Source organism: Rhodamnia argentea, chromosome 10, assembly GCF_020921035.1.
Source record: "Rhodamnia argentea isolate NSW1041297 chromosome 10, ASM2092103v1, whole genome shotgun sequence".
Lineage (NCBI taxonomy): Eukaryota > Viridiplantae > Streptophyta > Magnoliopsida > Myrtales > Myrtaceae > Rhodamnia > Rhodamnia argentea.
Genome location: NC_063159.1, coordinates 6,134,719 through 6,206,807, shown reverse-complemented (window position 1 = coordinate 6,206,807; position 72,089 = coordinate 6,134,719). Strand labels below are relative to the sequence as shown.

Genomic DNA, 72,089 nt, shown 5'->3' with positions numbered 1-72,089 from the left:
GAGGGAGGTTGCGGACGGAGTTGTAGACAATAGGTTGAACACGAAGATTGCGGGCGAAGGAGGAAGGAGAAAAAAAAAAAAGATAAAAGAAGAAAAAGAAAAGATAAAATAAAATAAAAATTAAAAACATTTTTTTGTCGAGAAATTAAAAACATTTTATAAAATTAAAAAAATAAAAATATATATAAAAAAACTTTCACAAAAATTGTATTGTATGATTTAGTTAAATATCATTTTTTTTATCTGTATGATTTAGTTTAATATAGAATTGTTTAAGAAATACGAGTTGGGTATGGGTCATTAAATTTGCAATGGATAAATATAGGTCAAAATAAGTTACATGGGTTAATTTGGGTCGGACCATATTCGACCAAACCCAAACCCAAACCCGACTCGATCCACCCATTTGACACCTCTAGGCATGGGCACCGGGTTCGGGGCCTAGCCTCGATGGACCCGAGTACGGCTGTTGAGGTCTTGGGCAAGGCTTAGATGGACTAGCATCCCCAATTGCCACGGGCCCAAGAACGAGTATAGGGGTTTATGTGTCCAAGCATAGAGATTTCCGTGCAAACGTCATTACCTTGTTGATCATGGATATGCAAATCCTCGCAGATTATTTATTTTGATTTGATTATAATTAAAGATTTGACTTGATTTACAAGTATCAATATGTGATTATATTCTTTTAATATAACTCACCTTGTACTATAAACAGGGTCCTCATACAATGTAACTTTACATAAAAAGTCCCTTTCATGCAAAACAAAGTCAGCAAGTTAGTAGGAATTCATGGAGAAAAATCAAAACACAAGTACAAGCGAAGAGAGAAATCTAGAGCATGAAGAAGTGATTAGCCCACTTGGACTTTTGGATCCAGTTACTACAAGCCAAGGTGATTTGTCTTCGATCCAACATGATGGATTAGACCAGCCTTCGGTCCAAGTCACTAGTTCAGCCAATTGGCCGACATTCCAGTGGATTCCTTGGCCTAGTCAATGGGCTGGTGGATCCAACCAACCGTGGGCTTCGATCCATGCTTTCGGAGTAGAAGCAAATCCAAATCATTATGATAGATTTGGACCAACACCCTTCGGGCCCCAAATTGCTCCACCGGGTCAGGGAGTAAATCTCTACCCGATTTATGGACCCGAGTTTGCACCGTAGGCCATCCCCGAGAATCAGATCTATCTTGAACCCGGGGATGCCCTTTACACGTCCCCAACCGACCAACGACCTTGAGCTTCGAATTATTGCCTTGCCACTCGTTGGAATAGAAAATTATACGGCCTAGGCATACGACTTCCAATGAGAGCTCATTATCAAGGACAAGGACGGGTTCCTAGATGGAACTGTCCTCGTCTCGGCCGATGAGAGGCTACAACATCACCACCACAAGTGTGGTCAGCTCGTCCTTACCTGGATTCAGAATGTTTTAGTCTTGAAGTGGCAGCGGGTCTCCCTCCGAATGACGACCCGACATTGTTCCGGGACGCGATCAAGGAAATGTATGGGAAGCTTGACCGCATCAAAATTTTCTCCCTAACACAAGCGTTGTCTAAATTCAAGTAGGGGGACCTCTCGGTTGTTGCCTGCTTCAACCGGTTGTTCGCCTTATGGCACGAACTTGACGTGGCCACAATAAAGCTCAAAGGGCCGGATTATACGCTTCAAAAGTATAAACAAATGAAGGAAGAAAAGAAGGTAACTCGTTTCTTACTTTCCTTGAATGACAACTTTCTAGGGTTCCAATTATAGATCCTCGCCATGGATCCCGTTCCACCCCTTGGCCGAATCTACTAGCTCGCTGTTTAAGAAGAGAGCTAACCTATGTTGTACCGACACGACACGGGACATGGCACGACATGATACGCCGACACGTGATTTCTCAAAAAATAGAAAATTTCGGCACGCCGAGACATGTTATATATAAGATTTATATTCATATATATGATAAATTATCATTTTTATAATTTCACAAGTAAATAAATAATAAAAAAAGGCCCTAAAATGAATTTACACTAAAAGATGTCCTAGATTTTTCGGCGTAGTTCTTGCAAAAGATGCCCCAAAAGTCCCACACCGGCTAATAAGTAGAGAAAAAGAGGGACAACATCCTATAATGTGGCGGCTCAATCATTGTTGCAAACTACTAGGCTAGACGGGCTTGATGTGAGCCATCAGAAAGGCTTATGGGGCTAGTGCAAATTTGGGTTTTAAAGTATGAAATTTTCCTGAATTAATCTTGGATGCGGATCCCCTAACATTGCTATTGACATTGATCAAATTGGGCCGTCCAAATCAAAATGACCAGCCTGATTTGATCCATGTTACCTCTTCAAAATTTTTAAAAATTCTCGCCCAAAATTTTTCTTCATTTTCAAGAGGTGACATGGATCAAATCAGGCCATCCATTTTGATTTGGACGGTCCGATTTGATCAATGTCACATATAACATTGAATTGGCATTGTTAGGGGATCCATTTCCATTAATCTTTGCACTCGTGAGTTTAAGCATGTCCTATTCATTGACAACGTGTCAGAAATTGGGACAAGCGTTGATCACGTATCGAAGCATGTCCGATCGTGTCGGGCACATGTCGAACACCGACAAGTGTCGGATACATGAAAAATGGCTTAAGGGGCGTGCCCGTGTAACATAGGAGCCAACAATTAGCAAGGTTAGGACATGCCAAGACAGCCGAGAGCATGGCACTTGCCACTCCAATGGGACCATCACAAAGAGCACTTGCCACTCTTGGGCCGCCATCTCTGGAAATGTCGCTCAACTCTTCCTTCGGATCTAGTGGAATTTATGGGTCAAACACGGGTTTCAATATTTCTTCGGATGAGCCGAGTCACTCAACTTTGGCCCTTATTTACAAGGTCGGAGGGAGGGTCTAATCCAATGAACAAGTCCAACATGGGCAGCTTGAATGCAGAAGTGCCGAAGGCAGATGGGCCTAATTCAAGTAAGATTTATTCCTTCGATCCATCCAAGGGTAACCATATGGGAAAATCAAAATTATATTATGAGTACTGTAAACGCCCTCACCATACCGTGGACACATGTTGAAAGTTGCACAGGAAACCTAGAGACAAAGGCAAAAGGGAGACTACTCGCCTTCAAGTGACTTGGGATCATCATCTGACACAAGATCAATACCCACAAATTCCGAAAGCATTGAAGCAATTAGACTTGTTTGACAAAAAGGCTGGATTCTCAGGTACTTCATATTGCTTCAGTATTATTTCTCATGACGCGTGGATTATTGATTCAGATGCCAGTGATCACATTATCTACGATGAGAGTTTCTTTTCCAATGTCTATATTAATCCTAATTCCCCAATATTCATGCGGCTTCCCAAGTAGGAATAGTTGCACTCAACCCTATCATCACACTCCATAACGTCCTTTATGTCGCTCAGTTTTAATTCAATCTCATATCGGTTTCCAAAGCTTGCGAACAAAATTCTTGTCGTATTCTTTTCAATACCGATACTTGCTTATTTCAGGCCCTTTCGATTGGCAAACCGATGGGTTTAGTAAACTCTTTGAAGGGCTCTATTTTTGGACCAAATTTCCGGAAGATCGTGATTTATCTTGTTTTTCGTTCAATAATGCATCATTATGCAATGCTTGTGCCAATGATAATGTTATTTTATCTCATCGACGATTGGGTCATTCTGCCATTTTTCCCTATCTCTCTTGTGATATTTGTCCTCTTGCCAAACAAGCACGAACTCCTTTTCCTCGTAGTTCATCGTGAGCTTCGGATATTCTTTCTCTCATTCATGTAGATATATGGGGTCCTTATCATACCCCTCATTGTGATGGCTCTAGATTTTTCCTCACCATTGTGGACAATCATTCTCGTGCTACGTGGATATTCCTTATGCAAACCAAAGGTCAAGCTCTCTTTCATTTAAAAGCTTTTATTACATTATCTCAAAATCAGTTTGGCAAATCTATTCATCACATTTGAATAGACAATGGACAAGAATTCTTTAGTAAAGAATGCCAATCTTTTCTTACTTCTCATGGCATATTACATGAAAGTACATGTACTTATACACCTCAACAAAATGGGGTTGTTGAACGAAAATACCATCACCTTCTTGAAGTCGCACGAGCTCCTAAATTCCAAGCCGCCAACCCTAAAATTTTTTGGGGAGATTGTGTGATCACTACTGCATACTTGATCAATCACATACCCATGAGAATTCTCAGCGGACGAACCCCTTTGAGCTCTTATTCAATAAGAAACCTCAAACTGATTATTTAAGATTGTTTGGATGCTTATGTTATGCTACGATATTGGGACCTCATGATAAAATGGGTCTTCAAGCCTGCCATTATATATTTATGGGGCAGCCCACCCTTCATAAGGGATATTGAGTTTTCGAATCCCCGACCGGGGAATTCTTTATCAGCAGGGATGTCATTTTCCATGAAGATATTTTTCCTTTCAAGGATGCCTCTTCGACCCCGAATTCTCTTCCCGAAAATGACTCTCGATTGTTCTTGCAAGAGGATGACTTACCTTCTCCATCATGTGTTGATTCAAACATCTTCTCATCCAATTCCTCTCGATACTCCAAGGAACATACATCCGGAATCCCATGCGACAGAAGAGACGATTCCTATTGTTGCCGATTTATCATCATCTCCGAAACAATAGCCATCTTCTTGTGTGACTCCTCTAGTAGCTCCTCAACGTTCTAGGCATATCTCTCGACCACCTGCTTGGACTCAAGATTTTATATGTGGTTCTCTTCAATCATCGGGTACATCGTATCTCGTCTCTTCTTACATTTCTTTTGGTCGACTATATCCCAAATACGTACTACATGAGTCGTTTTTCCGAAGAAATGGAACTAGCATGCTACGATGAAGCTATTCAGCATCCTATATGGCAAAAGGCCATGGAAGCAAAAATCCAGGCTTTGATTGATAATCATACCTAGGACATTGTTCCCTTGCCAAGACATCGGCAACCCATTGGATGCAAATGGGTCTACAAAATTAAAAACATGGCTAATGGACTAGTTGAGCATTATAAGGCTCAGTTAGTGGCCAAAGGATTCACACAACGTGAAGGCTTCAACTACCACGAGACCTTCTCTTCGGTTGCTAAGGAGGTAACTGTTTGAGCATTCTTATCCGTGGTTGATTTCCGCAATTGGGATCTTCATCAAATGGATGTCAACAACACTTTTCTTCATGGTGATCTTGATGAAGAAACATATATGGAACTACCACCTAGATTACGGAGACAGGGGAGACTGGAGTATGTCGTCTCCATAAATCCTTATATGGGCTTAAACAAGCATCTCGTCGGTGGTATGCCAAGTTCACTTATGCTCTCACCGCAACAAGTTTTCAATAGTCCAAGCATGACTATGCTTTATTCATCCGGACAAAAGGTATGGCATCAATTCATTTAATGATATACGTTGATGATATATTAATCATGGGAAACGATGATGTAGCAATCAAGCATCCGAAGGAGTATTCGCATGCCAAATTTTGGATTAAGGATTTACGCCCTCCTCTTGGAATTGAAATCGCTCGTTCAGAATTGGGAATCTCGCTTAGCCAGCAAAAATTTATTCCGGAGATTATATCAGAAACAAGCCTTTCGGGGTGCAAACCAGCGGTGATTCTAGTTGAGCAAAACATTACATTGACTACAACAGAATTTGATATTGGGGCACATTCCGAAATCAATGATCCATTGCTCGGTGATCCGTCCGCTTATCGAAGGTTAGTTGAGAAACTCATATACCTCACCATGACAAGGCCGGATATTTCCTATGTTGTGCAGACGCTTAGCCAATTCATGCAAAACCCAAAGGAGTCTCACATGAATGCGGTCCTGAAGGTTGTAAAGTATTTGAAGAATTGTCCAGGACTTGGGATACTTCTTTCCAGAGACCGCAACATGGAGATGACGGCTTATCGCGACACGGATTATGCCACATGTCCTATGAACCGAAGATCGCTAATAGGTTTTTGCATTAAACTCGGAAGTTCTCTAATATCGTGGAAGATGAAGAAGCAATCGACTATGTCTTTATCTTTAGCCAAGGCAGAATATCGAGCCATGGCCAAGATAGTCTCTGGAATAGTATGGGTATGAGGATTATTGTTGGATCTAGGAGTGAAAGTCAAAGGACCAATAACCATTTTTTGTGATAACGATGCTGCAATAAAACTTGTAGGAAATCCCATGTTCCATGAGAGGATAAGGCACATAGAGTTGGATTGTCACTTTAATAGGGAGAAGATCCAGGAGGGCGTAATTAAGACAAGTGGAATTAGAACCATGGAGCAACCGGCGGACATCTTCACTAAACCACTATGTCTGAGACAACATGCATATCTATTGAGCAAGCTAAGCGTCCTCGATATATATCGACCACCAGCTTGAGGGAGAGTGTTGGATACGGATATGTAAATCCTAGCGGATTATTTATTTTGATTTGATTATAATTAGGGATTTGACTTGATTTACTTGTATCAATTTGCGATTATATTCTTTAGATAGAACCCACCTTGTATTATAAATAGGGTCCTCACACAATGTAACTTTACATAGAAAGTAAATGCAGAAGAGCCTATTCTCCAAATTTTTCTCTTTGCCTACGTTTTCTTTCATACCTAGTCATATTTTAAAAAATAATTTTCGATTTTTTAAAGAGAAAATCATTATCCTGAATATAAGTTTTGGTAGAAAAACATTGTCCAAGTCAAGCATGAAAATTTGCGACATGTGGTTTTTATTTTTTCTGTGAATTTCTCAAAATCTAGGGGCACTTTGGACTTTTCCAGTAACTGCAATGGTGTAATTACCTCCAAGTCAAGCATGAAAATTTGCAAGAACACCACTATATCAGGCATGGTGGGTACGGATCCTGGGTGTAATTGGGCTTTCCTGGTCAATCACCTAACCTAACGAAGAACCTTCCTTACCTCGTACACTTCCTCAGATTTTCTTTTTGGAAGTTGGCATTGTACCCGCCAATCCACCATTATCACTTCCATCAAGAAGCCCAACTTCCATCAGTTGGTTACCGTTACCATTAGATAAATCCCAAGTCAAAATAATGGGACATTGCAAAGATTCATCTTTCTAAACAAACCAAACCAAACCAATCACATTTGAAAAAGGTATCTAGTGCTGCTATAGTTGTACAGGGACTCTCTACCAAACGCCATACGTGAAGATCAAAACTACCATCTCGGGTACGGCAATTTCGCACCGACGGCATCCCATGTCCTGCCATCACCGTTGCAATCATCCTCCTCTATTTCGCCGACGTGACCGTTACCCGATTTCGGATTTTAAAATATGAAAAGTCACTATCGGCTCTGTGACGACATGCAGTATGACATGCGGTATGACATGCGATATCACCGAAAAAGTCTAAATTTAAAAAACGGGTCCGGGATTCCTACATAAACAAGGCAAAGTTGATCAAGGGGGACCAAGAGAGCAAAACGACATAAACCTGAAGGAGAATTTCACAAGTAAAAGCTGTAGCCCTTTCAGACACGTAATCATATGCATCAAGCAGCTGACATCGGCTCTCCATCTGCTTTGCCGAATTGATCGCATAAGTATGTGTATATACGTTTTTTTTTTTTTAATGCGTTCAAAGTTTTAAAACTTATCACGAAAGTACAATTGAATCCTAAATCTTTTGAAAAGTGCAATTAAGTTCTAAAATTTATCAATGAAGTGCAATCGAGTTCTAAAACTTTTAAAAAGTGCAATCACTACCAATGGAGAATTTGATTTCATCAATTTGATCCATTGGTATTGATTGCACTTTTTGAAAATTTTAGGACTCGACTGCATTTCCGTGACAAGTTTTATGACTTGATTGTACTTTTTAAAAGTTTTCGTAACAAGTTTTAGGACTTTTAGTGCATTTGTCCGACGTTTTTTCAGCATAATTTAAACAATTTAGAAAATGCAAGTTGAGGACGCACCCGTTCATATGAACGGAACAGAAACTGGTTTGCTCCATCATGTGTGGCTAAGGACACATGTTGATTTGGTCACGTAAGAACAGTATCCGAATTTCTGAGCTTCGTTGTGGGCATTGCAGCGTGGCGACGCGAACGTTGTCGGCGTCGAATAATTTCTCTAGGCGTTTCATATGCGACTTGTTATGGCCCTCGTGTTCATTGAAGTCACTGTGAAAAAGAACGACAAAACTGGTCCAACCAAACGTAGGGAAAACTATGCCACGGTGTAAATCCGCCGATCGGGTGAGAGTGGGGTCGGGACTCTCGCTACCTAAAATTAAGAAATTCCAGATTAACGGATTATTAGGTTAATTATATTAGCTAACCTAATTCGGACTCTCCCAAATCCTACCGAATCGCAACTTAGGTTTAATTACATGCAAAATTTATTAATTTTGGAACCGCCACTAATCATTTACGGTAGGTTGATTAGAAACATAAATAAAATAGCGGAATGACTATTTTATTTTTACGAACCAGAAATTATGAGTTCGGAGACTTAGTTACCTTAATTTTCAATTAATGCCCTTTCGGTACTAATTTTCATGAAGAATCCTTGCTTTGGCGATTTGAATCAATTCTTTTTGTAATTTTCTCTTGTTAAATGCAATGCAAATGCAATCTAACTATATAACTTGTCAAATGTGATGACGTGGCAAAAATGCATGATATGGCATAATGACGTGGCAAACATGCATGACATGGAAAATATGATAATGCAAATTAAACTATATGCTATGCAACGTGAATGATATTTTTGGTATTTTTTGGGTATTTTTGGATTTATGAAAAATAAAGGTAAAAACTACCTAAAGTGAAATAACATTCATTATAGTTTAAGAAATTGATTTCTCAAAGTCCAAACTTATATTAAATGTTATTCGTGACATGAAAAGCATTAAAAAAATGTGATTTACCTCAAGAAAAAGGTGTCACCTTTTTGGTATTTTTTTTTGGGAATTTAATTAAAAGAGAAAAACACAAAATTTGAAGAAAAAAAAAATATTGCCCATAATACACCTTTAATTCAAAAAATCCGATTTTAATTTGCAACATTCCCCGAGATTGGGGCTAGCAAGTGAATATATTATGGAATTACCGCCGTTCTATATGTATAGGACAAATCTTAAAATTCTATTGAGGAATAATTAGTAATCTACTCCTCAAGGTCGAAGATTTGATGTCTAATTCACATGTACGAGCACAATCGTACTTCGAGATTGAAGTCAGATGTTGCCTCTAATGTACGTTTTCCGAGGGACAAGGCACATTTTGGGAGAATGTGTTATGGGCAAGATTATTTATTAATGTGCAAACTTTATAGTAAAAATAAAACAATTAAATAAAACAAACACGACAAAAGCCAACTAGACAAAAAAAAAATCAACCATCAATCTAAGTGAATTTCAAAATTACAAGGGATGACCGAAAGATTCCTTCAGTTCAAAGCAATATTTATCCGCAAGACATTAAGATATGCATGAAAATCACATAGATATGCAATCAAACAAAATCAAGTAACATATTCGAAAAAATATGCTGAGGATGAGAATTTGGCTAATCGGATTGCCAAATTTGAATCTTGGACTAGCTTGTGGATCAAGCTTGCGGATGAGGATCGATCGTCAAGAGACTCATGACTTGTAACTCTTGGGACTGTAGTTCACGTGGTGAACATGCGGTGCTTGACTTCCGTAATGGCTATTCTCGACTGGTCGTAGGAGGACTCGTCAACGAATTGGCAGGATAACAGTAGCTAGGTGGGATCGAACCAGCGAATGCCCACGTTTAACGCACGCAGGTCTTGAAACGTCATGGACAATCGGCGGATCTCGGAGACTTTGACTGGGGTCTTCCGCACAACACTTGAATTTTTACATTGACCAAACCATTACAAAAATCCAGTCACCACCACTAGCCATTTCTCTGATTGGCATTGAGCGGTGGATGAGACCTTGATAGCCTGTGATGGTGTCTCTCGAAGGTTGGGAGCAGCTGGGTCGGGGACTGATGAGTGATGCAAGACGACGAAGCTACGGAAAGAGTTTGCCGACGTTGTTTCTCGCAGGTGTAGGAGCAGTCAACTGAAGAGAGGGGGCTGCTCGTGGACACGGACTAGCAACTATCGTGGATTCGCCGGGCTGGCCAATTCCGGCGACGAACGAGGGTGTACATAGACGACTTCGGGGCAGAGGGAGAGATCGGCTTGAGTCTTCCCTTCTTTTCTCCTCCACCTTGGATTTTTCTCTATGGTCTCTACAAGTGAAAACCACCAACGAAACCTGAAAAAAGAAATAGTACAAAGAAAGAATAGGAAAAGCAGATACGTGATGATAATGAAGGATCAACTTCCCCTCTTTTGTCCTTTTCTTCTCTGGTCAAAGTTGCACATCTCAAGCTCCTCCTTTCTGTCTAATGGCCGATGCCCCCTCTGCAGCTCGCCCCCTTGCTCTTCAAGGCTACCTCTTCCTCTTGTGGCCATATTTTCTAATTATGTGGCCTCATCCAAACCCTAGGCATAAGTTAGTATTTATAGAGAAAAATATTGCAAGCTTGAGGCCTAAAGTTTCTTTAATTTCACAAAATAAATCAGGGATCGGGATATAACTTGAATTAAGTCCCGAAGGGTTAAATTGGGCAAATTAATCATTAAATTAACTAGAGAATTCGGCCAGGCCCAATGCACCTAAGTTGGCCGAATTTCTCAAGTCAATTATGGGGTACTGCACATTTTTGGGCTTAATCAAGCTTTTCGTAAATAATAAACATTTAATTAAAGCTGTTTCTTAATTATTAAGCATGAATGTGCTGAATTAAAGCTCAGAAATAGACATTAATGGCCTCTCAAATTTCGGCTCACTCCTCTCCTCTTCTGCCAAAAATATTATAATAAGTCTAGTCCAATCGCTTGTCAATTCAAGCCCCAATTTCCAGCGCCGGTACAAAATGATGCAAATACGATGCATGAAGAATTAAATTAAATATGCTATGCATGAAAACTAATTACTTATTTTTTGTGAGAACTAAAACTAATTCTCATTTTTATGTAAAATGCATGATTAAGGAAAAATCAAAATTTAGGTGTCGATAGGGACGAAAATGGTCCGATCCACCTTACCAAAAAAAAAAAAAAAAAGGTCCGATCCAAATGAACCTAGAGAAGTCCTCAAGTGATACCGTAGAGGACAGATCTGGCCTGCATTGGGAGCTTATCAGCGATAACTTAACACTTGTGAGGCTCCTATCAGACCAAGCCCATCCACCTTCCACCCCTTGGCCTATCTCTAATTTAATTGAGGATTGCATAATATTGATGGGCCAGCTTAAGGATGTCAGTATTACTTACTCTCCACGTGAAGAAAATTCCTGTGCGGATTGGTTAGCTGAAGCACATAGATTAGGCTTTCTCCCACCTAATTGGTTGTCTAATTCTCCTCCCATTCTTCGGGATTTGCCATGTTTTGATGTTACTTCCTATTGTTTTTCGAACGTTACTAGTGAATGAGAATACCTGGCTTTTTGATAAAAAAAAAAGGAAAAAAGAAAAAGAACCTTGTCCAACTTGTTTTGACTTATTTACATGCGATGCAAATTTAGTGACACATACTCAACCCGACCCATTCCTAACACATATCCGACCCGACCCATATATTTAATGCACTTTTATATTTAATTCAATCTAGGAAAACTCAAACCTAAACCGAGGTGAGAGTGTGGAGTGAGTGAGTATGAGATCGGATGAGGACGAGAGACAATAAAGAGAGAGTTGTAGCCGTGAGTTGAGTTTAAGTAAGTTATAAATCAATTTATGATCCATTTGCGACCCATCAAACACCCATACTATATTAAAAAAAAAAAACACACACACACACACATTTTTTGTTTAAATTCATTTGCAACTCATTTATTAAATATAACTAACTTAGATTAGTAACTCATCCACCATATATGGATTAAGCAATGCTTTTATGATCCATTTTGACAGGTCTAATACAGAGAGAACTTGGTTTCATTAAGCCTTGTTATTAGTGGCATTATTTAGCAACTTGTTGGATATATTTCTCCTGCTGAATTTGTCCACATTGAATCTGATTGTGCATAAATCGGCTTAAGTACTGTACAAGTGCCAAAACATGTGTACGACGCTCACTTTAGTACCAAAATTTTCAAAACGATCACTTAAGTGCCAAATTTTTTTAAAACTTTCAAAACGATCACTTAAGTGCCAAGTTTTTTAAAAACACTTACTTGAGTGCCAAAACTTTCAAAACGATCACTTAAGTGCCAAGTCTTTTGAAAAACACTTACTTTAGTGTCAATTTCGCGAGCGAGGTCGGCTCAAATATTAATTAAAAAATAGGCAACGTCGGATTTCCAGAGAGTCACGTCCGCACAAATAGGAATTGGCATTGAAGTGATTATTTTAAAAAAAAATTGGTACTTAAGTGATCGTTTTTAAAAAATTTAGCACTTAAGTAATCGTTTTGAAAGTTTTGGTACTAAAATGAGTGCCATACACAAATTTTGACACTTATAGTGTACTTTATCCACATAAATCCGATTCTTGTTTCACCTTCCGATGCAAGTCTCGCCACATTTCCAGCAAACTTTTCTCCTTCTTGCTCCTTTATAAGGCAAGAAGAAGGCGGATTGATGTTCACTATAAACCCTTTGCGCAGGAGTGGATTCGATGGGTGTTCCCACAGAAATGGAAAGACACTTCGGACACATTACATTCACCAGTCAGGTGATTCAAGCGCAGGCACGAGTCGAAGCACGATCGATCGCGCTCGTCGCGCATTTACCCCACTTCCGCCATTGTGAAGTAGCTTTCATGGCAATGAAAGCACCCTCAAAAACACGAAAAGAACACTCGATTTTCAGGGCATTCGGAAGCCGGAATCAAGATGAGATGGTCCCCTCGAGAGGGTGTCATTGAGTCCTGACAATGTTGTTGTGTGTGTACCCACGTAAACGAAAGGCCCAACGAGCACGAACGTATTGAACCCCTGAGGAAGCTGCAGAGGATTTGGGGACCGAATGAATTTTCTGCCTTGCTCGGAGAAAGCTTTTGTACTCTATCCTATGATAATGCATCGATTCCGGATCGATCCCTTCTAGTTCTTGGCATTTTTGGGACGTTGTCCTTCAAAACTCTATCATGGAACTTGTGTCTGGTGTACACTAGATTGAGCACGCCAATGAGATAGAGCCTACTTGAATATATTAATCGCTCAACACCATATTAATTAGCTAATGCAAGACTTCTCTAACACAGCTCACACGTGCATTGGGCACACGAACAGATTCGACGTTTTTCAATTTTCAAAACCTAATCGGAGTTTGGACTCGTGTCTATCCGATCCCGTGTGGTTACGGAAAGGATATCTCTCGGGCACATAACTCATCTACTCCACGTCATAAGAGACATTTGTACACGCGCTAGATGTGTTCGGGGCGACCGGCTAAACAGCGTGAACTCAGCGGAACTGAGCCAAGAAAATGTCACGAGATTAGCGGATCTTTTCGCCCCGTCTCGAAATGCACACGCGCTCAAAACTAGGGTTTAACGTCAAAGATGAAGATGATGAGATTGCCCAAGTCGAGGAGCAAGAGGTCCAGATGAAACTGGGAACAGCTAAAAGGGAGCTGGCCTTAACCATACGAGAAGTTGACATGTCGTGATAAATGGGTGACGAGGACACGACATTCCTCATGTCTGTACCGAGGCTACTAAGATGGTCTTCGATCGATGACGTTTCAGTCCGGCCAACGAAATGAAGTTTGCTATGTCTAGATGAGCTCCAAAAAGACAAACAACAAAAAAATTAGGTTCGATTCGTATTCACTTCCGAAAATGAGCTCTCCTTTCTTCTTTTTGTACAAATTTATCTTTAAATGGCGCGTACATTTTGGCCCTCCTCAAGTGTGTCTCGTCGCTTTTCAAGTTGCCATCTGCAATTAATTGAAGATATGTTGATAAGGTACGTGGTCACGTGCAGCACTATCCGCAAAAGTATGTGACATCACAATCTAATATGAAATAAACATTTCTAATAATTGCGGCGACAGTTCAGCGAGGGAAAGAGAGGCCGGGAGGTGGAGCCGCCTCCACTTTAGCCACTAGCGGACCCCTTCAACCCTCGCCGGTGGTAGAGAACGAGATGTACACCATCCTTTAACACCAACGAGGGTTTGAATACCCTCGTATAGAGGAAGATTCGATGTCATGACTTCACTAACAATGCTCGCCTTGGACTTATTTGTTAAGTTACGCATGTAAATTATGCTAGAAAAATCTCACACCAAATGATTGGCATGATATAGATCGGTTAATATATCATAATTGGTACATAACTCATTGGCTTAAGTTTTTTAGTGGAGGTGGGTACAACAAGATATATTAACTAACTCGACTTAAGCTTCCTCTTGACGATCTCTTCATATGAAAGATATCGGGTTTTCAATATACGCTCATAACAACTGGTATGAGAGTCAATGCTCAATTGGTGGCCCCTCAATTTGTTATGTTGTTTGAAGAATATCTCATGAATGAATTGTTGGGTTTGGTTCATACTCCCCATCGACTAGATGGCACCGGGGCCTCGCTCTTGTAATTGAGAGTTGAAATAGAGAGATAAGATATATTAATTATAGTGAAATCCTCTACTGGATATAACTCTAATTTAAATGTGAGCTAGGATAAATATTGTGTTTCGATATCCCTTTCTCGCCTTTACTAAGGACATATGCCAAGATAAATGTAATTGTATTTATTCATCTAATCTAACATTATTTGGATTGAATGAAAAGTATATGGACCATATAAACTTTGAACTCCACTAAGGACATATGTCGTGACGTTTTGTCCATGTCGGCCCGATCGACATCAAAAACCAGTCCAATGATGAAAAGTGATCTTTTTTTTTTTTTGGTTAGAAATTCCTTTTAAGTAGAATGAAATTACATGGATGATTTTACTTTTCAAATCACAAGCATAGTATGCCATTTTTACGTGGAATAGAAAAAGCAAATGAAATTGTGAGATCACGATTCTAAACGAGGACGACACGACATTCCTAACGTCCGTACTAAGATGGTCCACGATGGATGATGTCTTCTCAGTTCGGCCAAGAGAAGAAATTTCTGTTCTTTTTTCTTGGTCACAAGAAATTTCTCTTCTATACCTCTGTTTTTTTCCTTCTTTTTCCAAACCATACATAGTCTAGAAGAAAAATACGCTTTTGTCCTCGCGAGGGGTCTCATCACTCTACTACAAAAGCGTATTTTTCTTCGATATAACAACCCGTCCAAGGAAGAAATTTGATCTTTTTTTTCTTACGAAATACACGGAAATCGTTTTCGGACAAATTACAAGGATGATTTCTAATTTCAATTGAAGGCATAGAATGCCAATTTTAGGGAGGTCCCTTCTCTTAAATGACTAGAACTCTTCGTCTCTTACCCTAACAATGCTAGTCTTTGATGGAAACGGGGAAAGATTTAGGCCTTTTCAAAGGCTTCTGAAAGGCCCAATAACAATCAAAAGTCAAAGCCCATCTGTTCTATTGAAAAGTTTTGATCACTTAGACCGTGTCTTGCCCATTATCTGACATTTCACTCGAGTCCAATTAGGTCATTTTGATGGTTTGTGTCCCTCCTAAGAAGTTGAGAATCCGAAAGGAGAACGAAAGAAGTAAATTAAGGCTCCGTCTGATTCGTGAAAAATAAATGAATTGGATTGCTCGTATCGCTTGCTAAAATAAATAAATGAAAAATTTTTTCATCGTCAACGTGTAACTAATTATTTCAAGTGATGTAAGCATCATTTCTAGGCAAATATTTTTTATATTATTCAATTTTTGTGAAATAAACGGAATGTTAGTATTGAAAGTGCAAATAAGAGATTGTCCGATAATAGATGAAAAAAAATAACAAAATCTATTAATTTCCCGCAAAATGTAGAATAGTCAGCATTATTGGAAGATTTCAACTGTATAATTGGTAAGATTTTGATTTCAATCGAACATTTTGTCGCTTTATCGTTGAATTAGACCTTCATCACTTACCCTAGTAAGTTTGACTTAGGACAATCAATCAAGTTGTGTGCAATTTGAGGCTATCGGGATTACTTAATGTTGTATCAAGCACACTCTAAGACTAACAGGGCCATCTAGCCGTGCGCGAGGCTGGGAAGGCCCGTGCCCAAGATCATCTGACCCGACTTTGGATTTCTCTATAATGATTTACTTATCCAAAATAGTAATGTCTCTATTGTTGATCAAAATCCCAACTTGGGTCCTAAACCCAGCAATCCATACACCCCAATTTGGACAAGTTGTGGTTGGATCACTCGTATGGAATCTCAGCTATCGATCTCTCTCAGTCGAATCAACGGCTGAGATTCCACGGAAGGGCATGATGTGCACACGGCATAATAGCCTAAAATCACCTCCGCTACCGTAGTCGTTTAGCTATGGTCACATTATATCCGACTTCCGTGACACATTCAAACTGCGCCGTAAATAGTTCCTTCCAATCCAATTTTGGTATCGTCCTCTTGCATCCTTTCTCTGTTTAGAAAAGAAATTATGACATGCGAAGTTGACATGTAAAAATGGTATCGGGACTTTCAACTTTACTATCAAAACGTAGGGTGCGTGTGATGACCACATTAAGCAATCTCGATTATCTCGAATTGCAAACAACTTGATTGATCGTCTTAAGTCAAACTTGCTAGGGTAAGTGAAGAAGCTCCAATTCGGCATTTAAGTGATAAAAGGTTCGATTGAAATCATGATCTTATTCCGACCCCAAAAAAAAAAATGATAACCTTACCAATTATCATGTTGAAATCTTCCATTAGCGCTCACTATTCTTCATTTCGTGGGAAACTAATAGATTTCATTAGCTCCTTTGTTTTTGCCTAATTATTTCAAGTGATGCAAACAATCACTTTTAGAAAAAAATTTTATTAAATTATTCATTTTTCGCGAATCAAACGGAGCCTTAATTTGCTTCTTTCGTTGTCCTTCCAATTCTCAACTTCTTAGGGGGAACACAAAACATCAAATGACCTAATTGGACTCGAGTGAAATGTCATATAATGGGCTATCAGTGCTTCATATAGCAAGACGTAGTCTTGGTGATCAAACTTTTGAACAGAACCAATGGGCCTTGACTTTTAATTGTTCTTGGGCTATTCGGAAGCCTTTGAAAGGCCCAAAATTGTCCCATTTCCATCGAAGACTAGCATTGTTAGGACTTAGGAGTTCATTTTTATGAATCTATTTCTTTAGCTCTCTTTTGGGTAAGAGACGAAGAGTTCTGGTCATTTAAGAGTAGGGACCTCCCTAAAAATGGCATTTTATGCCTTCAATTGAAATTCGAAATCATTCGTGTAATTTGTTCGAAAACGATTTCCGTATTTCGTAAGAAAAAAAATAGTCATTTTTCTTCTATGGATGGATTGTTATATGGATGTTAATCTATGTAAAATGAGTTTATTGCAGATGGCGACTTGAAGAGTGATGAGACCCCTTGAGAGGACAAAAGCGTATTTTTCTATTCCACTTGAAAATGGCCTACTATGCTTTTGATTTGAAAGGTAAAATCATGCAATGGAAGTTCATTTCGTTCAAAAGGAATTTCTAACAAAAAAATGATCACTTTTCATTATTGGACTGGTTTTCGATGTCGATTGGGCCGACATGGACAAAACGTCACAACATATGTCGTTAGTGGAATTCAAAGTTTATATGGTCCATATGCTTTTCATTTGATCCAAATAATATTAAGATTAGATGCATAAACACGATGAAATATAGAGTAAATGCAAGAAAGAGAATTCAAGACACGAGATTTATCCTTATTCACCATTAAACTAGGGTTACATCTAGTAGATTATTTCATTATAATTAACATCTCCTACATCTTTATTACAACTCCCAATTATAATACAAAAAAGATTATATACAATAGGAGCTATTCATGGCTCTAAAACCAAATTACTAATAAAATACGGGTTTAAACTATTAAAGCTCTTTGGATATGGAGTATGAACCATACCCCAATAATTTTTTAGGGTTCACCCCAATAATTCATTCCTCGAAATATTCAACAATGCCGTAACGGATAGGTGCCTACTAATCGAGCATCGACTCTGATACCATTTGTTGAGAGCGCCCAATGTAAGCCACATACCTTCATTCGAGGGAGATCACTAAGAGAGAGTCCCAAGTATGAAACCGTCAACATATCCGATTGGGCCCAACTTCACTAAAAAATTTAAGTTAATGAGTCATGGGCCAACTAGGATTATCATGTATAAAACTTTTATAGCACAACTTACGTAACAAATAAGTCCAAGGTGAGCATTGTCAGTAAAGTCACGACATCGAATCTTCCTCTATACGAGGATATCAAAACCCTTGTCAATGTTAAAGGATGGTGGACATCTCGCTCGCTAGTGGCAAAAGCGGAGGTGGATGCTCCGCCTCCCAGCCTTTCTTTCCCTCTCTATTATCGCCGCAATGAGGGTTTTGAATCCTAATGCTAGGACCATTACAATTTTTAAACCCTTGTCGGTGTTGGCGGAGACCCTAGACTTTTCTCCGATGAGGATCGGAGAGATATATACACAGAGAGAAATGAACACAAATGACTAAACATGATAAGTAGGAACATTTGCTTCATATCAGATTGTGATGTCACATAGTTTTGAAGATAATGCTGCAAAAGACCACGTACCTAAATCAATTGCAGATGGCAACTTGGAAAAGTGACGAGACACCCTAGAGGAGGGCCAACCCCTTTCAATGATCAATTTGGAAAAGAGAAGAAGGAATAGCGTTATAGAACAGTATAGTGCTTAATTTCGGAGGTGAATGCGAAGCGAACCTAATTATAGCAACTTCATTTCGTAGGCCGGACCAAAACGTCGCCGATCGCCAACCATCTTAATAGCGTTAGTACAGACATTAGGAATGCCATGTCGTCCTCACCCATTTATCACGACATGCCGACTCCTCGTATGATTAAGGCCAGCTCCATTTTAGCTGTTCCCAGTTTCACCTGGGCCTCTTGTTCCTCGCAACCCTTGCGCAGACTTTGGACGATCGCATCATCTGCATCTTTGACGTTAAACCCTAGTTTTGAGCGTGTGTGCATTTCGAGACGGGGTGAAACGATCAGGTAATCTCACGAGATTTTCTCGGCTTAAGTCTGCCGAGCGCAACCCGTTAGCCGGTCGCTCCGAACACGTCTAGCGCGTGTGTAAACGTCTCCTTATGACATGGAGTAGATGAGTTACGTGCCCGAGAGATATCCTTACCTTGTGGAAGAGCTATTATCACACCTAGGTAACCAAAAATTTCTAGCAAAATAGAGAGGCGTGACGAGAGGGACGGGTAGTTCTAGCAGGCGAATTTAAGGAACTCGAATGTCCGGTGCCATTTGAGATCTTAGAGGGAGAGAGACAATAGGGGTCTATTAGACTCACCAAACGGATGAGTTGGGGATCAAACATGGTCCCATCTCAATTGACTCTTACCACGACCCTCGCAAGCCAAAGCCAAAGTGAAAAGAAAAAATAATTTGAAAAGTCACTTGCTAAAATAATATTATTTAAAAAATGTCCATTTAAGCATCGGTCACACACGTAGGGCGACCGGTATCCACGTCAACGATTTTCGGTCAAAATTGGCCCGATAGATGAATTGGTAAAAATGCAAAAGGTTAGGATTAAATTGATTCAATTTTTTTTTGTCAGAAAATTGATCCAATTGAAGGTTTAAAACCGATTTGGTACCAATACAATAGGTTTACGACTTTGTTTTCTCCATATCTTACCATTGATCCCTCGGCTAGAATAGAAAACAATTAATAATGATGCAAAAGCATCCTTTCTACCTCCACTTCCATATAGCAATTTCAATTATAATCTCAAAATCTTTTGATGATTTGCCAATGTAGTCATCCTTAATTGAAATCGGCTATCCATCCATGCGTTGATGTTGAAACAACCTCTTATTAGACGGAAAATTATATAAGAAGTCTTAAACCTATTGCACTTTTACCAACTTAGTCCTCAATATGTCTTAAACCTATTGCACTTTTGTCAATTCAGGGCTTGACTTTTTAAGTGTCAATTGAGTCATAAACCTTTTCACATTTTGCCAATTGAGTCTATCCGACTAATTTTGGCAAGAAATCGCTAACTTGGACACCGATCGCCCTACGCTTTATGGCCCATGTTGACATTGATAATTTTTAAATCTATTTAATATTATTTAAATTCTTTTATGTTATTTTTTTCTTTTGTCTGTCTTTTCTTTTCTTTTTTCTTTTTTACAATGGTGACTAGCAAGGTCGCCAGCCGACCATTACCGGCCACAAGCGATGGCCGCGATGGCCTCATTAGAAATTTTTTACATCGGCATTGGCCATGCCACGTACGATGCTCAACTTCCATGTCGGCTAGTTTTTTGTCAAAATTTGCCGGATGGACTCAATTGGCAAAACGTAAATAAACTTAGGATTCAATTAGCACAATTAAAATGTTTATAACCGGATTGACAAAAGTGCAGTAGATTTATGATTTTTTAGATAATTTTTCCCTTACCAGCTATCGACGTTGTATCGTTTGGCAATTGTGGGCTTAGATTAGAGGCTACATCCTTAGATTCGAGGTCATCGCGTACGAGAGCCAGATCTAAACAATACTTTATAGTCCCAAACATTCTATATGTCAAGTAAGAGTAGCTCGTTGAGAGGGTTCGTCCAATTGTCAAAGTCGTTGACAATGGTGTCCGTAGAGGCTTTCGGTCGTCGTCTCGACTTCCGTAGCTCCCTAGTCTCTCGCGTGCGTTCGGTGGGCACCATGCGTTAAGGTACCGAGCCGCCACTTTAATCATGCGTGCCGTCGCTGTTGTGATAAGAGAGGTTAGACATGCGTGCAAAAATTGCAATTTGTGAGCCCACCAAAGAAGGCAAAACAAATTTGATTGATGGCATCTAATTAAGAAACAGTGTGATTCGTACTACATACATCAGTCTTTATAATTGAATCCGAAACTTCGACTAGACCGATCCTCGCCGATGGGCACACACATATGAATGGATGGAAGAGGACGAAAAATATTTTAACTGATTCTCGCCGATGGGTACACACATATGAATGCGGCACACACATATGAATGGATGGAAGAGGCCGAAAAATATTTTAACCGATTCTCACCGATGGGCACACACATATGAATGGATGGAAGAGGACGAAAAATATTTTATGTGATGTTGCACCACATTTCAAATTATGAAAATGACGCCACAAATGTTATAACTTTCACACGGCACTTACTTAAGTACCGAAACTTTTTGATGGATCACTTCAATGCCACTTTGGTGAAAACAAAGAAAAAACGATCATTTAAGTGCTAATTCCCACTTGGCGTGATAAAAATCTGATATAGCATCGGTTTATATAAATTGCCCATCGTAGCCTTGTGGGAGAATTTCAATTAGTAAAAGAAGCCATCGTTTGCGCTTTTTCAGCCCCAAAACTTGACAAATTGGAGTTAAATTAAGACAAAGGACCAAACCCTAACCCTGCCCATTGAAATAACTTGTAAAGTTGTGGATGATTATCTGCAAGAGAGTGAGCGCGAGAGCCTCTACAAAGCAGATACGAGGTCAATGAAGAATTGATTGAATGGTGTTCTGATTCAAGATGATTCTTGAAGCAAAGCAAGCGGAGAAAATTTTGTGTAAAGCTTCTCGTGGTTGTCGACGATGGGGTCGTTGGGCGCGTAAATGCCCCATTGGCTACGTCACGGCCTTCAAGATCTTCTTGACATCTCGCAAGGATGTGGATTCATCTGAAGTGTCTAGAGAGAGAGAGCTACATCTTTTTTTTTTTTTTTTTGGGGGGGGGAATTTTTTTTTTTTTTATTTTTTTTTTTTTTTGAAAAAGCCACGTATAAGTCGAAAAATGATTTGCAAGGCCACTTAGGATTTCTGATCGGAATTTGTCGTCGAAGGCACTTAAGTGATTGTTTTTGTCCGAATTGACACTTAAGTGATCCGGCAAAAAGTTTTTCTTACCAAAGCAAGTGGCGTACGAAAATTGTGACACCTCTAGTGTTATTTTCTCCTCCCAAATTGAATAGAGAGAATTTTCCAAATCCAAATTAGAATATTTGCATATTAATTTTTTTTTCAGAGAATAGTGCATAGCCAGGACATAGAGTATGACAGTTATTGTTCGTAGAAGCAACTAATTTCCATAAATATTTTACACAAAAAAAAAAAAAAGAGTTGAGGACATACCTTAAACTCATAGATTTAATATTGTACGATTATTTGGTACTAAAACCCTATTTAGTAATTGTGTTTAGGAGTTGATCCGTAGGTTTCTTACCTTGTGGAAGAGCAATTATCACACCTAAGCAACCAAAAATTTCAGGCAAAATTGAGAGGCGTGACGGGAGGGACGGACGGCTCGAGCCGTTGAATTTAAAGGGACTCGAATGCCCGACGACAGGCGAAGTGTAGTGCGATATTGACTTGAGTTGCCAGTGAGAGGAAGATGAGGGCAGGCAATAGCAAATTGATAGGAGAGAGACAATAGGTATTGATTAGACTCATAAAAAAGGTGAGCTGGATCGAGGCGAAAATAATCCTATACAAATTGAACATTTAACTTGTTTTGACTAATTTCCATGCTTAGTGACTCATACCTGACCCAACGCACACCCAACTTGGCCAGTATTGCTAAATACTTCTATATTTAATCAAATATGGAAAACTCATACACACACCGAGGTGATAGCACGGAGTGAGCCAACGCGATATTGAATGACGGCGAGAGAGAGTCATAGATGCGAGTCGGGTCTAAGTAAGTTATGTATCCACATAACACCATATCATATTGAGCTTCTTCAATCTAAATCTCTTCATAAGAATATAACTAACCAATTTAACAAATCAGACCATCAAATATGAATTAAGAAATAGGCCTAAAACCCTTTTTTATAAGTTTAGGATCGATAGATAGCGTACGACTAATGTTGGGTTCTTGAGCGAAGCGGGGGTTAAGAGTTGTATTCAAAACCCTAAAAATAGACTAGATAAGTTCAAGACTTTCTTAACAAGTTCTACTCCATGTGACCTCTACAACATCTCAATAAGATGCGAATAACTTAGGATTTTAGGCTCCTTTTGTTTTCCGAAAGATGAATAATTTAGAAACTATTTTCTTGATGACAATGACTTGTATCGTTTACAAAAATGAATGAATAACAAATAATTTTATTGAATATTTAGATATAAACTGTTGTCGATAATGAAAGCATTTTTATTGACTAAATATTTCAAACGATCGTTTTTAGAAAAGATATTTTTCAGATCATTCATTTTCATGAAACGAACGGAGTCTAATCACGACTTATTCCAATCAATGCACCATGGTAATAGACTAGCAGAAGTACGCATGAGCCCTTCTTAGTATATTTGCAAGAGTCTGCGGTGAGAATAATTTACCAATCTTGAAAGATATGAAAAAGGATGAATTGAGCACCCGAATGGCCATTCGACATTGCGATGGGTAAATCACTTTGGCCATGACCCCATAGGAGAATGCAGACGCTTCCACCGACCGTAACTTAGAGAAAAATCCATTCCGCAGTCAACATGGATGAATCATATTTGGAATCATCGAATTTCAAGAAACAAATCGACTTCTTGGATCTCGTCCGGCGCGATGTCGCGGCCTCTCGGGGAGTTTCTCGAAATTCGATGATTCCGCATCGCGCCGGACGGGATCCGAGAGACCGGAAATCGACGAGATACATCCGTAAATCAAAGAGGATGTCAAATCCTATGCTCTAAGACTAAAAACGTGAAAAGGAGACACCATAAATCGACTTCGAAAATGGCAGGTGGGGATTTGGGGCATTGTGCCCGCGACCCCGCGAGCCGTAAAAGGCCAAAAAAAAGTTGGGAAGTACGGACATGTGGACGGTCGCGACTCGATCACGAGCGGCGTCACCCAATCGATCCAGCTGTCCAGATTGAATCCAGTCACCGTCCTCCACGTGTCCACCGCAAATAAATAGAAATTTAAATATATCCGGGAACCTTCCTTCGCTTTTTTTTTTTTATATTTATTTTAAAAATATTTTTTCCTTTTTTATGTTTTGGGCTTTAAATTCGAACTCTGTACTTCCAACCGTCAAACAATAATTCGTCATTTCACCTGTTTACCATTTCTGGCCCCCCTCCTTCTCTCTCTCTCTTCTGGTACGCGTTTCGCTGCTTCCTCTGTTTCCGGTCTGAACCAACCAACCCCTTCTTCTCCGAGTTTTCGCTTTCCTCTGGTGGGGAAAAAGGTTATCTTTGAAGATAAGCATTGCCCGAGATTCAATCTTCGAAGCACACGAGCTCCCGCGGATAGCTTCCGGAGTTCCGGAGGGCCTCCCCCTTCCATTTCATGGAGCGGGGGCGAGAGGGAGGCCACCACCGCCACCGCCACCACCACCACCTGGGACACTCTAGCTCCCCCGCGATTATCTGATACTTGGTCGGACGACGGGCTGATTCCGATGCCGTCGGAGATCGAGCAGTGCATTGGGGGTGCGGCGTCGGCGGCGGCTGCCGAGGAGGTCGTGCTGCCGGCGGTGAACCTGATGGGCAAGTATGAGATGGGGCGGCTGCTGGGTCGGGGCGCGTTCGCGAAGGTGTACTACGCGCGGAACGTGAGGACGGGGCAGGGCGTGGCGATCAAGGCGGTGAGCAAGCAGAAGGTGGTGAAGGGGGGGTTCATGGCTCACGTCAAGCGGGAGGTCGCTATCATGCGCCGCCTGCGCCACCCGAACATCGTCCGCCTCTTCGAGGTGCTCGCGACGCGGACGAAGATCTACTTCGTCATGGAGTTCGCCAAGGGCGGGGAGCTCTTCGCCAAGGTCGCCAAGGGCCGGTTCAGCGAGGACCTCTGCCGCCGCTACTTCCAGCAGCTCGTCTCCGCAGTCGGGTACTGCCACTCCCGCGGCGTCTTCCACCGCGACCTCAAGCCCGAGAACCTCCTGCTCGATGAGAACTGGGGCCTCCGCGTGTCGGATTTCGGGCTCAGCGCCGTCCGCGACCAGGTCCGCGCCGACGGCCTCCTCCACACCCTCTGCGGCACGCCCGCCTACGTCGCGCCTGAGATCCTCGCCAAGCGGGGTTACGACGGCGCCAGGGTCGACGTCTGGTCCTGCGGCGTCATCCTCTTCGTCCTTAACGCCGGCTACCTCCCCTTCAACGACCCCAACCTCATGGTCATGTACCGGAAGATCTACAAGGGCGAGTTCAGGTGCCCCAAATGGACGTCCCCGGAGCTCCGGCGGTTCCTCTCGCGCCTCCTGGACACGAACCCGGAGACCCGGATCACCGTCGACGAGATCCTGAGCGACCCGTGGTTTCGAAAGGAGTACAAGGAGATCAAGTTCACCGAGGAAGACGATTTCGACGCCAAGGACTTTCTCGAGGACGGAAACAGCGCGAACAAGTACTTGAACGCGTTCGACATCATCTCCTTCTCCTCCGGCTTCGACCTCTCCGGCCTGATCTGCGACTCCGGGGAGCCGGTCCGGTCGGAGCGGTTCGCGTCCGCGGAGGCGCCGGAGAGGGTCCTCGAGAGGGTGGAGCAGGTCGCCGCCGGCGAGGAGGGCGTGAGCGTGGCGCGGGGGAAGGGGCACGTGCTGCGGGTCGAGGGGCGGAGCGGCGAGCTCGTCGCGGCGGTGAGGGTCCGCCGGCTGACGGCGGACCTGCTGGTGGTGGAGGTCAAGTGGGGGGATGTATCTGGCCGGGGGATTTGGAAAGATAAGCTCAGGCCTCAGCTGGATGACTTGGTTTACCAACCGGGCGAGCCGGTCTCCGGCGACTCGTGACGCGACGCGACGTGACGTGCGACGAATCAGCGACCGGACCGCGTTCTTTTCAATTCACTGAAGGGATAATTATTCTGTAATCCCCGGGTTTTTTGTATAGTTTTATTTTTACCCGGAAATATCTAATATTCGCCAGAAAAATTTCCCTGAAATAAATGCAATTAAATTAAAAACACAATATATAAAAAAATTAGCTGCTTCAAGTTCATGATTTTGACAATTACAAAAAAAAAAAAGGATATTACAAAATTTATTTGGTTTAGCTAAGGATCGATCTCTAGGTAAATTGCGCGATCATTCACCTTGCAACTACGTTCATTTTCGAAGAGGTCGTTTTTGCTTTCACGAAGAAGTTTAGTCTTCTATTTTCATTTTTAGTACAAAGAGAAAAAGCTTGCCAACCTAGTGTTCGAATTTTCCCGAAAGGATCAAGAAATCGATTTACCTTTTTATCTCGCAAATATGGAAAAGGAAAACCCTTTTTCGAACCATTTTGAATTTTCTTGGATTGTGTCACCTTATTTGTTCATAATTAGGTTTAAACAAAAAGTGCTCTTTTCCTTTCCCGCCAAAATTGAAAATATTATTTATACCCGTAAAAAATTCTGGCGTATAAGATTAATCAAAAAAATTAAAATACGGGTGTCACAAAATTTAGATTAAGTGCAAAAATAACAAATTGCGTGACAAAACGTGCTTTGAACCTTTTTTCTTTTAATCGGGCAAAAAAAAAGTTTCTTTTTTCCGTTTTTGCACAAAAGTATAAAACTGTTCTCTACACCGAACCATAAGAACCAAGCTAAGTTGAAGAGATGATCGTTTCAATAATATCATGGTCCGGTCTAATTATGCACAAAACTCATATTTCGCGAACGCACATAACGTTCTATCTTTTTATCTATTTGAAGCATTCTACTAACGGTAGATTCTATAAGAGAATTTAACTTAGGAAAAACAAACGGGAAATTACACGGAATTCATCATGAACTTTGGGGATCGTACTCGTTAGTTCAAGAACTTTTAAGTGCTACGCAATATCCCTCGAACTTTCATTTGGTTACGGATGTTGACTCTCTCGATCATCGTTTATGTCACTACATGCAATGAACTAGACTTTTAAGGGGTAAAGTAAATGTACACTTTTGTCCCATTTTTTAAGGAAACCTCTTTTTTACTGTCAATTGCTGTAAAACAGGGAGAACAAAAAAAGGCAAGACTAAATAATTAATAGAAAAATGACTATCGATAACAATATTAACCAACAATAATTTGTTAAAAATTGGTAAATATAGCCCTTTAATAGAACTAAACAATGTATTTTAAGAAACAGAAACACAAATTAAATGCAAAGAGAAAACCCCTCAATACAAAAGGTCAAATGACAAAAATTGGTCACACATGATGTACATGTAAAGGGTTTATTACTACAAAGTCAATCAATAAGAAAAGTATGTAAGAAAAGGACGTTGCTAACCCACAAAACGGATTGACCGGTATCTAATAGGAAAATAAACATTTGTCTTTTCTATTCAAAAAGATAAAGCAGTCACACGGTTAAATAAGTGACACGTCGTACTCTTTTAAATTCTAAAATGTCATATCATGTTCCGTGAATAATTAAATTTTTTCGAAAGAGATTTGTTTTTCGAATGCGCCATGATTGATGGTGCCTCATCTCCCTTTTAGTGGACCCTTCTTGCAAAAATTGGATGTTAAACTTTTCAATTTCCTTTCTTGAATTATTTTCTTTTTGTGGCCCTTTCCAACTTTATTGATTTTCTAAATCCGAAGTACCAATCTGCAACACACACACACACACACAAATGCAAAGTAAGTGTATAAATAGACTCAGGAATTATCAGGAAACTTCCTATTCATATTGCAGATGGGTGGGTCCATGGTCCATATTGCTCACCTTTCTGAGCAAACGGGAGACATTCATTGGAGTGGGGGGCCCGTGCAAAGTTTGGCTCTATGATGGTCGTGCTTCAATTTTTGCTGGGTCACGGTAAAACGAGATCCCAGCAATTAATCTAACTTTCAAAAAAATGACAATTCGAATCATCCGGTTTTTTTTTGTATACTATATACACCTGATTTTTTTTTCCATTTTTAGTTTTTCTTTCGGGGGGGAAGCAAAACGTTGAAAAGGGTACATAATACAAGTCTAAACAAACATGACGAGTTAATTACGAAAAGGTCGACGAAAATGATTATGGAACGTCGCATGGAATCTTTCCGGGATTGCTCTTGTGTAGTCATATTTCGCTACAATCATTTTAAAGAACGTTTCTAGTATTATGTATATGAGAAAAAAATGAATGTAAAAGGTTTTGGTTATAACAAAATCTTATGCTTCACGATCAATAATAAATAAGTTATGATATATCTCTTCAAACTTCATAAAATTGACTATCTTGTCACAACTTTTCCGCCCTAATTTTCTAGTCTAGTCTCAATTTTGCCTCGAACATTTTCTCTACTCGGAAAAAACGCTAAACTTTAGGTCCAATCCCAAATTTGCCTCGAACTTTTCTTTGTCTAAAAAAAACCAACTTTAGGTTCAGTCCCAAACATACCCTGAACTTTTTTTTTTTCTAAGAGAAAATTCATCAATTTTTACTCTAATCCCAAATCTGCTCCATGATTCATCTATCTAGAAATTGCCCTTAGTCATCTATAATTTTCATATTCTAGAACGGTTTCATTTTGGAGATAATTTTTCATGTCACATTACTTATGTGGATTTGTTATCTACGTGGAAATGCTACGTCAAGTTGGGACTAGACAACCAGGATAGAGAATAGATTGAAAGTTAGTGATTTATTTTATACAAAATAAAATTCAAGGCAAATTTGAGGCTGGACCTAAAGTTAGGGCTTATTTTAGATAAATAAAAGTTCGGGACAGATTTGAGACTGAACCTAAAATTTGAGGTTTTTTCTTGAGATAAAGAAAAAAGTTCGGCATAGAATTGGTACTACAGCGAAAGTTAAGTGATTTTTCATAAAAGTCAACAGTTGTGAAGGATTGAGGGTGTTCTTTTGTCCTTGTATATGACCTGTATACTTGACTAGGTACGAGAATAAGCTCAGCCCTAGAAATCATGTGGTGGTGAAGCTCCTTCGGAAGTTTCCTTGTGCCCACGTAAGAATCCGAAATGTTATCCAGATCACATCCCAAGCCATTTTGAGGGAGTAGCTGTTGCATTACTGATAATGTTAAACTCCAACAACTCAATTATTGATATAAGTGCAAAATTCATTATTTATTTGATACTTTGCTGTCCATATCAAGATCTAAACACAAAAACACAAAGCACATAAAATATTATTCTGATTACAAGTCAGGATGGCGTGGGTAGCTGATGCATTATTGGGACATTTAAGACTAGCAAGTGCAAAGTCATTATTAGATGAAACTTTACCATACATATCAAGATCTAAATCAAAAAGGATTTCTAATGAATAAAAATTTGCTTCTTGTTTTTTTGGACAAAAAAATATCTGAAGCAGAATTGAAATTGGACATAAAATTTAAGCCTTTTTATAGGGAATTGAGCATAGCATAACGTCAAAAACTATATCTTCTTTTCATAGGTAAGCTCGCTCGTGGTGCAAATGAATCTTGAGCATGGCTCAAATACAAAATCGTTCGCGATTCGCTCGATTGATAAATTTACCAAGAAAAGGGTCATGGTTGACTCCTTCTTATAAGGCCTTATTTATGATCAATCCCTCTTGTATTTAATTGATCATTATTCGATATTATTAGACTATTTATTTGATTAAGAGAATATAAGCAGGTGCATGTTCCCTCCTCGTCTTTCTAAGAAAATGACTTCAAACTTGTTAGAAGGTACTCAAACACAAAATCGTTCGTGATTGGCTCGATTGATAAACTTACCAAGAAAAGGGTCATGTTGAGTCCTTATAAGACCTTATTTATGATCGATCCTTCTTGTATTTAATTGATCATTATTCGATATTATTAGACTATTTATTTGATTAAGAGAATATTGTTGGAGTTGACGAATACTTTGGGGATCCTTATTTCTCACACCGGGCACGCCCATGTGAGCTTAGGGAAAGCGAAATATGATCCGATGACATGTGACCCCTACGCATGGAATGTGGGGATTCGAGAGCAGCGCCCCCGACAAGGGTGTCCCGCTGCCCTATCAACGGACGGGGGTTCCGCTCCCTAGTGAGCGGACGGCTGCCCCGCTCGTTGGTGAGTGGGTGGGGGTTCGGGGGCGGCGCCCCTGAAATAACAACGATTTTGGGCTTTTATTTAAGTTGGCCCATTTGTTGAGGTATTAAAGGGATTTCGGATAAGTTTAGGTTTTGAGCCCGTTTATGGCATATATATTTACTCGTTTTTGGTTAATTATTGTAACGAGTTGTGCGGTTGTAAACCTAAATTATAGTGAAATCTCTTTGCGGGATGTAGCCCTATTCGGGGGTGAACTTGGATAAACCGTGCGTCGTCTAATTTTCTTCTATTATCCGTGTGATTGTTCTGAATCGGTTTGCGATATATCCCTTCAAATATAAGCAAGTGCATGTTCCCTCCTCGTCTTTCCAAGAAAACGACTTTGAACTCGTTAGAAGGTGCTCAAACACAAAATCGTTTGTGATTGGCTTAATTGATAAATTTACCTGGAAAAGGTTCATGGTTGAGTTCTTCTTATAAGACGTTATTTATGATCGATCCCTTCTATATTTAATTGATCATTATTCGATATTATTAGACTATTTATTTGATTAAGAGAACATAAGCAGGTGCATGATTCTCTCCTCATCTTTATAAGAAAACGACTTCGGACTTGTTAGAAGGTGCTCAAACACAAAATCATTCGCGATTGGTGCGATTGATAAATTTACTTGGAAAAGGTTCATGGTTGAGTTCTTCTTATAAGACGTTATTTATGATCGATCCCTTCTATATTTAATTGATCATTATTCGATATTATTAGACTATTTATTTGATTAAGAGAACATAAGCAGGTGCATGATTCCCTCCTCGTCTTTCTAAGAAAATGACTTCGGACTTGTTTTTATTTTGTTTTGGACGAATTCGGAATTGTTATTTGTCGTCTTATGTTTGGTCGATTACACTGTGTACAAAATCTATCCACGTGTAGGTGAAGTGAACAACGGTTTTTTTTTTGTTGAATTTTACACGGCTAATCGCAGGTTTAATACAAAATCTTGCCAAAATATTCAAAAAAAGGCAAGTTGCTCTATCAGGAGAATTTAAAAAAATCCTAAAATTTTCGAAAAATATTACAGTATTATTAAAAAATTTCCACGTGAGCTCCAGTGGAGCCACTTCAACATTGGCTGCCAAATCGACTAAATTGGCATAAAGCTTGAGGAATTAATTGGCAAAAAAAAAAATGACTGAATTGACACGATTACAATAAATTTAGGGTTTTCTTGGTAATTTTCCATACTTTATCCATTTAATTAACTCCATTACTTAGCAGTTCATAGGACCCAAAACATTCTTGCTGAGCTAATTGCTTTTTTTGTTACTCCAAAAACGAAAGAAAAATCCAAATAAGAGCCCCAATTGTGCTCATTTTCTCAAATAAGGGCCTAAAATGGTCATTATTTCAAATAAGATCTCGAAATGGCTATGACTATTTCAAATAAGTGCCTCACTTCACTAGCTGGCTAAATAAACCATCGATCAAGGGTAGTTTCATCAAATTACAACTTTAACCTAATTTTTAGTTAAATTAAACTAAAAATTGAAAAAGGGAAAATACAGGCGGGAGGGTTACGGAAGGGTAACCATCTCGTGCGTGGCCACCGACCAACCACCGGTGGGCGGGCGGTGATGGCCGTTGACCCGCCCGGCATTGGGGCGGTGGCCATGTGTTTCTTATTTTTTTTTTCACTTTTAGTTTTTTCTAATTTTTGAGAAACTAAATATAGGAATAATAATAATAATAAAACAATAAATGAACAAAACACCCCTACTAACCAATGAGTCGGGCTGTTTTTGAGATTTACAAATGCACTTTAGGCTTTTATTCGAAATAATATCTACTTTATACCCTTATTTGAGACAATAAGGACACATTAGGCCCTTATTTAAAACAATATCAACTTCAGGCTATTGTTTAAGCAAATGAAGGCACTTCGGACCCTTTTTTGAAATTTTTCTAGAAAAGAATGATTTAGAAAATATTTTAAAATAATCATGTGTGTTCCTTATCAAAATGAATGAACAGGAAAATATTTTCTCAGTCTATAAAAATGTTTAGACATAAATTGTTGTCGATTTTGAATATATTTTTCGTTGACTAGAGTAAACGGTTATTTAATTTTTTTTTTGAAATCATATATTTTTCGTGAAATAAATGAACCCTAAACAAATAAATCCATTCAAGATAACCCGAACATGACTTGTTTTTATCAACTGTCTAGGTCATCATCGTGCTATAGCCATTGAATTTCCTGCCGCGAGAATACCAGGAATTATTGAGAGTGTCAACCATGGCAGAGCTTAGCAGAATCATCTTAAGCACCTTGGAGAATTCCTTGAATGTTGGATGTTACAGTTTGGGTTTTGCACCTACTACCCCTTGTTCCGTTTGAGCCACAATTATTTCGCACCACCCCGACCTGAATATCGAGGTTGACGAGTCCGTTCACCTCAATCCTAATAAGATGTTGGCAGTTAAGAAGTTTGTCCACACGAAGTATGTCATAACTAGGCAACACAGCACGAGCCCTTCAAAAGTTTTATCCCGGCTTGAACCTAACTTGGGGGAAAAAAAAAAAAAGGTGACCAACTAGCCATTACCATTTGGCCAACCACCTTAGTGGCCACTGGGTTACAATATTAGTGATCCGCAAATTTGGCAAATCTTCGTTTCACCTGTAGAATGTGCGCATCACGGATAGAGAAGTCTCAAGACCTTATTTCATGAATACTCTCGGGCTCTGTTTGTTTCGTGAAAAATGGATGATTTGTAAAACATTTAATAGATAATAATCGCTTGTATTGCCCGCAATAATTAGTCCATGAAAATTATTTTTATTTTCGACAACAATTTGCAATTTTTCTTGGTTCAAGGAAAGATAAAACATGGACTAGTAAAACTTTTATCCTCCGTTTGATTCGCAGAAAATAAATGATTTAGACAATAATTTCAAAAAATGATCGTTTGTGTCACATGAAGTAACTAGTTCATGAAGAATATTCTTATTATCGATAATGGTTTACTTCTAAATACTTTCGTGGACGACGAAGTGTATTTTCATTTTTTCTTTTTTTGTGATTGATATAAATTATCATTTTCTTGAAAAATAATTTCTAAATCGTTTATTTACGCAAAGAAAAGACATATATTTTTTCAAAAATTAAAAATTTATAAAATTTATTCACGTCAACGGATGTTATGTCACGTAGTGTGGTGAGCTTTGTGTAGCAAGACGAGTATCTTGACTCACCGTGTGCCGACAGCTTTTGATTAAGCTTCGAAAAAAAAGAAAGCCCAAAAAAATAAAATAAAAAATAAATAAATCTGGGTCCCAACCAAGGCGGCTAACTTCGTGTACAGATGATGCGGATGTCGGAATCCGCACCAAAATCCAGGTGGACTTCCAGAGACCCACCAGGTCAGGTCATGATGAGCCTCTTCACTCCTTTTGGTCCCCCCCACCAAATTAATTGTTTCTTTCCTCTTCTTTCTTAAGTCTAATCTGTGTCACCACCAAACCTAGTAGCCGACTAAATATGGATCACGGCTCGATTCACGTCGCGCGAGCAAACTGCATCCGAACAATTCGTGTCATGTCTCGTGTGAGAGAACCTTTCTTGATCGTTGATCTAGGGGAGGTCGCAGGGACTCTCTCTCTCTCTCTCTGTAATGGATGTGAAATTCTTACGGTAACAATCGACTAGCAAACGAGAAACTCCACACGGTGAGTGCCCATTTAAATTAGCATTGGTCGAGGACCTTTGCAGTGCCCATTTATGGATGAAATTTTTGTTTCGGGACCTTATACGGTCCACTCAATCTATACTGGGAGTATGCAATGAAGCAGAGAAAAACCTTCCATGCGGGCATTGTGCTTCCTATTAGATTGATTTTTTTTCTTGGTTTTTTAATGAATTAAAGATTAATCAACCTCGAATTTGTTTCGACTTGATTAATGTTTTTGGTGATTCGTTGGTGGAAATCATCCCTTTGGCTCATTGCAACCACTTTTAAAAAATTAGGGCTATTACCGGTTTGAGATTCTTGTGAGACTATAATTAGTTCGGGGTCTATATATCACGAGTATCAATTTGAGATTTTTTATGGTATTAATCCACAAAATTAATCAATTTAGTACTCTTTCCATACGAGTTCCATCTAACAATTAGGGGTGTCAACGGTACGGTTCGGTTCGGTTTTTTTTAATAACCGAACCGAACCATTATGGTAAATGGATGAACCGAACCGGATCATCACTTGAACCGAATACGTACCAAACCGAACCGAACCGAACCGAATTTTCGGTTCGGTTCGGTTCGGTTTTTCGGTTTTCCTAATTGTTTTTTTCCCCTTTTTTTTAAAAAGAATTTACCCTTTAAAACAAGAAAATAACCCTGTTTCATGTAATTGTTGCATCCATGGAACTTATTCTTCTCCCAAAAATGATGATAAACAAAATAGAATCAACTCTAACTTTACTTGGAAATCAATTAAGGATCCAAATTGCTAATTGCAATTACGAATCTCCATCTCTGTCTTCATCTATGTACTAATATTTCCCAAAAAATATAATAATAAAGAGGCAAGAAACCCAAAGAGAAAACAATGGGCCGTTACGGTTACAAGTCATTTGAACATGTACAACTACAAAGTCACTTGCCCTGTCAAAATCCCATGCTCTACAATTCGGTGGACTTAGTACAAAGACCACTTAGCATGCAAAGTAATTACTGACTTCGCAACAACCTCTCCAATTAAAACTGTGATAAAAAGGCAATAACTACAACATTTTTCTATGGGTTCTAGAGGACATTGACATTTTCCGGGGAATGCATTTGCCTTTTGCGATGACTTCTCCTCCCTCTTCTCCTCCTTCACAGCATCTCCCACCTCGGTCTTGGAGCTCCTGTTGCACAAAATTAGACACATTCACAAATTGGAACAAAAGAGAAAGGAATTTGCAAACTCTGCAACCAAGTAAATGTTAAAAGCTTTGGTATTTGTTACCAAACGGGATATAAAGGCCAAGATTATGTTCAAGATGAAGATAGAGCATGGTAATCATCGTGCCTCCTTCCTCAAACAAACCGCCACTCACGAAAGCATAATTACGGCTACATGATTCCGGAAAACGTTCTCCTAAGCCGTAAGTCCTTAAGAACAATTTTCATTTTTTCTGCAAATCATTCTTATTGACAAATAAATTTGCCTATTCTGTTCTAAGCTATTAATGAAAATGCGGAGGAGCGGACCAAGTAAGATGAGAAGATGTTGACTAAGAGATCGATTCCGAGCAATGACAGCTAACATTTCTAAGGATCTACAGAGAAATAAGACAAGGAAAGATGCATGCTACAAGCAAGCGATTATCTTGATAAGTAGCAAGTATACTCACGTTCTCGATCCAAAGAGTAATATAACGCCCGAGAAATCTAGTAACAAAAAGGCGTGCCCCCCATTTCCTTGAGTGAAAGAGCCATATGCCGAGGATTCTCAAGAACAGAAGGACTTTTTCCTATCACTCCATGTGCGGCAGCCATACCAGCCTGCAAAGAAGTCCCTTAACTTCAAATCGCATATCTAGCTAGTCGATCGATCGATCGAGAGAAAGAGAGAGAGAGAGAGCGTATACCTTCAATCCATCCTCATGGAAGCCATACCCCGATAGAAGAATCGGAACTAAAGTTGGTCGGGACATATACAACTATGTTCCCTTGACCACCTCGGTCTTAAGAATTAAAAAATTCTATCCGCCGAAAGGTTGAAGTTGCAGCAACTTTATGAGCAAAGACCACACAAACATGGTTTACGCAACCATAAACCGACTTTGCACCAAAGTTAAGAAAATAGTTTAACAAGTACCTATCTCCAACTTCATCAATCATCAAGAGAAAGCAATATCGAGTTCGGATCCATGACCGTACTTGATAACTCCGCATTAAATTCACAATGCAAATGAGAATTGATGTATCTATTGTAAAATTGAAAGATGTATTTCACGGTAATGTTTTCTCACCCGACTCAAAATTTTGGAGTTCTTCTAAGTCCTCCTCGATCGAAACCGAAAGTGGCATGGATCGTATCCAATCTTGAGTACATATAAGAGCCTCCGCCATACTTGGGGTTAATGAACTACGAAACACGTCAAGTACACGACCTCCTGTGCTGAATGCTGCCTCTGATGCTACGGTTGAAACGGGCACGACCAAAATATCTCGAGCGATGGAAGAGAGGATAGGATATCTCAAAGAATTGACTTTCCACCAATTTAAGATATCAAAGTTGGGGCTGTATCGTTCACTTCCTTCTTCCAAATATTTATCTAATTCAGATTTTTCTTCCAAATATTCTTGTCCTGTTTGGCTAAGATACGTTTCGATCATAATGTCCGCACCAACCACAGGAGACATCGACACGCTCATTGTCCTTGTACCCTTGAACCTAAAGTTGCCCTGGGGGCATACACCAATGCGATCCTGCTCAAACAATAACATCGGAGATGTTGTTACTTTTTCTCGTAACGTTTACGCCCGCGTGCTTTCATAGACGTGATTAATCATCCATTTCACATACTCCAACTTATGTCGAGGGTCAAGTATGCAGGCAATGAACAATGTTAAATTGATGTTGTTCACATTACCAAAATACTTATTGAATTTGATCTTCATTCTCTTGGCCATATCCTGCAAACTCTTATCCTCATTCTCACAATATCTTTGAATCATCGTATAAACACCAAAGACATTTTTCGCCATATCATTACTAGTAACATAAGAAGATCCTGATACTTTTAAAGTTGTATCATAGAACAACTTCAAGAAAGGAAGAAATAGGCGAGCATATTCCCAATCATCTCTAGTAGGCAAACCTCTCATCTTGGCAAGCTCTTCAACAAATTTTTTATCACCAATTTCTAATGAAATAAAAGCCTTTTGAAACTTCAAAGCTGCTTCCAACATCATGTATGTCGAGTTCCAACGAGTCTCTACATCCAAACATACAAGACTCTTGGACTCGATATTCTCTACCTCAATGCACTTCTTAAATCTTTGCATCCTCGAAGGAGACGACCTCACATAACGCACGGCCGAGCGTATTCTAACAATTGAATCGTCTATATCCTTCAACCCCTCTCTCACAATCAAACTCAGAATATGTGCACAACATCTCACATGGAGTAATTCACCTGCCAATACTAAAGAATTCCAATAGTTAAGTCTTTTTTTCAAATATTGAACTCCCAAGTCATTTGAGCTCGCATTATCCACGGTGATAGAAAAAATGCTTTTAATCCCCCAACTAGTCAAGCAACTCTCAACTGCTTTTCCTATAATCTCACCAGAATGTCCCGAGATTTGACAAAAATTCAAAATTTTCTTTTGCAACTTCCAATCAGCGTCTACAAAATGAGCGGTGAGACACATGTAACTTAAATTTTGACAAGACGTCCACGTGTCTCTTGTGAGAGAAACTCTTGGAGATGTATCAGAAAAATATTTCTTCAATTTTCCTCTTTCCTCCAAGTATAACTTATAACAGTCTTGCCTTAATGTATTTCTTGAGGGTAGTAAAAATTTCGGCTGGATTCTACTCACAAATCGTCGAAATCCCTCATTTTCTACAAACTTGAAAGGTAATTCACCAATAATGAACATGGCCGCTAGATCCTTTCGACCAGCATCTTGGTCAAGTTTCCATGGTCCGGATGAACTAGAACTACCGACCCCAACAATCCGACCCGATGAACTTTTTTGCCTTTTCTCCATGTTTGCATATGGATATTCCTTGCATCTAGCTAAATGATTATGCATCCCACTAGTTCCTTGACTACTAGAACAACCAATGAGAGCCCCACAATATATACATTCAGCTTTATCTTGGTTATCATTTGACCTTTTAAAGTGTTCCCATGCAGCAGATCTTGTCCTCTTTCTGTTTGTGCCAGTAGGTTCATTCATTGAAGACATCTATAAACCAAGAACAATTTCAATACCATGATTAGCAGATATTTTTGCTTAAATAGCGCTGAAGAAGAAAATGCAATTCTCAAACAAAATGATAAAAGTTAATGTAAACTCAGCATGATAATGGGAAAAATGAATCGAATCAACTCCACAATTAGCAATTAAGAAACAGACATATATAGATAAACATCCCCATTTTGATTCGGACAAAAGGGATTCCATCAATCAAAAGTTTGGAAAAGAAAAGAGCAACATCTCACAAAGCCTAATTCAACATTGTTCTATCTCATGTTCCACGTAGGACAGTACAATGCAGTAAACAAGGTTCTTAAGACTGGAAGCAGCAACAAGACCAACAGATTGCGTCAGCCGGATAACAGAGATAGAAGGTTAAATGGTAAGAAGGGAAGTCAAGAACATTAACAATAACAAGCCAACATTTAATTTGCAACTTCACTCGGTACCCTTCTTTTAGGTGAATGTTAATTATAACGTCAAGTGCAATTAAGTACATCATGAATATCCTCGTTGGACTCAGCTACCTCCACTTCTATTGAAAAAAAAAAAAGGGTCTAGAGACCACCAAGCAACCTACTTCAGTCTCAGCGAAATGATCAATCTGAAGCTTCCACTTCATGGTGAACAATTATCAAAAGAATGAGGAAAGGCCAGCTACCAGAGTTGACAAGAAGAACTAACTAATGATACAGGGATCAAAGATTCAGAATGCTTTCCATACACTAGTATTTGTAAATTTTAGCATTTATAAAATTCCAAATTATGCCAGCATCCTCAAAGTAAGTAAAAGCACAACCATATTTTGTAATTTGTAAAATATTCTTGAGTTTCTATTACGTTCTTCCAGTAACTAATAATCCCACCTCCCCCTCGAATTAATCTGGAAAAGCAAGTGCTATTCAAACTAAAAAGTTTCTCTTACATGAACACTTAGTTCCTAATATCTCAGCGTACACTTTAACAAGGTTGCATAGCAGTATAAAGGGGAAACAGAGATACAACAAAACACACTGGACAAGGACAAATCTCGCAACAAGTGTCACAAACCTATAAGATTCATGTAGGATAGGGCTAAATAAACTCATGTAGCCAGTCACACCAAAGAATTAGCCACTTTTGCTATTGCCATTATGGTTGCTAAGTAGACAGCCAAATTGAACAGATTAACAATATAGTGATGTCATGTTCTTGGAGATGAGAGTCATCAGAACCAGAAATTATTCCAAGGAACGATGTCAAATTATACTGACCAAAGAGGGACCTACAAAACAGGAGCTATCCATGCTGATCGACCTGACTTATTCCCACAGGTGTTGCAATTTTCCTCTATTTCAATCAGGTGTTGCAAATATTCACTCTCTTAAAGCAGGGAGCCCCAAGATCTTTTTTTTTTTTCAAAAGAAAATCAACTAGAAGTAGCAAAGAGAGATACCCATTTCACGGCATGGAATAACAAACAAAAAGCTATAGACCAGAAATGTGATTATCAAGATGGGACTCACGGTGTCTTCCGTTTCGATGCGAACTTGCGTTGAAGGAGTCGAAGCAGCCGAAGCAGCTGAAGCAGTCGCAGAGTCGGCCATTAAGCGGATAGCGAGGCAAGGAGCCGAAGCAGTCGCATGCAATCTAATGGAGAGAGAAAACAATGTAGTCCAGTAAGACTAAGACGTTCACCAACCAGCAATTTTTAAAATAGACCAAGGCTTTCGAGGGATGCGAGGGAAAGGTTAAACAAATCAAAATTAAATATACAGAGCACAAATCAATGGAGTGATATGATCTTGGCTTCACAGCAACACAAATTGAAGTAACAATTTTTTTTTAACTTGAAGTAACAAAATTTTTTCGTCATTAGACTTGTTATTAAAATTGACAGCAAGTATTTGACATCAAGGCATGAAATCGGTCTAAGAACCAAAAGAACTATATAACACACGACAGTTCATATTAACAGCCGCCGAACAAATAAGTAAGCCGAATCTGCATTCAAACCGAGGTTCTCACTTCTCAAGCACTCTTAGATGATGCAATTAAAATAAACAAGCCCCAGCTCGGGAGACTCCGAGAAATCCCCCGACTTACATTTGATTGAGCCGTGTCTTCTGCTATGAGCTACCAATTAGCACAAAAAGAGGCTCACGCAACAACCCACAAAACCAACCACCAAGTCAAAATTTAAATAAAAAAAAAAAAGACTCAAGAGCTAAAAAACAAACGAGACAACTTATGATGTCGGAAGCTAATGAGGAGAGACCACCGACCTGAAGAAACTGGATTCAGCGACGCCGCAAACCCTAGGCGATCAAAACCAGAATCGAATCATGGAACTAGAATCTAGAGACAAGCATACACCTTGCAAAACACGAAGAATGCTTAGGAGGAGCACTCACTTGACGCGAAAACATGACAAGCTCGTCCGTTCGGATCTGGTCCTTATCTTGTGGGTCGGGCAGGTCCTTGAGGTGGATTAGGAGGGACCCAACCAAGGATTTGGTAGTCTCGGAGGGTTTAAAGTGGAAAACTTTGAGGGAGAGGACGGAATCGAGGAGGCGGAAGGCACGAGGGATTGTGAACTGTTCGTTGCGGATACGTCGGGTTGAGCCGTAATCATCGGACTTGGTGGCGAGGCGGCAATCGGGATCGATCCAGAAGATGGCGTATGGCTTGAGGTCGCCGTTCTTCCGGTTGGCGTGCTTGATGAGGTGCTCGACGTTGATGATGGTGAGGTCGAGCACGAGGGGCTTCAATGACGGGATGCTAAAGGTAAAAAGGAGAGGTCGATTAGGGTTTCGGGAGCTCTTTTTTCGGGGGTGAAAAAGAATAGAGGCATTGAAAAACGTTAAAGTTAATAAAATGGGCCTTTAAGAAGATGGGCCTTTTTTTTAGTTCGGTTAACCGCGTACCGAACCATATCGATCATAAATTTCCCGAACCGAAAAATAAGAATGATTTTTTATTTCATTACCTAAACCGAAACCGTACCGAACCGAAATGCGTGAAATTTTTGGTTCGGTTCGGTTCGGTTAACGGTTCGGTTCGGTTTTTCGGTTTTATTTTGACACCCCTACTAACAATAGGTTCAACTTCACTAATGCGCATGCAACTGATAAAAGTCGAAGTGAGAATATGATGATTCCTTATCCTATTTAACCTAATGGGCAACAAATTTATCCTTAGTTTTACTAGTAATCTTAGTATGCGCGTGAATATCACCGGTGATATAATGTCAAAGTCGGCATCCTTTCGAGTGAATTGATATTTCTTGAGCCCATAGAACATAAATGGAACCACTCAAAATGGTCTGAGTGGGCATTGAGACTTTTAATTTATCCATTATATGTACTTTACCAGCATAAAAACAGAAAGCCCAGCAAAATTGCACTTTAAAAGTATCAATCGACTAGCAGGCGAGAAACTCCACAATCATTTTTTCGACGCGAATGGAAAAATCAAGGGTTAAGAGGAAGGATCTAGCAAATTAACCCCTCAACAACAAAATTCGGTCCTACAAGATTTGTTCCTGGGAGATCAAATAACTATAATCGCCAAGGCATTGACAAGCAAACTTGAATCTCTTCTTGGACTTACTATCAAAACAGCAATTTCTACGGAGGATCTAAGTTCACACTGAAGATCACGACAACCCATGTATTGCACTCTGATGGAAAATGATGGAAAAAATATATTAAAAGTGTCAAAAGTTATGTACAACACTCACTTTAGTATAAAAAATTTCCGTCGAACACTTTAGTGCTAATTATTTTTTTTTAAAAAATCAATCACTTAAGTGATCCAACGGAAAATTGTGGCACTAAAGTGAGCGTCGTACACAATTTTTAGCACTCCCGATATTTTTTTTTCCCTCGAAAATGATTGAATAAATGATGAGAAGAAGATCCAATTTTTTTTTTCTGATTTCTGGTTTGTCTTGTTCCTCTAGTATCTCTGCTTCGGATGACACGGAACGGCGTGCCCCCGGGGGAAGATTTACAGGGGCAACGATCTGCGTCTACAGGAGGGGAATCTGACCGGCTCGTTTCGAGAGAAGGTTCTCGCCACGCGTCGGCGTCGCGTTGGCGGCGGCGGCGGTCGTGAGAATTTCGGGAGGTGAAGGGTTGCTCGTGCTGGATGATGACCGGTGGGGACAGGACAGGAGTGCGTGTGATCATGAGGCGTCCTATGGGATGGACGATCGGAGGTGAAAGTTGCTGTTGCTCTCGAGAATCTCGCACGTGGGAACTGTTCCCCCCAATGTTGACCAAAGACTCATCTCTCTCTCTCTCTCTCTCTCTCTCTCTAGCACGCAATCGCACCGAATTTATTGTCATTGTTCGAAAGTTTAATTCCATTTTCCCCTAATTCTCCGATCATGGAATTTTCTTCGATGATCTTTGGACATTTCTCTTATTTCACGCTCGTCGTAGTCTATGCCGAAGGGCCTTAGGGACTATCATTGTGTAATATTATCCACTTTGATCTGGAGCCTTCGTTGTAAATTGCGAGCAAATTACACGACTACGTCGAAAAGGAAATAGAAATTGTCCGCTAGCAATCGACATTTTGTCGGCACGTGTTCTTCGGATTCTCCAGGAGTATTGGTGGAAAAAATACAAAAAAAAAATCATTAATTTATTATATTGGCAATAATTCAATTTTAATTTTTTAATTAAATCGTTTCAATGCTAAACCTTTTTAAATTGGTATGAGATGAGTATATCTGGTCAATTTTGATTGAAAATTTTTATGCACGACCCGGTGCTAACGTGATTTTTTTTTTTTTACAATTTGCTAATATTTTTTTTGAATCTTTATTTGCTTTTTTTCTTTATTTTTTATTGTTTTTCCATTTCCTCGTGGCAAGGGCTCGACCCTTGCGGCCTCTAGCGAGGGCTTGGCAGCCCTCGCCCGTGGCTTGAAAAAAATAAAAATATTAAAATTTTGTTCATGTCGGCGTTGTCATGTCGGGGTGCTGTGCTATTAGAGCTAGTGGGATTTTCTTAGCTTTTTTTTTTTTTTTTTTTGTGAAGGATGGTATTTTACTCTTTTTATTCGGGATTCAGGATTTTAGATTTGAGATGCTAATTGTAAGTTTTAAAAATTAGCAATTATCCCAAGTTGAAGCACCCAATAACCCAAGATGCTCACATCGTTAAAAACACTTAACCTTGGTCGAAACAAATGTCTTTTAACAGGACGATTTCTATTATTCTGTATCGCAAAAGAAGGAGAAGATTTTCGTACAAGTAAATTTCTGAAGAAGTTAGTAAGTGCCAACAAGATATTGATGATGAAGAGCGCGCATGATCACTCTTTTAGAGCAGAGATTCATCCGGTAACGCAACATCCGAAACAGAAATTCGTTTGTTATGCAGTTTCATTTTTCTACTTCTAAAGTATTTAACTAATTAGGGTCGGATCGGATATGGATTGGGTTAAGTATGGGTCGTTAAATTTGTACTGTATGAAAATGTATCAAAGCGAGTTAAATGGGTCAATATGAGTCGAACCATATTTAACCCGACCCAAATTCGACTCAACCCACCCGTTTGACACCTCTAGGCATAGGCAAGGAAGCACCAAAACTACCCATACTTTTCACTTCGATATATGAGCTCGGTCATCGTATTCATTAATATAATTTTCAGCATAAAATTGGCCCCATTTCCATAAATAATTAAATGAAAAATTATACGTAAATCCATCAATATTTTCATTTCACTTTTCTAGAATAACATGCATTTTAGGTTATGATCAATAATTTTTTACGGAAGATTTTGTGTTAATAATGTTCCAGTAGTAGAAATTTTCAACTGTTATCAAATGAAATTTTGTTTTAGAAACAGAAATTTTATCCTATTATCAAACACATTTATCTAATCAGAAATCAATTTCTAGAGTAGAAGTAGAAAAATCAATTCTACTCAGAAGAAGAAGTATAAAAAGTAAATTTTGGCCAGAAGTTGATTCCCGAGGCAAAAGTTTTGCCATGCACACCCTATATTGTTGGCTACCTGATTTTTTCTCGAAATTTTTTTGTAACTTCACGGCACATTTATTAAATTGTGAGCCCTTTATGATAGGTTATAAATTTGCAAACTTTTCTTCCTTCTTTTTCTTTTACCAAAGATTTACATTTTCGAACACCTTTTTGAATCTACTAATCTAAAATTTGAATTATCACCAACTTTGTTCTGATTATATTACTATATCGTTTTGAGTTGCCAATTATAACTTGAGGTACTTACCAATATTCATTTGGTCTCTTTTAATTGATCAACTTCTGTTATCGCTTATTGACTTTTAATTGTCCTTCTCACAAAAACCTTCGATTTATCAATCTTACATGAACTTGCAACCTTTATAAGTTTGACTTCCTAGCATTTCTCCCATTAGTATACCAACTAATTTTGGTTTACCAGCTCTTGTTTGAGTTTCTTCCCAACCTTTTTTCTAAGACATTTACCAACTTTACTCCTATCAATTTATCAGTCTTAATTGAACTTACAACCTTTATATGTTTATTTGTGTTTTCTTTTAAATTACCAACTTGTTTAATCTCAGAGGGGGAAAAAAAAAACTTCTCTTACCCTTTATTTCATTTCTTACCGATGGATTTTATTTATTAGGTACGACTTATATTCCTTGGTTACCAAGATTTTCTACGATTAAGTTACCAACTTATTTTGTATTACTAGTTCTTCAGTTAGTCACCCATGCTTTTTTGGTAAATTTTACTAATATAATTCTCTTCTCTTTTACAAAGAAATATTTTATATATTTTCAATTTTTATTACATTTCTTAACAGTGCCTGAAATTTACCAACTATCACATCAAATTACTAACCTTTATTCGAATGAATTATCAGTGCTATTCCCACTTAAATAACCGAATTGAAAAGTTGGTAAATAAATAAATAAATAAAAAGCCAAAGAAATAGTATTGGTAACTAACTCAGATGATCGATATCTAAAACTAGTTAATAACTTAATATGAGAAAAAGTTGATTTAACACTTATATTTAAGTTAGTGATTCGACACAAAAATTGAGAAAGATTCAAACCAGAAGTGGTCACGCAGCGCGACGATTCATCTAATCTTTAAGCAATAGGAATTACACCTTGTTAATAATAGTTTACTTTCTTGAAGACTACTAGTCTTTAATAATGATCCGTCAAATTGTGAATACTCACATGCACACAACGATAATTATAATGAACTAACAATGTCTTGGCCCTTTGTTTATGGGCTATATACTTGTGGAAAGTCAACTGTGATTAAGGAAGTTTAAAATCGGAATTAACAAACCAAGATTGTTATTTCTCGTCAGTTTCCAACCGCAAAATTCTGAATGTTCACATTTACAGGACAAAAAAAAAAAATGGACTAAGAATGTCTTGGTCCTTGTATATGATTATGAGCTATATACTTGACCAGATACAAGCGTCTGCTCAACTCCACAAAGCATGTTGGCGAAGTTCCTTCCCATGTTTCTTTGTATCTACCAAAAAACAGAATAAAATGTTATTCTGATTAAGGCCGAGCATAATGGACCGACCTAATCGAAAATCACCTGGATTGGACTAAACCATTCGGTTTGGTCTGGTTCCTAAGGGCTCTGGTCCGAGTTTCGGTTCCATAAAATTGGAACCAGTTATGGTCGGTCCGATTCCCTATTCTAGTGGGTAACCCAACCACTCGGACCGGATTGAAAAATATTTTTTTGAAAGAATAATTTGGTAAGTGTAAACCTAAACCTAAAAATGCTTTGGATGCATGGTATGGCTTTCAATTTCTTTGTATCTACCAAAAAACATAATAAAATGTTATTCTGATTAAGGCCGAGCATAATGGACCGACCTAACTGAAAATCACTTGGATTGGACTAAACCATTCGGTTTGGTCCGGTTCCCAAGGGCTTTGGTCCGAGTTTCGGTTCCATAAAATTGGAACCAGTTATGGTCTGTCTGGTTCCCTATTACAATGGGTAACCCAAACACTTGGACCGGATTGAAAAATATTTTTTTGAAAGAATAATTTTGTAAGTGTAAACCTAAACCTAAAAATGTATGGGATGCATGGTATGGCTTTTAGGTTTAACGACGACGCGATGCAATTAACAAGAGGTGGTCCGATGAATATGTAGTTAACGGGAAATTTTTCTAACAACAAATCAATAAAAAAAAAAAGCGACCATTTCAATGATTGGACAACCCGGGAGCTTGAGCAGATCTACCGGTTTGGTTCGGTTCCCGATCCTTGAAACTAGGAACTGATCTTCCCGATCCAGTTCTAGATTCCCAATTCCAGGATAAGACTGGACCAAAATGGGAACTGATCACCCCTAATTCTCATTGCAAATCATTGCGAGAGGACTAGCTGTTGCATTACTGATGTATCGAATTTTAAACAGTTAATAAGTGCAACTCATTATTGATTGATTTACTCTACATATCAAGGTCTACGCCAAAAACGATTCCCCATGAATCCCGTGGGCAGTACTTGTTGCGATCTCTCCTATATTTAAGTGATCATTATTCGGCATTATTGGATTTATTAATTTGATTAAGAGATTATATTTATCGTGTTTTGGTCAAGGGAGAATAGATCGGATGAATTATCAAACAAGTAAAAATAGACAGAAAAATCCAAAAGTCACAACCCGAATATTAGGGGTGAGCGGTTCCAGGTTCGGGGTAGGTTCCACCTAAAACCTGGAACCTACCTAATAGTACAGGTTTCTCATTTTTTGGAACCTAAAACCTACCATACGTACTACGGAACCTGGAACCTACCCTATCACAGGTTCCGCAGTCCGGTTCCAGGGTACCCGGGAACCCGCAATTTTACTAAGAACACTTAAGAAAAGCAACTCAACATCCACATAATCATTTTTAATCATAGAGAGCGATTTACGATTGGTCAAAAAAAGCCGATGCATTATCAAAGTGCAAGATTGTGAATTATAAAACATGAGCCTCGGAGAATTCAAAGTATTTGCAATGTACCGGCATGCCACCTGTACAATACCTTTTTGAAATTATCTCGAATCTCTTCCCTATTTGAGTACAACACAATCGAGCTCAAGTTTTCAATTTTTTTTTTAGCTTGCTCTTGTAAACTTCTCTAACGTTTAGCTTAGGCTTTCTTTTCCTCCACCAACTCTAGAGCAATTCGCTCCCTCTCCAGTGAGTGATTTCAAGATCACATTCCCAATTTTTTTGATTCATATACAATATAAGTAGCAACATTCTCAATTTTTATGACATATATAAAAAGTGCCGGTTCCGGTTCCGATTCGAGTTCCGGTTCGGTTCCTTAGAGAACCGGGAACCGAAATCGGAAACCAGAAATGGGACCCTATTTCACTAGAATTGGGAACCGGATCAGAATCATAGGTTCGGTTATCCGGTTCCCGATTCTACCCTAGAACCATGCTCACCCCTATCGAATATAAGCAAACGTATGATTCCCTCCTCCTCTTTGTAAGTAAACAACGTTGGACTTGTTTTATGTGGACTTTTTTAATCCTTGTGAGGGTGAGGTGAACAATGTTTTTCTAGTATTTTACACTGGTAATCCTAGGTTTTAACTTTTAACACACTCTTTAGATTAACGCATTCACTTTCATGGCCCGCCACAGCAATTATGACAAGATGTGGAAGATGGAAATTACATTATCTTGCTAGAAGTTTTCACTAGAAATAAACAAATTGAAATGACAAATTATTTGAAAATGACGAAAAGCAACTTGGTCTTTCCATTTCATCAACTCGGTTACCGAGCATTCCGGAATAATTTAGGGAAAAAAATGAAATATTTGCGGTTGGCAAGCCTATCACCGCCTCCCAGCCAACATGTTAGTAGCCACGAAATCTATCCACCCGATGCATGCAAAGCTAGGCTACGCAGCGGTAACCATGCAATGATTTTTGCACATAACCTGGATCAAACTCGCGGAAAGAAAGAAAGGTAACCAGATTAACCAATTAGGCCAACCGCCTTGGTGGCGACTTGGTTACACTATTGTCGATGCGCAGACCTGGCGAATCCTCGATTCACCTGTACCGGACCGGACCTCTAAAATGTGCACAGCACGAATTGAGAAAGCCTCATGACCTTAATTTTGCATGAACTCTTAATTGGTCAAGTCAGTATTTATTATTGTCGAGACATGTGAAACGTGCATGCATGAAGTTGGGTAATCGTCTATGTAAAGGAAATGGATAGTTTACATTTCCATTAGGGTGCCTCTGTGTATTATATATTAATCAGGAGAAAGGCAAGGTTTCAATTTTTCGGGTTTGCAATGACAGACAGAACGTGGGTAAGCGAAGCTGTTAACACACAACAGAGATGGAGGACGCCATTAATGGCGGATTGTACAGATGGTGTTGTAAACTTTATTGCGCGAGACAGAATGTCATCATTATCAAAACATTGCGTGAAAGCTGGCTCAAATTTAACGTTTTTCACGTGCAAATTGGGACCTCTTGCTGTTTGTAAATTGCAGACAAAATACAAGACGGTCGAAAAGGGAACTAGGAAATTTGTCCAAGTCATAAAATGTCACTGTTCGAGAAAGCAATCGGGATTTTGTCGGAGTGTGTTCTTCGGATATTCCCCAGATTGGGAGTATGGGAAGGTGTGGCTTGGCCACAATGTTGCAACTTCTCATCTCCGTCCGGCCTTGTATGTGTACTCCGTTGGAAGAAGGATCTAGGTGGTTGTTGGGCGGACCAGAGCGCCGGGTGTTGAATCTATCGCCTTTTCGATTTGTCGAATTATGAGATTTTGTACTGACAGATAAGTCTTGCGAGATCCCGAACTAGCACGACGGGTTTTCTGAGCAATGCTAAAGCAGATTGGGCGTGATTAGACCGATTGATAGTGTGTCGATAGCCGACCGGAACGGGAGTACCTACTATCATATCAAAGCCAGCCAGGTTAGGCATGTTGGCTGGCAGCTAATTCACCGTTAATGGAGCCCATTAGAGATGCTACGGCACCTACTGGGTTGTCTTGATAGTAATGGTTCCGGTGCCGGTGGACAATGGCGGCTGGTGTTAGTAGGGGTGAGCGGTTCCAGGTTCCTTACAGGTTCCACCTGGAACCCGGAACCTACCCGTCCAAACAGGTTCCTCATTTTTTGGAACCTGGAACCTACCTGTCACACCTTGGAACCTGGAACCTACCCCGTCATCAGTTCTAGGGTCGGTTCCAGGGTACCCGAGAACCTATCAATTTCTTTTATTTTCTTTTATTTTTTCATTTTTAGTTAAGCAAAATGAGAGTAAACACTACAACATCTAAGAGAAAGTAGATGTGAGTGATTTTAGGCTCTGTACAAATTACATTTAAAACCCGAAACCAATCCATTGCAACACATTTATCATTTTTTGGAACCTGAAACATAAAAAATTGTTTGACTCCAAATTATACAATTATCATCAAATGCCATATAACGTTGTATGATTGTGCAAAAATATATACCAAGAAAAATATAAAAATTTATTTCAGAATCCAAGGTCCAGGTTCCAGGTAGTGGAACCTGGAACCTACCCGTTGGAACGGGTTCCTCAATTTTTGGAACCCGGAACTTACCCTGCATATTTTGGAACCTGGAACCATAGCGGATCCTACAGGTTCCGGTTCCAGGTGCTGGGTTCTACCTTGGAACCATGCTCACCCCTAGGTGTTAGGTGAAAGGGACTGCCGGCTCTATGAGGGAAGATTTTATTCTTTTTATTCAGGATTTCGGGTTTTAGATGCGAGATACTAATTGTAGATTTTAACCGAGGGCGCAAATTCATATGAGAGTTAAGCTTGGAAGGTGGTTTTTGTGATTATCACAAGTAAGAAACACCAATCACCCAAGGCATATATGCCCACAAATATTACAATCAGGCTAGATCGGTCCGGCTGCTAAGCCTAATTTTTTTTTTTTTTCTATGGGACCTATTTCCACGCCTGGAAGCCCATCTTCCTACATGCACTTTTGGAATGGGAGAAGTGTCAAAAAAGTCCTAAACCTATTGTATTAGTGCCAATTCAGTCCTAAACCTTTTTTTGGTGCCAATTTAGTTGTAAACATTTTGTATTGATGCCAATTAAGTCCTAAACCTTTTATTGGTGCTAATTTAGTTCTAAACCTTATGTATTGTTGTCAATTTAGTCTTAAATACACTTTACCAAACACTACTTGCGGTTGAGATTGCATGCCTGGAAGCCCATCTTCCTACATGCACTTTTGGAATACTACCCAAAAAAAAAAAAAAAAACAATACTTGGTCGAAATGAATGCCTTCGTATTAATTGGGAAGGCATATGAGATTTGAAATAATTTGAACTCAGAACCTCCTGCTATATGAGATTTAGTGGGAGTTAGATAAATGTGTGATTAAATATTTTAATATTTTATCAGGCGAGACATTTTTACCGTTCCATATGAAAGAAAAGGACATTTTTTTCCCTTTACTGGTAGATTTTGAAGAAGTTGTTTAGTGTCAATAAATATCCGCGAAACAATTACTAGTTACCTGATTTTCTTGGAATTTATTGGTAACCCACCGATATTTTTAGAAAATCATAACTTCTTTTCAACTGTTTACAAATTTAAAACTTATCTTTCTTTATTTTACCAACCACTAAGTTTACTGGCATGATTATAAAAAAATCCGTACTTTTGGCACGGTTTGCCCATTGTAGATAACGTTCTAACAAAGGCATCAAAAATTAATTAGGCCCTACTTGATTTAGCATTTGATCAAGGGACTTTGAGAAAATGCAAATACCTTTGAGCTAAAGGTCTTTTTCAAAATGTAAGTAGTATTTGGTAAAATGTATTTTAAAAACACATTTGGAAAGTAACTTTGATATAAATGTTGTTTGGTGAAAAATGAATTTTGTAAAGTATTTTTACTTTTTGAAAAAAAAAAAGCAACGGCCGGCGAGTAGGCGACGGTCGGGGGGTCGGCGGGCGATGGCTAGGCGGCGGTGGCGGCCGCCGGTGTGACCGGGTAGCGGACGGCGGCGGTGAAAGGGGGCGGGCGGGCAACGGCCGGGGGCCGCGGGCGATGGCGAGTGGTGGGCAATCGACGGGGGCCGATGGGCGGCGACGGCGGCGGAGGATGGCGGGCGGTAGAGGAAGGCGGGTGGCGGAGGATGGCGGGCGGTGTTGACTTGCGGCGGGCGGGCGGGGGCAGCCGGGGCTGTTGCGGCGGCGACGACAAGCGAATGTGACAAAGTTAAAAAAAAAAAAAATCAGTTGCATTTTGCAAAAGTCTTTTAGCCCAAAGTACCTCTAGAGATACTTTGGGCTAAAGGACTTTGGAGAGCATTTGAGATACAATTGCATCTCCCTAAGGTGAGCCAAAAAATGAACCAAACACCATTTGCATTTGACTAAGGGACTTTAGAGCCCTAATGCTCATTTCCAATGCTGAACCAAACGGGACCTTAGTTTCATGATCTTGTGAGGCATACGTTTTAAGCAATTGACATGAAATTTGACTGTTAATGAAAGTCCGAGTCCATCGAGGACGGGCCATTTCGCCCACAATAAGAAGTATTGCAAGACAAATGAAGACAATCTTAGGCTTCTTTTTTTTTTTTGCAAAAAATAAATGATTTAAAAAATAATTTTCTAAAAATAGCTATTTATATCGCTTGAAATTATTAGTTCATGAAAAATGTTCCACTATCGATAATGGTATATATGTCTATACATTTTCGTAGACGATGAATTTTTTTTCTTTGTTCAATTTTGTAAGGAATACATGTCAATTTTAAGCATTTTCAATAAATTATGGGTCAAAATATAAATTTATCAAATAAATATATCCGACCACTCCAAAATTGATATTCCAAGCCAACTATAAAAAAAAAAAAACTAATCGTGAATTCCTGGTAGAAAAAGAAGAAGAAACTCACTGCTGATATTTTTATATACACATAATACTTTATCATGTGTATGTGTTGTGGCGTATCGTATGTCACACGTTAGTGTCGATATTACTTAGTGTACAACAATGGATAAAAATCATCATCTCTTTTTGACAGTTCACATGATTATTTGTGTTCTTTTCATTCCCGATCATTTTTTCATCAATAGTTTTTTTTTTTTTTTGGCGTCTACTTTCCAATCACTACAATTTATTGGCATGGATTAAAAAAAAAAATCCATACTGTTGGCTCGGTTTGCTAGAGGTGGCAAAATGGGTCTAGAACCCATATTCAACCAATATTTAATGGTGGTGGGTCAAAAATGGGTTAGCTTAAGTGCTTAAATGGATTATAAATGGGTTACTTAGAAATCTAATGTATTCTAAATGGATTTTAATTGGATCATAAATGGGTTAGGTAAGACAATTAGAGAGTCATAAATAGATTTTATTTTGAATATTTCAAAAAAATTTCAAAATTGTTAATATTTTATTATTTTATTATAACATTAATTTTTCTTTTCTTTTTTACTTTCTATTTTCTTTTTTTGCTGCCTTGGCCGTTGAAGGAGGAGGGAGGAGGAAAATAGGAAAAAAAGAAAAAGAGAAAATAAAATAAAAAATAAAAACATTTTGTAAAAAAATAAAAAAATATATAATAAAAAAAATTCCTAAAATTTGTATTGCATGATTTGGTTAAATATCATTTTTAGCAATATCATTTTTTTATCAAATTATAAGAAACAATTATTGTATGATTTGGTTAAATATAGAAATGTTTAAGAAATATGGGTCGGATATGAGTCAAGTATGAGTCATTGAATTTACATTGGATGAATATGGATCAAAAACGGATTGAATAGGTCAACAAAGGTCAGACCATGTTTGACTCGACCCAAACTCAATCCTACTTACCCATTTTTTTTTTTGAAATCTAACTTCATTCGTATTAAAGATCTTACATAAAGGCCAAGACAAGGGATCATACAAGCCCCAAAGGGTGGGGGCGGGCCAAAGGGCCGAAATATAGTTAACTCTATGCATTTTAACCATATACTTACCCATTTGACACGGTCATGGTTTGCACATTGTAGACAACATTCTAACAAAGGCATTAGAGACCAATTAGTTTCATGACCTAGAGGCATACTTTTTCAGCAATTAACATGAAATTTGACTGTTAATGTAACTCTGAGTCCCATCGAGGATGAGGGATGTCGCCCACAATAAGAAGTACTGCAAGACAACAAAGACAATCTTTCTTTTTTTTTTTTTGTCACAATGAAAAAAATTTTAGAGTCCGTTTATTTTGTGAAAATAAATGATTTGAAAAATAATTTTCTAAAAAATAGCTGTTTGTATCGTTTGAAATTAGTAGTTCATTAAAAATGTTCCATTATTGACAATAATATATATGTCTATACATTTTCTTAAACAATGAATTTTTTTTCTTTGTTCAATTTTGTAAGAAATACAGGTGTTGACACACAAAATCAGCCCAAGCTCAAGAGAGCGGGAAAGCCCTCGGAGCATTGTGGGCTTCAGAAGTCTAAACCATCACAATGGGATTGAGAAACCACCTTCAGCACCGAGGTGCGGGCTGGCACGGCCACCTTCCTCACCATGGCCTACATACTGGCGGTGAACGTGAGCATCCTAACCGACTCGGGTGGCACTTGCACCGTCAAGGACTGCTTCCCGGTCTGCTCCGACCGCACGGTTCCTCTATCAAGCTGCACCGGCCCAACCCAACAAATCGTCCCACCCGACGAGTCGTGCAAATTTCCCCCGATAAACCAGGGCTACGAGCAATGCCTCCGGAAGACGCACAAGGACCTAATTGTGGCCACCATAATGTCATCCTTCATAGGGTGTCTCCTGATGGGGACATTGGCCAATCTTCCCTTAGGCTTGGCTCCGGGCATGGGCACAAACGCTTACTTCGCTTACACCGTGGTCGGGTTCCTAGGTCCGGTAAAGTGCCTTATAAGAGCGCCCTCGCGGCCATATTCATCGAAGGCTGGATCTTTCTTCTGTTGTCGGCGGTCAGATTGCGAGCAAAACTTGCGCAGGTGATCCCGAAAACCGTCCGGGTTTCCTCGATGGCGGGTATCGGCTTGTTTATCGCATTCATCGGGTTACAAAATAATCAAGGAATCGGACTCATTGGTTACAGTCCTTCAACTCTAGTCACGCTTGGAGGCTGCCCTAGATCTTCTAGAGTGGCTTTAGTCCCCGTCGCAATGTTGGCCAACGGCACGGATGGCTCGGCACCTCAAGTCACCGTTTCAGGTGAGATATCCATTTAGCCGTGGTGAGAAAAAGTTTAAATTTTTAAATCTATTACATTTTTGCCAATTTAATTCTAGACATTTTAAGTTTGTCAATTCAATTTTAAATATTTTCACAAATTTTCAATTGAGTCCTGTCGATCGAAATTGCGGAAATCGAGGCACAACCAACGTTGACGTGAGCAATATTAAAATATCTTTTGAAATTTTTATTTACTTTTTCCTTTTTTTCCTTGCCCTTTCTCAGAGCTCGGCAGCTAAGAAAAGAAAAATAGAGAAAAAGATATTAAAAGAAAGAACAAATAAAAAAGAATTCGAAAAAAATATTAAAACATAATAAAACCCTTCCACATCGTTGGCGCCGGCCGTGTCATGTAGGACGGCTAGTGTCCACGTCAACGATTTCCGATCAATAGAACTCAATTGGTAAAAAGTAAAAATGTTTAGGATTAAATTAGCAAACTTAAAAGATTTAGAATTGAATTGACAAAAATTCAATGGGATTATGATTTTTTGGGCAATTTTCCTGCCGTTGTGATCTTTAGGACAAACTAAGATGACTTGCCTTTCCTAATCTTGCTTAACAACGAATTAAGTGGGCTCACTAAGTAAATTTTCTATTTTAGGTGACACAATGTGCATGGGCAATCGCATGGAGAGCCCAACCTTATGGCTTGGCATAGCAGGGTGAATAACGTCAAAGGGGCGATGATATACGGCATCGTCTTCGTCACCATCGTCTCCTGGCTCCGGAACACTGCCGTCACGGTGTTCCCGAACACGGAGCAAGGGAACTTGCACTATCAGTATTTCAAGGAAATTATGGACGTCCACTCGATCAAGACGACGGTCGGAGCTCTGAGCTTCAAGGACATAGACAAAGCCGCGTTCTGGGAGGCTCTAGTGACGTTCCTATACGTAGACATACTCGACACCACAGGGACGTTGTACTCGATGGCCAAATTCGCGGGCTTCACGGATGTGAACGGCGGCTTCGAGGGCCAATACTTTGCCTTCATGTCCGACGCGTCGTCGATCATATTAGGGTCGCTACTCAGGACATCACCCGTCACGACGTTCGTTGAATCGTCAATGGGGATCAAAGAAGGAGGCCGGACAGGGTTGATGGCGATAACCGTGGCGGGTTATTTCTTCCTGGCTTTCTTCTTCACACCGCTGCTCGCCTCGATCCCGGCATGGGCAGTGGGCCGCCGCTGATCTTGGTGGGGGTGTTGATGATGAGATCGGTGGTGGAGATCGAGTGGGACGACCTGAGGCAAGCGATTCCGGCGTTCGTGACCATAATTCTCATGCCACTAACATACTCCATAGCTTACGGCATGATCAGCGGCATCGAAACATATATCGCTTTGCACGTCGGAGATTGGGGGCAGAAAATCCTGGGGACGTACAACATTTGGAGAGACATGGGGCAATGTAATCCACGCAATGACGCCTCAAATGCTGCTAATGACAATAGCGTTCGAGGGGATAACAAGGTTCTTGAAGTTTGATTCAAACGTAGATATGAAGTAGGGATGTTATTCTTTTTGTACTAGAAGTTTTACTCAGTTTCTTGCCAAATTATGTCCAAATGCACTTGATGTTGAAGTTATTTGAGAGGCAACTAAAGTTGTGGCATCGATTCAGCAAGTGCGCTCAACCCGAAATCTTCGAATTCCCATCCTCATCTAAGAGCCGAATTCTCCGATTTCATGTCTCAGCGGCAAACACCTCGGCTACAACAACAGTTGACAGCAGCAGCAATCAGCTGTTGAAAGTAGCTCCAGGCAACATCCTCCTTCGGCTTACCTTTGGCTCCCTTGTTGAATAGCTCATCGCCTTTGGCATCATAATCCATGACAAAGCAAACCTTGATCTTGGTGGCCATGACCTCATAAAGCTCCACCGCATTCGGGGTACCTGATTAGTCTCATGACGGGACTCTCGCTTAATCTGACCGATTATTCCAACTTTCAAAACCTTCTCTTTCTCGATCATCTTGATGGCAATGCTCACATTCACGAACCATTGCAAACCCTAATTCCCCGAGTTGCAATACACATTCAAAACACAACTTACAACAGTAACGAAGTTTGCGAGTGCTCATTATGGCTAAGCAAAAAGCAATCCATTTTCTGCGCGACTGCAAAACTCCCATACAGATCATATTTAGCACTCAATGCGCTCGTGCTGTAGCAAAGAACAAAATCACTAGGATTACTTTGCGCAATATCTTCCTAGATATATTGGAGCGGGATGAGGAGGTCAAGTACAGCATCAATGTCTGAAGTGCCTCACATTAGTGAAAACAAGTGATACGCCATACTTGTCGCAACATTCTATTGCATCCTGGTCTCTAATGCTTCCACCAGGTTCTGCAATGACAGCAATCCCACTCTGACAAGCTTCTTCTACTGCATCGTTCCAAGCTGCGTACGAACAGGAGAATAAAGACCCATTATGGATATATAACACAGAGATTCAGCTTAGTACACAATCTACCTTGATATAAGGTGACAGAGTTCAGATACAAGCATGAGAATTGCAGGTTTTAGGTGTTGACTTCCATATATATCATTTTTCTAAGCTGTATCAGTGAGTGACCACCTAACGATTTATTAATGTCAAGTAAGAGACTGTCCTTAACATTCATAAATGTCCCATAATGTCACGAGCAGCAAAATCTGCAACACCACAATTTGCCTAGAAATCACTAAACTAGCTAAGTGTCGCCCTTAGAGCCGTTGAGCGGTTTTGCCCACTGAGAATTGTGGGCCATTTCATCTTTGCACAATCACAAGTGATAAAAGAGATATAAGCTTGATAGTTACCAAATGGGAAGAATGCATCACTCGCCAAGGCTGCCCCCTTGACCCCCTCTCCGGATTTCCTCATAGCTATCCTCAAACTCTCCAAACGGTTTGGTTGTCCACTTCCCATGCCCAACATGCACTTGTTCTTGCCATGGTCAACAAAATAGTATTCAGCCTCTCCCATCAACTTGTGAGCGAAAGAGAGAGAAAGAAAAGTAGGATGAGAAAAATACCTTCGCTATGACAATAGCATTGCTCTTGACATGCTTAACGCAGAGCCATGCAAACTTTGCATCTTCAAGCTCGCTCTCTTGTGGAGTCGTCCCTGAGACTGCATTGAATTGGATGTCTGCGGGAGTTAAATCATCAGACTCCTGAGTCAGCCATCCCCCACCGACCTGTCTCAGTGAAAGCTTCCCTTTTTCATTCTTCTTCGCTTCCAGGATCCTCAACGTTTTCGACTTCCCTCGGAGAACCTCTAGCCCCTTCTTTGAGTACTTGGGTGCCACCACAATCTCATAGAACATCCGAGTTTCACCATCTGTTGGGCTTCTGAACTCCCGGATTTCCCTAGCCAAGTTCTATATGCACAGTAGGACATTGCAAGGTTAGTGATGATGTTCAGCTCAATCAATTTTATCAAGTGAAACACTACAATACTAACTCAGCAATAGGAGACCCGCACCTACACCACTATTGTTGTTTCGATTTTGAGGGATGCTCGTGCTGAACAAGGTTTTAAGTTTCACATCACGATCCTTTTTATTTATCCGACAATTAAATAAATTATGGAGCGCAACCATAGGCCTAACATTTAGCCTAATTCTTAGCTCCAACTAGTTGACTCAAGAATGAGCTTCAATCTGGAACTATATGGATAAGAAAATGAGGAGCCTCTTTCAGTTTATGATATCTGGATTCAGTGGGTCTATTATATAAGGAAATTAGAATTTTCTCTTTGTAACTTACATAATGAAATAAGTATATACCTCATCAATCTCTACATTGAAGGCCACTATACCACCAAATGCACTGACTGGATCTGCTTTGACTGCTAATCTGTATGCTTCAAGAATATCACCGCGGGAAGCTACGCCACAAGGATTTGTATGCTTTACAATGACACATGTAGGGTCGCTAAACTCGGATACACAATTCCAGGCAGCATCAGCATCCAGATAGTTATTATATGACATTTCCTGCAGCATCAATACATATTTCACAACCAATGAGAGATAGATCTCCTATTGTTACCATGTTCTGTTGATGGAGTAAAACAACTTTATGGAAACAAACTACTCATTGCAGTTGCTCAGAGATTTCGAAAAACCATCTAATCTCATCTCAAAAACACATGGTTATGATACTAAAAAAGGCCAATTAATCCCCTGTATCGAGAATCGCCTTTCCAAAATGTTAGTGGTGTTTCATTATAACTAAACATGCTGCACCCTGAATATGCAGATAGTTGACCTGGAAAAGAAAAGAAACTAGATGCTCCTTGAGAATGTTTTGCAGAATTTTCACAAACTGCCAACAAAACCAAAAGTTTAAGCTATCCTGTTAGATGGAGTAATTTGGTATTTAAATGCTCTATATTTTCCATCACACATAGGCTAGCAATTCAACAAAAAATGAAGGGTGATCATCAAGTTGAAGAAGCAAATAAAGTGCCCGAGAGATTCACAATGATGACCTCCTGCTCTAATGCCATATTGATTTCTTGAGGCCTTTGTCAATTTATTAAAAAGCTTCAGCTATTAGATGAACGTACTGTCTATTCGATTCTCTAACAAGATTCAATTTTAGAAACTGCCTCCTCTATCTAATGAAGTTTTCAAAGCTCTGATTACTAGATCCACTGCAACTTCAACTTCATCAAAAGATTGACCTTGATGTAGGCATATGACATTCAAGGACTCACCTTTCCATGATGTTGGATTGCAGTCGCAATACCACCACCATTAACCTCAGCAAGACTCTTGTCCACATAAATTGCAGCCTTCTGGTGGGGATTTTCACCATAACGAAGAAGACTTTTAAGAGATAGAGGCACTGTTAAGCTGGGAGGGAATTTCTCTATCAAAAAGAAGAGTCGTCAACCTCTACATTATTCAGTTCAAAAACTAACAGGAAAAACAACCTACTGAAATTACTGATTTCCAAAGGAAACAAACTAAAGGATACATCTCAACAAAGTCTCCATAAAAGCCCCTCATTTGTTTAATGTGTTTAGACCTACATGCACTTTGAATTGCCCTAGTGGCTATGACATCAATTGAGAACATGAACCAGATGAATACCTCCAGTTGTTTGTCTCCAAAGCCACTCTGACACTGCAGAATCATAGGAAGCAACATGTTGAAAGGCCTTCCAAGCAAGTTTTCTACGGAACTGTTGATCATCTCCGTTACTCTTCAGGAACTCCAGCAGCGCAGGGTAGTCATGTGAATCAACCACAACGAGGACATCCTTATGATTCTGTTAGGAGACAAATGTTAGCATCAATTCAGATTACCAGTACTTTATCATACTCCGTGAAAAATTACAGAAAAATCCACAACATGCATATTAATATTTAGACGGGCCAAGCCAGCAACAGCTCTTCAAAAAAGTGCAACACATTAGACATACCTATTACAGATTATAATTTAACAAGCATCATGAGGCGAGTTGTTGTTTTAGCAAAAGTGTACAAGAGAAACCATTCCCCAAATACTAAGAAGGGAATCTGGAGCCACAATCTCAATGTAGAAGTTGACATGCTCTCAATTAATGACATGCCTGGGTCACTAGTGCCTATTTAGCAAACTTTGCATGATATATGTGAGCTAGGTGTATCTAAAGACACCAAATACAATCATATTCCCGCATACTTCCAAATTAAGATGCAATGAAGCATAAACGAAACATAAACAAGTCTATGCTATGGTAATAATGAACATGAACGTGTACATGTAATAGTAAAAGAACCTTTGCAGCAGCTCTGATCATGGCAGGACCACCAATATCAACATTCTCAATTCCATCTTCAAATTCAATATCAGCCGCAGAGGTAACTTTTTCGTAGAATGGATACAAATTAACCACCACTACATCAAAAGTACCTGCACAAGTTCCATCTTGCATTTATTATACTAGCATTATGCAGGACCATAGGAATGCAAAGGACAATATATATTGGTCCTCAGAATTTCTAAGCTGACGAACTGTTAAATGTTTTTGCAAACGTTAGGATGTCCAACTACATGAAGTTGTTCGTGAACTCCTTAAATGCAGATTTGCATAAACCTACAAGACAACTTACCAATTCCATGCTTATCGAGAGCCTCCATGTGATGCTGTTGATCTCTCCTAGCGAGGATTCCACCATGAATATGAGGATGCAAGGTCTTTACGCGACCATCCAGCTATCAAAGAGAGTAATGTAAAATTACCAGTTAAAATCTAAGTAAAGTTGCCAAAAGAAGATTCTTCTAGGTGCGATGTGCGCACTCGTGCAGAGAAAAGAGATGAAATTATCAAATACGAATGTTAAATAGGAAAATCCTCTGTCAAATGTCCCGAACAACAGAGATACCCAACCAGTCAAAAAGAGAGGCACCATGAAAATTTAGAATGTACTAACTGAAAAATGTGATATTGAATTCAGTGAGGAAGTAATTCTCCTTGGTGAAATATACTAGCAGTCTAGCACGCATTGTGCAAATCTGCATCTGATTTCTCTTGAAAATCAAGAATGAAGTACACTCTCTTCAACTTTTTGTAATGTAAGGAGTATTTACAGAGAATAAGAAAAGAGATTTGGTAGGTTTTAATGGTTCAACACGTTTGTAAGGATAAATGGATCTCAAAGAGGGGCAGAAGAAAGGTTTGGGGCATCAGGTGCTCTATGCCGGAGTCCAGGCAAGTTGGATCCGTGGTAATGAAATAAGGACAAATGGCACTCAATTTCACAACAGAGTCCCGAAAGTACGGTCTCAGTGGAGGAATCTCCAAAAATCATGATGAGCATTAGTGACTAGGAATTGATTCATTTGCTATGAGCAGGAAAGGCTTGAGTGGTCTGAAGGGATTAAGGTATCCGATCATTGCCATCAAGGAATGGGTGTAGCATGATAATGTTACTTAAAGCTGTGAAGATCCTAGACAAACCACTTGAAGCCCAGAGCGATTTCAAGTCATACGGCATTAGCGCAGTGCCAATCTTGACTGTCGTCGTCATTCGTTGCCATCAGCCTCTTAATGCAAGGCAACCAAAGAAAAAAAAAAAGCATACAAGGCACTAACAAACAAACCATTTCGGGGAAGCAAGTCAGCTGTTCCACTTTGCTGACAGACAACCCGGCATTTTCCAGAGCAGATGCAGTCCCTCCAGTTGAGACAGTAGTATACCTAAATGTTTTAATCAGTTAAGACATCATGAAACACTTGTATGTGCTCTTCACCAAAAAAAAAAAAAAAAAACACTTGTATGTGCTGACACAAGAAGTACTTATGTCATGTGCACTCATGTAGGAAAGACACTATCCACAAGCAATGAGACGTGCCCAAAATCAATCACAAACAATGAGGCTTCAGCACCTAAGCTACACACACGCACGCACATGGACACGAGAAGTGTGCAAGTAAAGTCCTCACCCCAATTCCTGGAGGCCCTTTCCAAGAAAAGCCAAATCAGTTTTATCAGACAAAGATATCAATGCCTGCTTGCTCCCTAAAACATTGAAGAAACAGAAAAAATTAGATTTTTTTCATTTACGAACAGGCACACGCACAGGAAAAAAGAAGAACGACGCCGAAGTAACCCTCTTCATAATTCAAGGACCATATAAAGGTTTAAGATTTTGTTACATTGTTGAAAGGACTGAGAGAAACATGACATCCACAATCTGAAATGATAAGATTAACGAAAAAGTTAAAAGGCGCGAGAGACAGCAGGGGTACGAGGAGCAGAAGCGCGAGACTCCTTGTCGGGCGCCCAGAGAATCTCAGCCTCCGCAGCCATGGCTCTAATCGGAGCAGCAGCGCGCGACGAACACGATTGGACCCCCACACACTCCACAGATATCTGCGATCCCCACGAGGCAAGACGAAGAGAAAACAGATAGGGTCGAGAGCCGAGAATAAAAGCCAAACAAAAAAAAGGAAAAGGAAACGAATTGCGCCGGAATTTCTACCGGGTGAGAGGTGGAAGGGAAAATTCTGGTCCTGTGAGTGGTGGAGGAGTGAAGAAGAGAGCTCCGGAAAGCGGCGGCAGCGGCGGCGGCGGAGGAGGAGGTGGGGGCGGAGGGAGAACCCAACATTCTTACTCTGCTCTGCTCACAATTGGTGTTTGCTTTGCCGAGTGTTCAAGTACACCCTTTCCCTTTTCGCGGGGCGGCCCCGCAAGACTGTCGTGCACGTGCCAAAGGCAAAAAGAAAAAATGCTACATTTTTCTCTCACGTGAGTAATCATTTTACTGTTTACATTTATCAATTCCCCATATGGTAAAACTATTGCCCACTACAAGAATTTGTTTGCCAACCGGCATACGGCGTTACTGATAAAGAAATTGAGAGTCTGGGTTGGAGAGTGTTAAGTGTGGGATTCGATCTTTATGAGTAACGCACACACATATACATAGAAGAGAGAAATGAGACAAATAATATATATATATATTCTCTTTAAACTCAATCTTAACAATCGAAATTATGAGAATAATGCATCAAAAGTCTTAGCGTTGGGGTGAAGAGTGAGTCATATAGAAGTGAAGATACAACCGGTTCGTAGGAGTTGTGTCAAAGTAGTTTGTGCTAGGAGTTTTAGGTCAAAAGGAATATACTTTGAGGAGCTCTGAAGGTGGGGTTAACCTCCCATGCACAAACTAATCATGAATTAATGCCGCTTTACTAATAAGATTATGAATGGCCGAAACCAAGATCGAAGTAGGCTGGCTTGATGCTCTCAATTCGCCAAGCGCTATACGGGTTATTTCGTAGCTAAATTTGTCGGCCGATGACAATAGCATATATCCTCCTCCTTGAAAAAGAGAGAATCATTATACTTCGATTTATTTCACTCCGTTATTTGGCAATAAAAAAATTATCGATATATGAGCAATTAAATCAGAGAATAAAAAATACCAAATTATTTGAGAAGTTGGGCGAAATTACTTTTCCAATTATTATACTATATTCTTGTATCAAAATACAACCGAATCCTAAAACTTTTTACTTGTGCGATCAAGACTATGTGATACTATTCTATCAAGCAATGCTAATGGTTCGTGAACATAGTAAGCTACATTAGCCAAAAACAAAAATGATGAGAGAAGAAAGAGGTAGTTAATCACGATGGGGTTAAACTTCATTGTGTTGGTATCAAGCTTAATCGTCTAAGTGTCGTCAATTAAATCATTCATCTATACACAACTACAAAACGTCCCGCGCAAAAACTGACCCTTTCGATTTATTTACAACACACTTAAGCAGGTTCAACACAAATAGTCTATTTATCACATCGGTCACACATCGATATATCTAAACACAGTAACATGCCATGCCATATAAGAGATTATATGTTAAAACCCGTCGTGCCGCGCAAACTATTTAATAAATGTGTTTGTGGTGCTTAGAATTCAAGAATATGACATGATTAATAAAAGCATCTTAGCTCAAATCTGACTTAAAATTTTGCCCCAACACTCATTACATGTAGAACTAATTGTCAGCCCCACCAACACCTCTATGAACTTATGCAACTATAATAATAATAATAATAAAAATGCCTTAAAACACTGGGAAATTTCTCAGGCATGGAGAAAAGGGAAAACAAACATCAACAACATACACCAAATGGTGCAAGTTCAACTATAGTTTTCTGCAACATGCAATGTCATTCTCATCACATATGCAACTATATCCCTGTGATAACTGCAATATCATTCTTCTATCCCGCTCCATATTAACCACTGTAATCATCGATAATAAGCCATGTGTCTCGACGACTGAAAAGGAGAAGCACCAGATAGAGATGTTTTCTGGGGCTGGGAAAGATTAGTCGCCGGTTTCTTCTTCTCACGCTTCGTCTCTGCCCGCAACCAAGCCTCGACTACCGAGTGAAGATTAGCCGAGCTCTTCAAATCGTCAACCTCCATCAATCTCTCTGCCCTTCTCAATTCACCATCTTGGATGTAAACAAGATGAGTTGCCCACGTCTCCAGCCCGTCAAATATGTGTGTTGCATATACTATTGCAGCTCCTCTCTGTAAATGACATTTTTAAGGGTGAGATAAGAACACAAAAAACAGCAGCACAAGTCAGGAAACACCCCAAATGTTTGACACAACACAATCAGATGTATATGCAACAAATAGTACATAATTAGCATGCCTATCTAATTTTTGTGATGTCAAACCATACTTTTATAGGTAAGCAAATGCTCAAGGTGTGTTGACAAAGCCAACTTCTTGGCTTTCGGGCAGAGAAGAGCAGACGTGGAGACTCGGGTCAGAGTGCAGCGGTGAAGGATTGGGTGCCTAAGAAAAAGGACAAAGTGATTGAAACAAATCACTTTGCTAAAGCAGTTGATGTTATATCTAAGAAGGATGAGGACATCATTGGCTCTATTGTGAAAATGGCAACTTTGGAAGTCGAGACAGCAAATAAGTTTCAGGTTTTGTCTGATGAGGCAAATTTCAGATGATGAACTGGCTGGCATGCCTGATTTAATATATGATCCCATTGTTGATACTATGGATGTTGTTGCCGCTAACAGCTCTTCCACAAGAGTTGATAAGTGTTAGCCACATATTTCTCTTATAAGTACCACCAGGCCCTTCGAAAAAATTCATCTGCAATTTTGATGAATATAGTACAGCTACAAAGAGGTAGAACAGGACCTCGGAATATCTCTCCTGACTTGAAGAAGTTTGCTGGTGCTTCTGGCCCTTCTTCAATTCAATGAGTTTCTTTTCATGGGACATTCGAGGCTTTAATAAGCCTCGTAGAAAAAAGGAGGTTGAGTCACTAGTTATGTAGAAATGTTTATTTGTTTTGCCTCTTCAGAACTGAAGTTCAGGAATTAAGTGTTGATGGTATTGTGGCATCAGTTTTCCCCAATTGGCATAAAATTACAAACCATTCTTTCCATCACCTTGGCAGAATTTCAATTCTTCAAGAAGATGCTGTTCAGGTTCAACTTATGTTTGCTTGTTCCCAGTTTATGGGCAGCTCCATTTTCCTTCAGGAAGATGTTTTTTTAGCCAGTTTTGTGTATGCTTCAAATGAAGTCCTTGAAAGGAAGTCATTATGGGTAAATATGTCTGCTTTACCCAATGGTGCTTCATTACCCTGGGTTGTTCTTGGGGATATCAACACAACAAGGATTTCTCTGAAGCAAGCAACTCTGATTCTACCCACGTCTCGAATATGGATGATTTTAATGCTGCTCTGCAAACATCTGATTTACTTGATCTCAAGTATATTGGTTCCTTTTTTACTTGGACCAATAAGAGAATTTGCTTTTGTGGGAAGAGAACTCTTTAGAGTTCTGGTAAAAGTGTTTATTTAATAAGGTGGTTGCCTTTTCTTGATGCTTGGTTAAGCGCTTTTCCTCACTCTAATACTGAATTTGTTCCAGCGGCTTGCTACGATGACTGCTATAGTTTGGTCAGATTCAAAGGTGCTGACATGGCTCATCCTAAGCCTTTCAAATACTTCAGCTTTTGGAGCAAGCACCCTCTATTTTTAGAGGTTGTACAGAAGGCCTGGTATTATGATGAAGAGTGTTTCTATGTTCAATTCCTTATATGATGCATTCAGATGTAAAATATTTTAAAAGGGTATCACAAAGACCATATCAACTCCATTCCTCTGCAGGTTCCACAGTGTAAAGCAAAGTCATTGTCTCTTCAGCAGGCTATTTTTTGCATGAGGAATTTTCTCTTCGAGCTAAGCTCTGGAATACGGAATTATGAGGAGTCTTATCTTCGACAAAGGTCAAGGATGACATTGCTAAAGCCAGGAGATCAAAATTCTAGCTATTTTCATAGATCTGTTAAAAGTCAGAACCTCTTAGTGTTCTCTATTCTGCAGATGGCACAAGGACTGAAGGGCAATATCTAATAGCAAATGAAGCAGTATCCTTTAATAAAGATTTATTAGGCACTCTTGAGTCTGTTGTTCCGGTGTCTCACTTGCCAATTCATATTTTATGTCACAGCATAAGCTGCCAACTGCTTCACAGGAAAATCTTGTTCTGCCTATTACCTCTTAGGAGATTACAGAATTCGGACAAGGCACCTGGTCCTAATGGATTTTGTGCAAATTTCTTCTCTAGTGCTGGGCCTGATATTGGGGATGAGCTTTGTGCAGCTTTGTATGATTTCTCTCATTCATCTAAATTCTCAAAGTGGTTAATGCTACTGTTGTAATCCTTGTGCTAAAACCATCAAATGCGACCAGGATGATTGAGTTTAGGCCTAATCTTGTGAATAAATGCATCACAAAGTTACTAGCCGGTAGACTCAAGAAAATACCGCTTGATTTTATCTGCTTGAATCAGTCGGCATCTGCAGAAGGGAGATAAGTCGGGGATAATGGGCTATTAGCTCATGAGTTGGTGAAGAATCACCATAGGGTTGGCATTTCACAAGATGTGGGGTAAAGTTGATCAAATGAAGGTATTCAACTTAATGGACTGGGATTCTGTGTTCACTACTCTAGTCTCTACTGGCGTTTCTACTTTGTTTTTGGAATGGGTTAAAGTCGGCATTGCAATTCCATCCGTTTCTATCAATATTCTTGAAGGTTATTTTCCCGGAGAAGGAGTTTAAGGCAAGGAGATCCCCTATCACCATATATCATTGTGATTGTTATGGAGGTGCTTTCTAGCCTATTAAATGCTGCTGCCAGAGTTGGGTTTGTCAAGTACCATCCTTCGTGCTCAAGAGTCCATCTTACTCATATATGTTTTGCTGATGATGTTATGGCGTTCTTTGAGGGTGATGCTGATTCTCTAAGGGAGATTATCACCATTATAAACTACTTCAGGGAAAATTCTGGTCTCAAAGGGACTCCTGCCAAGACTGAAGTGTTTGTAGCAGGTTATACAGAGAAGCAGGTGGCTGAGATATTTACATATTTGTGGTTTCGAGAGAGGAAAACTTCCTTTTAAGTATCTTGGGGTGCCCTTATCTCTGGAAGACTATCTGATAGAGATTGAACCTCTTATCAACAAGGTTATGGCTAGATTAAATATCTGGACATCTGAAAAACTCTCTTATGCAGGCAGGCATCAGTTGATCAAAGCTGTTATATGTAGCCTCATCAACTATTGGTGCCAATTTGAAAGTTATATGTGCAGTTGAAACAAAATGTAAAGAAAAGGGGATTCTGAAGCTCGAGGAGGGCAAAAGTTAACTGGGACCAGGATTGTTTGTCAAAACATGAGGGCGGTCTTGGGCAAAAGTTAGCTGGGAGCAGGTTTGTTTGTCAAAACGTGAGGGTGGTCTTCGACTTCAAAGAAAAGTGGAGCTAATGGAGACAAAAGATAATTGGTTGTCAGTCTCCTCAAGGGTGCACAGAGCAGATCTCAGCCTCCTATTAATGAAGATACTAGCTAAAACAGTGGCTTGAGAAAAAGCACGCAATTTACCTGATCACACTCTTCCCTCAAGAAATCAAGGAAATCCATCCGAGTGACAACATCCAGATCAACTGTAACCTCATCAAGTAGAAGAACCTGCACATATGGCAGGTGTCATATCAGATGAAGAAATGACTACATTTGTCAGATTGACACTCTTAGCTGAGATAATGGAAAGCCACTTATGTGGCCAATTCCCATCTTGCAAGATGGCGTTGGAAAGTTTAATGAAGATCTGAGGTAAAGCTTTTGAGTCAACGATAAAAGAATGCACAAAATATCAAGAAATTGGCCCTGCACAGGCATCAAGCCATTCGTGAAAACAGGTCTAAGCTAGCCAACTCTCCATGCACTATCATCTGTATGAATGGAATTACCACTCTCCAAAAAGTGGATGCCCATCGCAGATGCAGTCACATTAGACATCTCAAGTTTGAATTGAAATATTTAATTTGCTAACTCACTCAAATGCAATTGCACTACTTTCAAACATTCATCAGCCAAATATGGTCATCACCGGAACAGAGTTGTGACACAGCTAATACCATTAAAAGACAGTACCTAGGAGATCTTAGGTCCCAAAGACTTCAAATAAACAGCCATTAAATGGATGAAGAGTCTTTTCAATCTTAAATTGCTCATTCTTTTCTTAAATTGAGCATGCATTCAGTACCTGAAATGGATGAAGAAGACCCATGCAAATCTGGACACGCCGACGCTGCCCATCTGAAACCTTGTGCATTCTCCATTGCAGATCGATATCAAGCAGCTCAATCAACTTTTCTCTCCTTACCGGATCAGCCCCTTCCACTGCCATGATCATAAATTTGAAAAATTCAGATTTGTTCCTTTAGCAGGAAAGGCATTTCAGGAGGTTGTGAAATGTTGTGCAGATCGAAATGCCAATAACATGACAGAAAAGAAGCATAATTGTCACAACGAGTGGAGATTTTGACAAATAGACAAGTAATAATTGTAAAAAAAAAGGCTACTCAAGACCTTCCTTTCTCTGCCCCCCCACCCCCCCGATGCCCAACCCCCACACTCTCTCCATCTCTCAGAAGACAAATGCTGCTCAGAGTTGTTCATTTACCAGGATTTCTCACAATTCCAGAAGTGCATAGAGGGAAATCAAAACATACAAGCAGACTATTTTTCCAGACTGACCTCCAAATATCATATGTTCTGCAGAGAAGTCTCCCTGTAGTGGAATCTCTCCCTGAAAATTTTAGAAGGAACTTGCTTTATACATACTACAGAACTGACATACAGCATGCTATCAACAAAACCTATATGATCAAGACAATTGCTGCCCCAAACTCAGAATCTGTGGTAAAATATTCAAATGTCTCTTAACATTTCCAAACAAACTATATGAAGCTCTTGGGAGTGAAACTTAACAGAGAAAGAAAGAAACAAAGGAAGCAAAATTAGAAAGAGTAGAGCAAGCAAAAAGGAAAATTGTTCCAGACTCAGTCTATTGTAGAGCTAACAGCTTATCAAGATTTTCCTCAAGATTTAATTCTCACAAGTCAGAATTCTCACAAACTGAGATATTTAGATGAGTCAAAAGGTCGTGCATAAGCATACAACCTAACATTACTAGGTGAAAAACAATAAGGTTTCTTTGATCAGATTGAGGTAGCAAGTGGCTTGCAGCATTACAATACGATGACAAATTACAAACTAAGCTATATTTCCCTTTGGGTTTATATGAATTCGTTTTGCCATTGCTTTGAAGCATGGAGCCTTACTTCATCATTCAGATAAGAGGTAGAAGCATCACAAAGAGCCAAGATAGCACTGCCATTAAACGAAAGAATCTCTCACAAGAAAAGGAAAAAAACTGAAGTTTAGCTGAAGCTTTTTGAATATGGGTCTCTCAATTTTTCTTTTGAGGATTTTGCAAAAGCTATCATTAGATTACAATATGAAAGAAATTACTGACCTAAATACATCGTGAAATCGGGATGACAGTAAAATTATTTCAATTGCAGGTCTCCAAAGTTTTCTACTACAGCCAACAACAAAAAGCTGAGAACCTAATTCATGTCCCTTGGGATCATGTAGCAAACTCATCTGTCCTATAGTCTCATGAATTATACATGTGCCATTGCTACCAACTCTTTCCCAATTAGTAAAAGGTAAATGCACCACATTTCGGAAGAGGATCAGGAACTCACAGCAGAGCCAACTGTTTTACTCCAGGATCCTCCCAAGTAGGCCAAATCACCGCTGCAGACCAATTTAGTATCATGAAAAGCAGAGCGATTCAGCACACGGACTACATTCTGACCTCCAACCATGTGCTTACCCGCGAGAATTTTCAGTAAAGTGGTCTTGCCTGCAAAAAATTATGTACAATGAAGGGTGAATTCAAAGACCCAAGAAAGACAACACAGACTGCTAAAGAAAATGCGGTCAATCTAATTGTAAAGTAAGCCTAGTGCTGAAGAGGCAAGTAACTTCTTAGAAGAAGATCCTTCTATTCGGCATCAAAGAGTCACCGATCTTCCACCATAGAAACTACCAAATGGAAGTAAGGATCCAACCAAGTAATTCCACAACCCTCAAATGATCATGGAGGAAGGAAGCTACAATGCTTTAATTCTGCGAAACTATCTCCATATAAGCAAAATTGGCGTACCCAGATAACAGAATTCGACAGAACCAATGAAACAGAGTCACCGAGACCAGACCTAACTATCAGAGCACAAATGGAACGCAGCAACAACGGTATGTATCAACCTGAAAGGTGCCAAAGAACTAGGGACTGAACAGGGATGCTAGAACTAGCGAAAAGAATTAGAGAAGCGAACGAAGAGATTGTCACGATAACGAACGAACCCGATCCATTGGCGCCGAGGAGAAGGCAACGAGATCCAGGAGACACAGAGAGGTTGAAGTCGAGGAAGAGCGGGGGCTGCCCCTCGTACGCGAATTGCATCCCGCACACCCTCACGCTGTCTCTCTCTCCTCCGTCTCCATCTCCGCCTTCCGCTTCTCCTCTTGGCTTGGCAACATCGCCGGCGCCGACCATTCTCACTCCAAGTCGCCGCCTTTTTGTTGTTTCTGGCCGAACCCAAAAGCACCCCTGTTTCTGCAACTTGCTGCTGCTGATTCCGTTAGCTTGCTGGTGGCGTTCCCGTACCAATATATACACCCACGTCCCCGTCTGGGTTTGGTGGGGTCTAGGCCTAAATGCTAATTTACTATGCTCAATGGTCGCCATCCCCCTTTTTCGGCGGAGCTGCAGTCGTGCTTGTTCTCCAGCCACAAGAAGAAAACAGAGGAAAAAAGGCTAACGTGTCATTACCAAAATGAAACAGGGTAACGTGCGCATTGCACCCCTGGATTTTCCTCAAATTGCAGGACTCGTTTACCGACCAATGCTCTCGGTGAAGTTCATTTTCTTTCCTTCACAAGAGTAAAACAGGTGCGAGAGACAATAGCCGTCCACGTCATGGGGACTTTAAGTTATGTTCGCGACTTTGAATCGAACTCGTGGTCTCGCCAAAAATGGTTATACCATTTTGCTGCTGCGCCAACCACCTCGACAGTGTCTGCATTTATCAGGGCGTGCGCATCCTTTCTGAAGCCTTTGTCATCGCCGGAGAGTGTGGAACGCAAGTTCTCATAATGCCCGATCTTTGTGGGATGGTGCGGCCGGGAATAACCACGAGCGACGATTATTAGTTGGGGCACCGCATGTCATGCATTCGTAACCGATCGCAAATGGAACTTGCACGATGCCTGCAAAGAGTGCCTACGAACAAATCGATTTCGGGAACAATCTATTTAGAAATAGTTTTTTCTAGTTCTATTATGAGTTGAAGAACACGTTTCGTAATCGCACAAAATTTCTATTCCAGAAATAGAAAAAGATTAGAAATATGTTTGGTACGACCCTAAAAATTTATACTCCCAAATTTTTCATTTAATTATATAAATATCAGTGGAGACCTAACAATTCATGTTTGGATAAAAAATGGACTATTGCAAGGATTAATTGATCAAGAACTTCTAAAATGTCCTTAAAAAATTCAACGTAAGAGTTAGTAAAGGCGTTAAAAAATGTCGTATCTAACCCTACTCAGCCCGGTCCAACCCGACCTGAAATTTTCAAGGTTTTTCGGTTCAGGTTGGGTGGATCGGATTTTGGGGGGTTTTTTTTTTGTTTTGTTTTGCACTTCTTCTTCTTCTCACTTGCATTCCCAAGAAAAGCACTATAATTAATCCAAATATAAT

General features: G+C 39.6%; 4 protein-coding genes and 1 pseudogene across 5 annotated transcripts; 3 read left to right on the top strand and 2 right to left on the bottom strand.

The window, feature by feature from the left end:
- The first annotated feature begins 5,474 nt into the window (after positions 1-5,474).
- Positions 5,475-6,143, top strand: LOC115749265 (secreted RxLR effector protein 161-like). Its single transcript, XM_030686002.2, has one exon. It carries the CDS (start codon positions 5,475-5,477, stop codon positions 6,141-6,143), a length of 669 nt encoding a protein of 222 aa, XP_030541862.2.
- Positions 6,144-24,263: 18,120 nt separating this feature from the next.
- LOC115729466 (CBL-interacting serine/threonine-protein kinase 14-like) lies at positions 24,264-26,114 on the top strand. Of its 2 annotated transcripts, none has more exons than XM_048271493.1 (2): positions 24,264-25,962; positions 26,002-26,114. In XM_048271493.1, the coding sequence occupies exon 1, from the start codon at positions 24,637-24,639 to the stop codon at positions 25,960-25,962; it is 1,326 nt and encodes a 441-aa protein (XP_048127450.1). In that variant the 5' UTR covers positions 24,264-24,636; the 3' UTR covers positions 26,002-26,114. The 2 variants fall into 2 exon arrangements, with proteins under 2 accessions (XP_048127450.1, XP_048127449.1); XM_048271492.1 differs by having other exon boundaries at positions 24,264-25,966; positions 26,006-26,114.
- Positions 26,115-40,815: 14,701 nt separating this feature from the next.
- On the top strand, positions 40,816-55,987 carry LOC115730962 (annotated as a pseudogene).
- A 403-nt stretch (positions 55,988-56,390) lies between these two features.
- Positions 56,391-62,584, bottom strand: LOC115729384 (bifunctional purine biosynthesis protein PurH). The gene is made up of 12 exons (XM_048271526.1): positions 62,392-62,584; positions 62,159-62,282; positions 61,853-61,928; positions 61,510-61,606; positions 60,519-60,621; positions 60,185-60,318; positions 59,515-59,692; positions 59,136-59,290; positions 58,201-58,410; positions 57,445-57,792; positions 57,230-57,356; positions 56,391-56,827 (listed from the first exon to the last, which is right to left on the bottom strand). The coding sequence occupies exons 1-12, from the start codon at positions 62,515-62,517 to the stop codon at positions 56,676-56,678; spliced, it is 1,830 nt and encodes a 609-aa protein (XP_048127483.1). The 5' UTR covers positions 62,518-62,584; the 3' UTR covers positions 56,391-56,675.
- A 1,246-nt stretch (positions 62,585-63,830) lies between these two features.
- Positions 63,831-71,172, bottom strand: LOC115729385 (ABC transporter I family member 19-like). Its single transcript, XM_030659951.2, has 6 exons — positions 70,689-71,172; positions 70,025-70,185; positions 69,009-69,060; positions 68,515-68,651; positions 67,851-67,937; positions 63,831-64,458 (listed from the first exon to the last, which is right to left on the bottom strand). The coding sequence occupies exons 1-6, from the start codon at positions 71,071-71,073 to the stop codon at positions 64,171-64,173; spliced, it is 1,110 nt and encodes a 369-aa protein (XP_030515811.2). The 5' UTR covers positions 71,074-71,172; the 3' UTR covers positions 63,831-64,170.
- Between the last annotated feature and the right edge of the window lie 917 nt (positions 71,173-72,089).

Excerpts from the sequence above, each read along its gene's own strand:
- LOC115729466 (XM_048271493.1), top strand. The coding sequence starts at position 24,637 with ATGCCGTCGGAGATCGAGCAGTGCATTGGGGGTGCGGCGTCGGCGGCG.
- LOC115729384 (XM_048271526.1), bottom strand. The coding sequence starts at position 62,517 with ATGTTGGGTTCTCCCTCCGCCCCCACCTCCTCCTCCGCCGCCGCCGCT. Across the intron at positions 61,929-62,158 it reads GTCTCGCGCTTCTGCTCCTC|GGAGCAAGCAGGCATTGATA; the intron begins GTACCCCTGCTG and ends TCAATGTTTTAG. Across the intron at positions 58,411-59,135 it reads CAATCCAACATCATGGAAAG|GAAATGTCATATAATAACTA; the intron begins GTGAGTCCTTGA and ends TTGATGCTGCAG.
- LOC115749265 (XM_030686002.2), top strand. The coding sequence starts at position 5,475 with ATGGGAAACGATGATGTAGCAATCAAGCATCCGAAGGAGTATTCGCAT.
- LOC115729385 (XM_030659951.2), bottom strand. The coding sequence starts at position 71,073 with ATGGCGACCATTGAGCATAGTAAATTAGCATTTAGGCCTAGACCCCAC. Across the intron at positions 70,186-70,688 it reads CCTCGGCGCCAATGGATCGG|GCAAGACCACTTTACTGAAA; the intron begins GTTCGTTCGTTA and ends AATTTTTTGCAG. Across the intron at positions 68,652-69,008 it reads AGAACATATGATATTTGGAG|TGGAAGGGGCTGATCCGGTA; the intron begins GTCAGTCTGGAA and ends TGATCATGGCAG.